The sequence below is a fragment of the Primulina tabacum genome, chromosome 2, assembly GCF_025594145.1.
Source record: "Primulina tabacum isolate GXHZ01 chromosome 2, ASM2559414v2, whole genome shotgun sequence".
In the NCBI taxonomy this organism is placed as follows: Eukaryota; Viridiplantae; Streptophyta; class Magnoliopsida; order Lamiales; family Gesneriaceae; genus Primulina; species Primulina tabacum.
Window position 1 is genome coordinate 9,139,803 of NC_134551.1, and position 72,089 is coordinate 9,211,891.

At 35.5% G+C, this 72,089-nt stretch overlaps 6 protein-coding genes across 6 annotated transcripts in view; 3 read left to right on the forward strand and 3 right to left on the reverse strand.

Moving 5' to 3' along the window:
• Positions 1 to 12,712: 12,712 nt before the first annotated feature.
• On the reverse strand, positions 12,713 to 13,366 carry LOC142537468 (uncharacterized). Its single transcript, XM_075642977.1, has one exon. It carries the CDS (start codon positions 13,364 to 13,366, stop codon positions 12,713 to 12,715), a length of 654 nt encoding a protein of 217 aa, XP_075499092.1.
• A 7,534-nt stretch (positions 13,367 to 20,900) lies between these two features.
• On the forward strand, positions 20,901 to 21,233 carry LOC142537469 (uncharacterized). Its single transcript, XM_075642978.1, has one exon. The coding sequence runs from the start codon at positions 20,901 to 20,903 to the stop codon at positions 21,231 to 21,233; it is 333 nt and encodes a 110-aa protein (XP_075499093.1).
• A 6,317-nt stretch (positions 21,234 to 27,550) lies between these two features.
• On the reverse strand, positions 27,551 to 33,117 carry LOC142537375 (two-component response regulator ARR9-like). The gene is made up of 4 exons (XM_075642910.1): positions 33,057 to 33,117; positions 32,872 to 32,949; positions 28,043 to 28,113; positions 27,551 to 27,952 (listed from the first exon to the last, which is right to left on the reverse strand). Exons 2-4 carry the CDS (start codon positions 32,911 to 32,913, stop codon positions 27,628 to 27,630), a joined length of 438 nt encoding a protein of 145 aa, XP_075499025.1. The 5' UTR covers positions 32,914 to 32,949; positions 33,057 to 33,117; the 3' UTR covers positions 27,551 to 27,627.
• A 3,913-nt stretch (positions 33,118 to 37,030) lies between these two features.
• Positions 37,031 to 39,144, forward strand: LOC142537470 (uncharacterized). Its single transcript, XM_075642980.1, has 3 exons — positions 37,031 to 37,662; positions 37,774 to 38,255; positions 38,399 to 39,144. Exons 1-3 carry the CDS (start codon positions 37,031 to 37,033, stop codon positions 39,142 to 39,144), a joined length of 1,860 nt encoding a protein of 619 aa, XP_075499095.1.
• Positions 39,145 to 46,146: 7,002 nt separating this feature from the next.
• LOC142537471 (uncharacterized) lies at positions 46,147 to 48,026 on the reverse strand. Its single transcript, XM_075642981.1, has 2 exons — positions 46,983 to 48,026; positions 46,147 to 46,803 (listed from the first exon to the last, which is right to left on the reverse strand). Exons 1-2 carry the CDS (start codon positions 48,024 to 48,026, stop codon positions 46,147 to 46,149), a joined length of 1,701 nt encoding a protein of 566 aa, XP_075499096.1.
• Positions 48,027 to 70,210: 22,184 nt separating this feature from the next.
• The window catches only part of LOC142529750 (protein STRICTOSIDINE SYNTHASE-LIKE 2-like), a 5,918-nt gene continuing 4,039 nt past the window's right edge, over positions 70,211 to 72,089 (forward strand). Inside the window, exon 1 of the mRNA XM_075635375.1 lies at positions 70,211 to 70,584. Within this exon, the coding sequence (XP_075491490.1) occupies positions 70,211 to 70,584 (374 nt within the window). The remainder of the gene's footprint in view (positions 70,585 to 72,089) is intronic.

The following is a 72,089-nucleotide window of genomic DNA, read 5'->3' on the forward strand; positions in this document are numbered from 1 at the left end:
AACGTATGTGTGGTGGTACACGAAACGTTTATAAATTTCGAGATTTCCGAAAAGATATTAAATTTAACCGTTAGTTACGATCTTTTTTCGAGATTCCAATAATGTAGGAAGTGAATTATGTGAATTGAGAGTAGGTCTTTTGTGAGACGGTCTCAAGAATCTTTATCTGTGAGACGGGTCAACCCTACCGATATTACAATAAAAAGTATTACCATTAGTATAAAAATTAATATTTTTTCATAGATGACCTAAATAATAGATCTGTCTCACAAAATACGATTCGTGAGACAATCTTACGCAAATTTTTGTCGTAAATTGAAATGAGCCCAAATCTCATTTATAGCTCAATTGATGGACAAAACGTGATCCATCCTAAACATAACTCAACTTGTAAAAATCATGTCTAAAAGGACAAAAAAGATAAATGCTTGGGCTGTCCAGTCCTTTACTGGATGCTGACAAATTGGGCTGTAAAGATAAAGTTGAAGGCCCAAGTTCTTCTTGGGCCCAACTACACCTCACTGTCTATGATGCAACAGATAAATTAAGGGGACTTCGTAACATGAATAAATAAAAAAATAAACCGAAATTACTTTTGTAGAATTTTAATTTTAAATAATTGTGATCCAAATTTTAAAACCCGTGACCTCTTCTCTAATTAAATGATATATTTAAATCAATATAAAATAATTAAGAAAAAAATGAAATCCTAATATATCTAATACAAATACAATTCAACAGTTCTTCGGCCTTGAAAAAAAAATGAATATTATTGTTTGTTGATGTTAGAGTGTTATTTTACAACTAAGTAATAAAAGACATTTAATTTTTTTTTTGTTTTTGACATTCAAAATATTTTACGGGATACTTTTTTGAACGTTATATGATTTAAACCATTCATAAGGTGTTTTAGAATAATTTAACTTTGTGTATATAATGATGGCTCTCGCTATTAAAGATTTTAAACATAGATACTCCTTTGATGTAAATATCTACAAACAGATCTTTCTTATTCTTCAATCGTCTAATCAATTATATGATCAGAATCTGGATTCATCGTATAGATCGCACTAGATATCTAATCGAAATTTGTGTCGAGATTTGATCGCCGGAATTTCAAAAATCCGAGGAGATGGCGGTGAAACTGCGGCGGTTGGGTGGCGGCGTCACGGCTTTGATGTGGTGGAAGGTGGTCGGCCGAATTTTTTTGTGAGGGAGAAGGGAAAGTGTTTTTGTGTTGTCAAATTTTGGAAGACAAAATTTTATGAACAAAAACTTGTGTGTAAAAGTTAAGCATATAATTCAACTTTTGATTACATATATAAAATTATCTTCATGATATAATCAGAACTATAATTTTATCAGGATATTATATTTTTATTATTCAAAAACTCTCATGTACTTATTTTCAACTCTTGAAAAAATCATGTATAAAATCAATATCAGGTCGAGTAGATATTATATCATACATAATAATGGCCATGATTCGATTGATATCTGCTTGCAACACTAAGTATCTCCTTGCAACACTCAGTACAAAATCAATATCAGGTCGAGTAGATATTATATCATACATAATAATGCCAGCGACAGATGCATATGGAATGTGATTCATGATTTCTATCTTTTCATCAGTCTTAGGGCACATAGACTTAGATAGAGTCACATCATAACACATTGAGAGATATTCTCTCCTAGACTCCTCCATAGAGAATCTCCTCATTATGGTATCGATATAATTGGATTGAGTGAGCTCTAACATCATTTTTTATCTATCCTTATAGATATGTATTATTAATACATATGATGTTTCACTCATGTCTTTCATGAAAAATTTATTAGCTAACCACACTTTAGTTGATTGCATCATCCTTACATCATTCCCGACAACTAGCATGTCATCATAAAGTACAATGAATGTTACTGCACTCCTACTAAACTTTTTGTATACACAAGGTTCATCAGATTTTTAACAAATTCAAACTCTTTGATAGTGTTATCAAATATGATATTTCAACTCCTCGATGCTTGCTTGAATCAATAGACGGATCTCTAAAATTTGCATACTTTATGCTAGCTTCATACTGATGTGAATTCTTCGAGTTGAGACATATAAATCTATTCCTTAATGTCATCACTAAGGAATGTTCTCTTGACATCTATATGTCATATTTTATAGTCATATCATGTTTCTATTGCTAGCAGTATCCTAATAGACTTGAACATTGCCACTTGAGAAAATGTTTCCTCATAGTCAATACATTGCCTTTAAGTATATCATTTTGCTACCAATATTGCTTTGAAGGTCATTACCTTCTCATCCGTCCCAGGTTTCTTTTTGTAAATCCATTTGCTTCCTATAAGAACAATTCCCTCCTGTGGATCGACTAAGGATCATATTTGGTTTGAATATATGGAGTTCATCCCGGACTGCATGACTTCAAGCCATTTGGATGAATCGGCATCTGATAATGCTTCTTTGAAATTTCTTGGATTACATCTAGGAATTGACTCATTTTGGCCCTCTTCAAGAAGCAGACTCATTCTCTTAGGTGACCTTGAAACTTTTTCAAATCTCTTAGGAGCTTGTTTTACTCCAACTCGCTGTTAGGATGTGGGTTCTACTGTTTCAGGCATGGGTGTTTCTCGTATTTCCTTGAGTCATATCATCCCATCTTTCTATCTAATAGAAACTCGTTCTCCAAGAATGTGACATTCCTTGAATTAAACATTTTTGTTTCATTTGATTCATAGAGGTAATATCCAACATAATTATTTGGATATCCCACAAAATAAAACAAATTGGCTATACTATCCAATATGTCTCTTACTATCTACTTCACATAAGCAGGAATATCCTCATATTCTTAAGAAAAAATATTTTGGAGGCTTTTTCATCCATATCTCATATGGAATTTTATTCACTTCTTTCATATGAACTTTGTTCAACAACATTATCGCATTCTCAAGTGCAAATCCTCAAAAGGATAACGCCAATTCAATGAATCTTATCATAGATCGAGCATGTTCATCAATGTTCGATTGCGATATTCTGACACATCATTCAATTGGGATGTGGCAGTGTGGCCCACTGTGAGAGAATCTCGTTCTCTATAAGGTAGTCTTAAAATTTAATACTCAAGTATTTTATACCTCTATCAGATCGAAGTGTTTTAATATCCTTTCCTAATTGTTTCCATATTTCAAATCTGAATTTTTTGAACCTTTCAAATGTTTCAGACTTGTATTTTATCAAATACACATACTCATACCTCGATAAGTCGTCAGTAAATGTGATAAAGTTAGAATGCTCATGTTTTATGCTAACACTCAGTGGCTCACACACATTTATATCGATCAAATCTAATAGATCATGTGCATGTTCCACTTTACCTAAAAAAGGCTTTGGTTAAGACTATCTTGTTTACTTCTGTTTGTTTTTTAAATCGTTTGGACATTATTAGTGGAATATTACCATATTATTTGACAGAACACTTTTGATCTATATACTTTCAAATGTCCAAATTTCTTGAAATGGAAACAAACATGTTCTCATTTATCGGGTTTTGTGGGCTTTTTAATATCATTCAAAACTTGCCTCTTATAAGGTTTGTTTTTTTATTGTAAGGGCAAAACGCTTCTTTCCTTTATCATGTGAGCCCATTTTCGTCCCTAGACAAGAAGTCTACTAGGAAAAAAATTTTCTTTCTTTATAGTAGCCTCATATGTGGTAAGCATATTGACTAGCTTTTCAGGGCTAACCTATATATTGTTCATATTGTAGTTCAGCATAACCCGTTAAATGAGAAAATGAGTGACAACAAGACATTGTCACAATCAAACTTTTTGGGAATCATCAATTCGACACCCATCACCTTCTCAATAAGCCCAATCATATATACACCACACTCATGGGCTAGAGCTCCATCTTGCATGCGTATAGTCATGAGTTCTTTGATAATAGTGTGTCACACTATACAAGTTTGAGCACCATACAACTCTTGTATGTGCTTGTGAATGTCAACATCATTCATTATTTCATCAAACTGTCTCTACACTTCAATTTACACAAAAGTGAACAACAAGATCCAACCATCTCGCATGCTTCAACGAGTTCAAGCGAGAATGACATTAGTGTGTATGTCATTTTATCCAAATTCAGAACAATTTTAATTTTGTTAACCAATCTTAAAAATTAGGGTCCAGTTAGGTTTTTTTAATCGAGAATAATAGAAATAGATCATGTGACGAAATCGTGAATATAGTGAATATGAAACAAATAATCATTGTCGACTATTTTAAATAATTTATAAGACATAAAATATGTTAATTTGTTTTTATGAATTACCTCCCATTTTTGACATTATCAACAACCTCTAATAACAACGGGAAATCCAATTTTCGTAGTGAGTACGCAAAGCTCAAATGCTAAATTATGATCCCGAATAATATCAGTCAATCATAATTTCGAAAAGATAGAATTCAATTGAAACCCATTGAAACCGTTACAAATTTTGTCTTACATTTGATGATATCCCAATAATGTGATGTCATTTCTTCACGTGTCGATCTTGACCCATCAATGTTGAACCTTAGTGTATGGTCACCATGAGATCCCCCAATAATAAGAGCCGAGGTTATGGGAGTTTCATGTAGTTTACTTCAAGTATATCGGTGGAAGTTACAACTTTCTGGCGTCCAGGTATCTTCAATAGTATGAGTCAGACACTAACCACGGGTAACGTTTATCATGCAACCATTGTTGATGAAAGACAAGAAAATTTAAGCTCGGTTTAATTTTTATTTTATGGGCTTGATTTTAATTTTGAATCTTAACTAAAATGATGGATTTTAATTTTGAAAATTCTTCCCATCGTTAATTTTAAAATATCATGTCATGTTTTTTTGTATGTTTTCTACATTCATGCAAATCTTGTTACTATATTAATAAAAACTCGCATACTGATTATGTAACGATCATGAGCCATTTTGCTGAACCAACATGGACCTCGACCTATATCCATAAACCACTACTGATCATGGGTCATTATGATGGTCCAGCATGAGGCGTAGCATATGCCCATACATCGTCACCTATAGAATATTACACCCCTGGAAATTGGGATATTCTATAAGTGACGGTGCATGGGCATGAGATACGGCTCATACTGAACCATCCTAACGACCTATGACCAACAGTGGTGCATGGATATGAGCTGAGACCCATGTTGGTTTTGCCAAATGGCCCATGATCGTTACAAAAAAGACGTTTGTTTAGTAACGAACATGGGCTATTAGACTGAACCAACATGGGTCTCGACCCATACCCATGCACCACTACTGGTCATGGACCGTTAAGATGGTCCAGCATGAGCCCTAGCCATTGTTCATGCACCGTCACTCATAGAATATTCCACCCCTGGAAGTGGTTTCCCCCCCATCCCCTCCAACACTTGAACCCAGGACCTCCAGGCTTAAGTACCTAGATTTTTAAAGTGTTGGTACCAGTTGGGCTACACTTTAAGAATTTAGGTACTTAAGCCTGGAGGTCCTGATTTTAAGTATTGGAAGAGGCAAAAAAAACCACTTTCCAATGGTGGGATATTCTATGAGTGGCGGTGCATGGGCATGGGTTAGGGCTCATGCTGGACCATCCTAACAACCCATGACCAGTAGTGGTGAATGGGTATGGGCCGAGGCCATGTTGGTTCAGCCTAATGGCCCATGATCATTACATATTATTTATAATATATCACATGTATTATAAATAATAAGAGATGATCGATAACCGAGAGCTAATTTGTAACGTACCGTACTTTTACTACTTCAAAATTTGCGGCAAAATTAAAAATTTTCTTAAACATAAATTTCATACGGTCGTCACTTGTCATTTAACTTAATAATATTAAAATCAACATTCCCAACTAATATTTTCCAACAAAGTACTTATTTCAAATCATCTCACATCCAACATAAAAACATAATATTTTAAAGTTTTCATAAAACATAAACATAGTGGTCCTCGGGTTTAGCCTTCCCCGCTCAGTCCAAGCCTGCCCCTTGGTCGCCACCTCCTGTCTCCTCCTCAACGTACTCACCTGCATCGTTCAAGTCTAGTTAGTCTAAAGAATCAACACGTATAAACTGGAAATAACGAGTATTACATAATAAAACCACATACAACTTCAAAATATAACATATATACTTGAAACTTAAACTTTCATAATAACTTTGAACTCTCATAAACTTCTTTGAACTTGAACATACATACTTTGAAACTTGAACTTGCATAATAACTTGAACTTTCATAAACTTGAGCTTTGCATAAACTTTGAACATACATGCATACATAATATGACGTGCCATCACATAAACTTTTCTTTAAACATGCTTTCATACTTCAACATACTTAACTTCATCATTTTACGTAGAGGATGTTTCAAAGCAAGTGACCCATAACATAATAAATGCCTGATCAGACAAACCACAGTACTGGGCTGACAGGGACATATCCACTGCCACATACATGAGATCCCTGTTCATAATTTAACAGGCCAGTTGATCCACGTTCATAATTTAACGCTTCACAACCACGATCTAACCCGTTCATAATTTAACGGGCGGATTGGTCCCCGTTCATAATTTAACGCTTTCCAATCTTAACTGCCAACCCGTTCATAATTTAACGGGGTGGAGAGGTCCTCGGCCACGTTCACCGACTTCCAAACCCATTCACTTTTGGTCACAAGACATTTAGCATACCTCAAAAACTTCAAATATTTTCTTTGCACGTCATACATACTTACTTTGCATTGAGGGATTCGTTGGATGTCAATCGGGTCGTTGCTGCAACATACTAATATGAATACATAAACTTAACTTGTACAACTTAAACGTAAATGTCATGCTTAATCCCAAGCTAAATAAATTCTTAGAACATTCTATAATTTCCCATGACATAACCCTGTAAAACATCATATTAAATCATGGTATAAAACCTCAAATCAAACCTTAAATAATAAAAGAATATACCTAAAATCTGAAGGTACACGGACCCCGTCCCTAGGTCCATATCATGGTCCGTGTCCGTGCGCTTAAAAATTGTTGTGATGAAATAAGAAGGCACGGACACCGTGCCTACCTCCGTGTCCGGGTCCGTGTCCGCTCTGTTCGACGAATTATTTTATGAAAATTTTGCGACATGTCTATTCTCCCAATTAACACATAAGGCATCAAGATTCATCACTATGAGACCATTCCAAGACACCATAACAATGAACTAAACTTTTATAATCATCCTACAATTCATACGACCCAAAATATTGTCATTTATATTAAAGTTTATTTCTTACGACATCTTAATAATTCAAGCTCTTAACGACATGAATCAAAACCTCAAAAATACTCTAAACATCATTACTAACTTTCTTATATGCAGAAACGATCACCCGTCGATCCCCAACAAAGCCTGCAACATAAAAACTTCAAAAACATATTAAAATTCATAACTTTCTTGAAACACGATTTGAGCAGTCATACTAAAAACTCCATAACTCACTCGTTTTTAATCCAAATAACTCGAATTTTATATCAAATCGAACGCATCGAAAAGATCTACGTTTTTGTAATTAAAAGTTTTCTCAAAATATGTACCGAAAAATCGCAGTTTTCAAAAGAACAGCGAAACATGAGTTTTCGGATCTAAAAATAGCAGTCATACTAAAAACACCATAACTCACTCATTTTTAATCCAAATAACTCGAATTTTATATCAAATCGAAGGCATCAAAAAGTTCTACGATTTTCACGTTGAAAGTTTTCTCAAAATCAATACCGAAAAATCGCAGTATTTTACAGAACAGCAAAAACGTGAATTTGGTGATCCAAAATTGTTTCAAACTTGATCTAGACGTGATTGCTCAAACTTCTACGCATCACACATATAATTTTTTTTTTGCATAAATAACAACACAATGCATAATATGACAAGATCGATGCATCAAGAACAGAATATACGTGCCTTTTGATATTTAAAAATACCGAAACGACGATACCGAAGCGGAGATGATACGGGAGACGATCCGGGACGAACTTAGCTCAATTTCTTCAAAGAAAACTTACTAAATATATGCTGGAAATTTTTAGAGGAGATGTGCTCGTTGAATGAAAAAAAAAGAAGGAAGAAAATGAAATAAATAAATTGAGATAGGAGTGTTTTAAAAACACAACCTTCTCTTTAGTCAAAAAGTTTAATAGCATGTTTTGTTTTGTGTTTTGTGTTGTGTGTGTGTACGTGTATATGTGTGTGTAAATGTGTGAGTGTGTGTGTGAGTCAAAGTGTGTGTGCTTGTGTGTTGATATATATGTGTATATATATATATATACCTACATATATATAAACAATTGTAACATATGTATTTAATATACTAAAAAATCTATTTAAAAATATTTAACATACTAATTTAAAATAAATCTCATATTAATCCCATTATAAATTTTAAAATTAAATAAGATGCACAAATTCTACAACTTTAAAATTTTAAAATCACTTAATCATTTAAATAATTAAGCTCTAAAATTACTAAATTAATTAAATTATTTAAAATACTCCATCCTTATCTTAAATAAAATACTGCATTAAAATTTACTAAAAAAAAAATCGTCTCTATCTCCTTTCCTCGATCTCGCCTCGAATAATCGCCTGAAACATAAAACTCTAGAAAATATTTTAACATACATTAAATAAACATAAATAATTAAAATAATAAATTTCATAAATTAAATATATGCATGGATTTTACGTATACTATTTTGGGCTTTACAATATCTCCCCCCCTTATAAAAATTTCGTCCTCGAAATTAAGTCTTACCGAACAACTCTGGGTAGCGGATTCTCATATCTGCTTCAGCTTCCCAAGTGGCCTCCTCCACTGATTGATTCAGCCACTGGACTTTGACTAACTTAGTCGTCTTATTTCGAAGTCTACGCTCTTGTCTGTCTAAAATTTTAATCGGTCTTTCCTCATAAGACAAGTCTGGAGTCAACTGCAATGGCTCATGGCTCAGAACATGCGAAGGATTTGCTAGATACTTCCTCAACATCGAAACGTGAAATACATTGTGCACTCCGGCCAAATTCGGCGGTAAGGGCTACACGATAAGCTAGTGTTCCAACTCTGTCAAGAATCTCGAACGGTCCAATAAATCTCGGACTCAGCTTACCTCTCTTCCCAAATCTCATAACACCCTTCATAGGTGCTATCTTAACAAATACATGATGACCTACAGCAAATTCAAGATCTCTCATTCTCTTATCAGCATAACTCTTCTGACGACCCTGGGCGGTCTTCATTCTGTCACGAATCTTAACCACCACATCTGCAGTCTGCTGAACTATTTCTGGACCAAGTTCTGCTCTCTCACCAACTTCATCCCAATGAACTGGCGATCTACACTTTCGTCCATACAAAGCTTCATAAGGAGCCATACCTATTGATGATTGAAAACTGTTATTGTAGGTAAACTCCACAAGTGATAGTTTAGACTCCCAAGTCCCATGAAAATCAATCATACAAGCTCTCAACAAATCCTCTAATATCTGAATCACTCGCTTCAGACTGGCCATCTGTCTGAGGGTGAAATGCAGTACTGAATAACAATTTCGTCTCCATGGCTGCATGTAAACTTTTCCAGAAGGACGATGTAAACCTCGGATCCCTGTCTGACACAATAGAAACTGGAATACCATGCAAACGAATTATCTCCCTTATATAAAGCTCCGCATACTGCGTCATGGAGAAAGTCGTCTTCACTGGTAAGAAATGTGCTGACTTAGTTAGTCGATCCACTATAACCCAAATGGCATTGGATCCTCTGACTGACCTCGGAAAACCAACAACAAAATCCATGGTGATATTCTCCCATTTCCACTCTGGAATGGGAAGTGACTTAAGCATCCTCTGCTGGTCTCTGATGCTCTGCTTTCACCTGCTGACAAGTGAGACATTCTGATACATATCTGCGGATATCTCGTTTCATCCCTGGCCACCAATACAAAATTTGCAAGTCTTTGTACATCTTGGTACCTCCTGGGTGAATAGAATACGGAGATGCATGTGCCTCTGACAAAATATCCTGTCTGATTGAATCACCACTAGGCACCCACATTCTATCTTTGTATCTCACAATACCATCTGACACTGTGTAGAGAACACTGTCCTTCGCTTCATCTTTTAGTCTCCATTTCTGTAGTTGCTCATCTGAAGACTGTCCTGCTCGAATACGATCTAGCAAGGAAGATTTGACTGTCAGATTAGACAGCTTAGGAGCTTTGCCCTTGCGATAAACTTCCAAGTCAAACCTTTGAATCTCATACTGAAGAGATCTCTGAGCTGATAAATGAGCTATGACTGCAAGTTTTATGCTCAATGCGTCTGCGACAACATTAGCTTTTCCCGGATGATAGCTAATTTCACAGTCGTAATCCTTAACCAGTTCTAACCAACGTCTAATTCTTTCTGTGTGAAGAAATATTTGAGACTCTTGTGATCAGTGAAAATCTGACATTTCTCACCGTATAGATAGTGTCTCCAAATTTTCAATGCAAAAACAACGGCTGCTAACTCAAGATCATGTGTCGGGTAGTTTTTCTCATGTACCTTCAATTGTCTGGAAGCATAAGCTATGACCCGACCTTGTTGCATCATTACTGCTCTTAAACCGTGCTTAGATGCATCAGTGTATAACACAAAATCTCCTTGCCCTGATGGCATGGCGAACACTGGTGCTGAAATAAGAGCTTGCTTCAAAGTATCGAAGCTCTTCTGACATTCATCGCTCCACACAAACTTAGCATTCTTCTTAGTAAGTGAAGTGAGTGGCACTGCTATCGACGAGAATCCTTGAATGAACTTACGGTAGTAACCGGCTAAACCCAGAAAACTTCGGATCTCAGATGCATTCTTTGGTTCAACCCATTCCTTGACAGTTGCTACTTTCGCTGGATCCACCTCGATACCACTACTAGATACTATATGACCCAAAAACGCTACCTTTTCCAACCAAAATTCGCACTTACTGAATTTCGCAAATAACTTGCGACTCTGAAGAATCTGTAAGACTATCCTCAAATGCTGGTTATGTTCTTTATGGCTCTTCGAGTATATGAGGATGTCATCAATAAATACTATGACGAACTGATCAAGATACTGATGGAATACTCGGTTCATTAGATCCATGAAAATAGCTGGAGCATTCGTTACTCCAAACGGCATCACTAAGAACTCGTAATGCCCATACCGGGTCCTGAAAGTTGTCTTGTGGACATCTGCATCCTTCACTTTCAATTGATGATATCCTGATCGAAGATCTATCTTAGAAAATACAGTAGCTCCTTGCAATTGATCAAACAAATCTTCTATTCTAGGCAATGGATACTTATTCTTGATCGTCACCTTATTTAACTCACGGTAATCGATGCAAAGCCTCATGCTCCCATCTTTCTTTTTCACAAATAGTACCGGTACTCCCCAAGGTGAGAAACTTGGGCGAATATATTCCTTGTCCAGAAGCTCCTGTATCTGTTGCTTGAGTTCTAACATCTCAGCTGGAGCTAATCTGTATGGTGCCTTAGAGATTGGCACGGTACCTGGCATGAGATCGATGGCAAACTCCACTTCTCTATCCGGTGGAAGTCCTGCAACATCATCTGGAAAGACGTCTGGAAAATCTCTGACTACTGGAACATCTGATATAGATGGAGTGGTTAGATCAGGTGCTGACACAATACTGGCCAAGAAAGCCTGACACCCTTTGGAAATCAATCTCCTCGCCTGTATACAGGAGATCATGCGAGGAAAATTCCTCCATCTAGCTGGCTCGAATAGAAACTGCTCCATGCCTAATGGTCTGACCAACACTGATCTCTTCGAAAAATCAATAAGAACTCGATTCTTTGTCAACCAATCCATTCCCAAAATGATATCAAACTCTGGCATTGGCAATATAATCAAATCTGCATACACCAAGTGATCCTGCAGTTCTAGATCAATATCTCTGACCACACTGGTGGCTAACAACTCTTCCCCTGATGGAAGTGTCACTGAAAAGTTCACGTCTAGGCCAATGGACTTGATGTCCAAATGATTAGCAAAGGTCTCCGATATAAAGGAGTGGGTGGCTCCTGAATCTATCAGTGCAGTTGTGGCTAATCTCTTCATGAAAATATTTCCTGAGAGATGTTAGCACAACACCAAACTTATATCCCAAAATACTAGCAATTAACTTTAAGCATAGTTGAAATCAATATATTACAAGTCAATCTAAAATTTTCTAGTACACTAATAATCTCAAATAAAATTTCCACATGCAAGGCAAATAATACCGAGCTTAAATAGAAATGATTACCGGTCAGTAGTGTAGTGTCTGGGTTCGCCTCCTGTGCGTGCATGGAGAATACCCTCCCTTGGGTTGGCTGCTTCCACTGAGGACACTGCTTCAGCATGTGATCCGTAGATCCACATTTAAAACACTTGCCTGATCCATACAAGCATGGTCCTGGATGCTGGCGGTTACACTTCGGGCACATTGGGAAAACAACGGGCCTCTGAGGCGCCCCCTGCTGCTGGATAGGACCCTTGCCCCTAGGTGGTCCTTGGTAAGGCTTCTTCCCAGGCTGCCCCTGAAAAGGTTTCTTGTACTGGGGTCGCTGATGCTAATGCTGTGGCTGCGGTGGTGCCTGGTAGGGCCTCTTGCCCAACCTATCAGTCTCAATGTCTCTCTGGTCTTGCTCCGCCGCCAGAGCTCCAGAAACGGCAGCTGCATATGTAGTAAGGCCAGTTACTCTCACATCACGGCGCAAGACTGGCCGCAAACCACCCATGAAATGCCTCAGTTTTGCTCGAGTATCATTAGCTATGAGTGGCACAAAGTAGCAACCCTGTTCAAACTTTCTCACAAACTCAGCCACACTACTATCTCCCTGTCGTAGTGTCATAAATTCCGTAGTCAAACGGGCCTGTACCTCCTCAGTGAAGTACTTAGCGAAGAACATCTCTTTGAATCCATCCCAAGACAACATCGGCAAATTAACTGCCACCGATGCACTGTCCCACCATCGTCTTGCATCCCCTGCTAGGAGAAAAATGGCACATCGGACTCGATCCACATCCTGCAATTCCATATACTCAAAGATCACCTCTATAGACTTAACCCACTCTTCCGCCACCATAGGATTCGTAGTCCCTGAGAACTTCTGAGGATTCATCTTCTGAAATCTCTCGTACACTGCCTCCGGTTGAGTCCTCGGTTCTGCACCTCCTGCTGCTGGAGCTGGATTTCCCGCAACCTGTGCGAAGAACTGCGTCATAGCTGCAAGCATCTGCGCCTGCATATCTGGAGGTGGAGGAGGAGGAGTGGCTCTTTCCCCATCACGAGACTCTCGGTCCTCATCCCTAGCTCCACGGGCAATCAAAGGTCTAGGAGCCATACTGTTCTAAAATTACCCAATACGTAAACCCAACATGCATATGAACATGATATAAATAACATAGGATTCACGTAACTGAACTTAAAAGTATGGACATGCTGAAAATAATAACTTAATGCATACTACACTAACATAAATCTTTGAAAACTTAAAACTTACAGACTTGAGGTGTGACCTTATGAGCTTCTTGCGACTGGAAGTAGGCATAATCCTTTACAAGAACACCGCTCCGATACCAACTGTAACGTACCGTACTTTTACTACTTCAAAATTTGCGGAAAAATTAAAAATTTTCTTAAACATAAAATTTCATACGGTCGTCACTTGTCATTTAACTTAATAATATTAAAATCAACATTCCCAACTAATATTTTCCAACAAAGTACTTATTTCAAATCATCTCACATCCAACATAAAAACATAATATTTTAAAGTTTTCATAAAACATAAACATAGTGGTCCTCGGGTTTAGCCTTCCGCTCAGTCCAAGCCTGCCCCTTGGTCGCCACCTCCTGTCTCCTCCTCAACGTACTCACCTGCATCGTTCAAGTCTAGTGAGTCTAAAGACTCAACACGTATAAACTGGGAATAACGAGTATTACATAATAAAACCACATACAACTTCAAAATATAACATATATACTTGAAACTTAAACTTTCATAATAACTTTGAACTCTCATAAACTTCTTTGAACTTGAACATACATACTTTGAAACTTGAACTTGCATAATAACTTGAACTTTCATAAACTTGAGCTTTGCATAAACTTTGAACATACATGCATACATAATATGACGTGCCATCACATAAACTTTTCTTTAAACATGCTTTCATACTTCAACATACTTAACTTCATCATTTTGCGTAGAGGATGTTTCAAAGCAAGTGACCCATAACATAATAAATGCCTGATCAGACAAACCACAGTACTGGGATGACAGGGACATATCCACTGCCAGATATATGAGATCCCTGTTCATAATTTAACAGGCCAGTTGATCCACGTTCATAATTTAACGCTTCACAACCACGATCTAACCCGTTCATAATTTAACGGCCGGATTGGTCCCCGTTCATAATTTAACGCTTTCCAATCTTAACTTCAAAACCCGTTCATAATTTAACGGGGTGGAGAGGTCCTCGGCCACGTTCACCGACTTCCAAACCCATTCACTTTTGGTCACAAGACATTTAGCATACCTCAAAAACTTCAAATATTTTCTTTGCACGTCATACATACTTACTTTGCATTGAGGGATTCGTTGGATGTCAATCGGGTCGTTGCTGCAACATACTAATATGAATACATAAACTTAACTTGTACAACTTAAACGTAAATGTCATGCTTAATCCCAAGCTAAATAAATTCTTAGAACATTCTATAATTTCCCATGACATAACCCTGTAAAACATCATATTAAACCATGGTATAAAACCTCAAATCAAACCTTAAATAATAAAAGAATATACCTAAAATCTGAAGGTACACGGACCCCGTCCCTAGGTCCGTATCATGGTCCGTGTCCGTGCGCTTAAAAATTGTTGTGATGAAATAAGAAGGCACGGACACCGTGCCTACCTCCGTGTCCGGGTCCGTGTCCGCTCTGTTCGACGAATTATTTTATGAAAATTTTGCGACATGTCTATTCTCCCAATTAACACATAAGGCATCAAGATTCATCACTATGAGACCATTCTAGGACACCATAACAATGAACTAAACTTTTATAATCATCCTACAATTCATACGACCCAAAATATTGTCATTTATATTAAAGTTTATTTCTTACGACATCTTAATAATTCAAGCTCTTAACGACATGAATCAAAACCTCAAAAATACTCTAAACATCATTACTAACTTTCTTATATGCAGCAACGATCACCCGTCGATCCCCAACAAAGCCTGCAACATAAAAACTTCAAGAACATATTAAAATTCATAACTTTATTGAAACACGATTTGAGCAGTCATACTAAAAACTTCATAACTCACTCGTTTTTAATCCAAATAACTCGAATTTTATATCAAATCGAACGTATCAAAAAGATCTACGTTTTTGTAATTAAAAGTTTTCTCAAAATATGTACCGAAAAATCGCAGTTTTCAAAAGAACAGCGAAACATGAGTTTTCGGATCTAAAAATAGCAGTCATACTAAAAACACCATAACTCACTCATTTTTAATCCAAATAACTCGAATTTTATATCAAATCGAAGGCATCAAAAATTTCTACGATTTTCACGTTGAAAGTTTTCTCAAAATCAATACCAAAAAATCGCAGTATTTTACAGAACAGCAAAAACGTGAATTTGGTGATCCAAAATTGTTTCAAACTTGATCTAGACGTGATTGCTCAAACTTCTACGCATCACACATATAATTTTTTTTTTTTGCATAAATAACAACACAACGCATAATATGACAAGATCGATGCATCAAGAACAGAATATACGTGCCTTTTGATATTTAAAAATACCGAAACGACGATACCGAAGCGGAGATGATACGGGAGACGATCCGGGACGAACTTAGCTCAATTTCTTCAAAGAAAACTTACTAAATATATGCTGGAAATTTTTAGAGGAGATGTGCTCGTTGAATGAAAAAAAAAGAAGGAAGAAAAATGAAATAAATAAATTGAGAGAGGAGTGTTTTAAAAACACAACCTTCTCTTTAGTCAAAAAATTTAATAGCATGTTTTGTTTTGTGTTTTGTGTTGTATGTGTGTACGTGTATATGTGTGTGTAAATGTGTGAGTGTGTGTGTGAGTCAAAGTGTGTGTGCTTGTGTGTTGATATATATATGTGTATATATATATACCTACATATATATAAACAATTGTAACATATGTATTTAATATACTAAAAAATCTATTTAAAAGCATTTAACATACTAATTTAAAATAAATCTCATATTAACCCCATTATAAATTTTAAATTTAAATAAGATGCACAAATACTACAACTTTAAAATTTTAAAATCAGTTAATCATTTAAATAATTAAGCTCTTAAATTACTAAAATTAATTAAATTATTTAAAATACTCCATCCTTATCTTAAATAAAATACTGCATTAAAATTTACTAAAAAAAAATCGTCCCTATCTCCTTTCCTCGATCTCGCCTCGAATAATCGCCTGAAACATAAAACTCTAGAAAACATTTTAACATACATTAAATAAACATAAATAATTAAAATAATAAATTTCATAAATTAAATATATGCATGGATTTTACGTATACTATTTTGGGCTTTACATAATTGATCCATATGAGCCAAATATGGATTCAAGTCCAAAACATAGGTAACTTCAGGGATACAAATTTAATTTACCTCAGTTTCCAATATTTACATGTATTTGATCTTTGAAACTATTGAGAATTTGGGGGACCACCATCTCCAAATCTTGATCTCTCGCTAAATCTAATATTTAATTAAATATTAATGGCACATTTGAATACGAATTTTAATGCGTGAGTGTGTCATAAACCAGACTCACTTTAAATAATTAAAAATTATAATATGTAAAATATCCTAAGATACATCTATCAAATAGGTTATGAGACTCGATAATTATTTTACCATATAATATCACATATTATTAACAAATCATGTATCTTGTAAATTTATCACTAACAATCATAATTATAAATAATTTAATAAATTAAATAAACATATTTATTTAACTTTAATTTATTCATTAATAATTAAATTTATTGTAAAATACTTTTTATCATAAATAATCGAAATCCAATTTTAATTATTTATTCTCTAAGGAAAAATTCCATAATTTTATCAAAAATTATTTTCAAAAGTTAATTCGATTAAAATTTTATAAAATATCAATTTGACCCAATATTTTGAAAGATCGGAAAATCACCTCGGACCCAATTGAACTCGAGTTCACAGAGAACAAGCCTCGGGCACCTTACCAATTGTTTGCATGTTCCCCTGTGCATAAAATTTTTTTATTTAAAACCTTTTGAGCAGTCATCACTGCCCAGATGTATAGCGTGTTGTACACTTGCGTTTCGAGAAGTGCACAATTTTTTTTGTTTCGAAAAACAAAATTTTCAGGAGGTACATTTTTTGAAAAAATTCTTACGCAGTTAAAAATATTAAACTCAACATAATTTAAAACAAAACAACAGAAAATCTTACAATTAAGACAAATTGGCTCTGATACCATAGTTAGAATATCATTTTATCACACCCGAAAAGCAACGAAAGTTTAAAAATATTCATTTTGACATTCAAAACATTCATTTTCCATCGTATGATTTAAATCATTCATATGATATGTTAGAATAGTTTACCTTTGCGTATATAACACCAGCTCCAACTATTCCGAATTGTAAGCGAAGATAGTCATTGTTATAAATTCTTACGAACAGATCTTTCTCCATCTTCAATCATCTAACCATGTCCATTATCAGAAACTGAATTTCTCGTATAGATTGTACTAGAGATCTAAATGAAATTTGTGTCGAGATTTGATCGCCAGAATTTCAAAAATCCGAGGAGATGGTAGCGGCGGTTAGGCAGCAGCGTCACTAGCAGTAATGTGGTGGAAGACGATCAGCCGAATCTTTTTGTGAGGCAAAAAGGAGAGTTTTTTATGTGGTCAAATTTTGGAGGACGAAATTTGGTTAACAAAACTTGTATATAAAATGTGCATAATTATAATATTAATTATATATACAAAAGTATATTCCTGATCTAATCATGTTTATCTTTTTATCAGGACATTGTTTTTTCATTATTAAAAAAATCTCATGTATTTATTTTCAACCCTTGAAAATATCATGTATAATTAAATTATTATCAAATTTTGATAATAAAAAATATATAAATATATATACATACATACATACATATACAAGCATATAGTATCCATATATATTTATTTATGCTTTAAATTAAATAAATTTTATTCTATTACTCAATTAATTGATCTCTTCTAGAATAGTTTTGTGAGAATTTTACACTTAGTAGTTACTGCTACTAATTTATTATTTAATTAGTATATTCTAAATTTAATAAATAAATAATTATGTACTCATAATCCTGATCGATGATCAGACAACGCCATTGTATCGAGGATACAAATCTCGTTCACATAATCAAAAATGAAAATTTCGAAGGACGAAATTTTTCACTAATCCATTTTTGATAATTTTCAGTTTTTTGAAATTCTTCACCAAAATAGGCAGTTCAACTATCCTCATTTAGTTAGTAGTTAAGATAAATTTCACAACTTCCATTACATGTAATCGACTTATAAACTCTTTTATAAACAATATGTTTGATCTTCATCAAACTATAATAGTCAAATTCAACTCCTTCAATTTGAAACACATAATTCAATATTTGTGTGACTCTCAATGATTTAGAGATACAGCTAGCCGTGGGTTTACAACTTCATGTGATTCATAACATATTTTTTCACATTCGCACTTACTCTAATTAGACTAATTATTTACATCGACTCTTTGATCAAGAATGTCACAATTCAAGTCTGATTACACCATTCGGATCATGGTAAGAACATCTAGTACCATAGCTCTATGATTCCCTAGGTATCACTGATAGTGTCTGCAAGAACCTTAAGTTATGGTTAACATACACTACGGTCCCTTAAACTCATATATTCCGATCGAATCTACAATAATTAGTATATCGAGAGTTGCAAATGAATTCGACAATGATGCGATGTATCTTTTTGTAATAATATTGACATGATATTTGCAATTGAGGAAACAACTTTCCAAAATACACATGTCTTATCGTGGCCAAATATTCCTTGCATTATTAATTCATCATATCGTATAGGATAACTTCATCCATAGGTGAGCAGTAAATCCCCCGACTACAATGCATTGAATTCTACGTATTTCGAAATTATACTCAAACTAATCGCCCGATGGTCCTCAATGGAGTCTATAAACGAACAATGTGCATGCTAATACGTAGAGCTTCCACGTTTTTAGAGTAGATGACCTGCAAGCCAACTGTTGGCTAGAGATTTTATTGACTAAGTTGTAATTAACAATCTTTATTTTAATATAATTCATTATTTCATGGTTTGTTATTTCTTTATCTGTATACTCATGTTATCAAACATAGATAAAGACCTTGATTATACTTTAATACAAATGAATCGTAACTCGATGTTGAAACTCGTTTGTAAACACTATATGATCTAAATTAGTTCCTAGTTGATTCAGCCGCCTAAAACATGGATAAAGGTCGCTTGATATCGAGACTAGCATCTGTGATGTTGTGTACTGCGTTTCTTGGTAAGGGCATAGAGATGTCCAAACATGCATATGGGTAGTCATATGATGATTATACCGAACAACTCTCCCTCGTACTTTCCAAGTGGTTATCATTCATCGAGAGGATGAGTCCGTGGTTCTAATAATTACATTTAAATAGCCATGGCACTTAAGGGATATATCTCATGGGGTGGGAACGGACCATAAACCAGGCTCACTTTAATAAAATAAAATGTTAAAAAAAAACGAATAAAACAGTAAAATATTGGAAGCTCTTGTAATAGTTGCATTTGCATCCCTACATTCACCTAGGTTTTGAACATGGATTCATGTATGGCTCACATGGATCTAATAGTATTGGCAATCGATCATCCTTATTTGTTGTTGAATGTCATATTATGATATATGCGATATATAGTATTATTCATGTATGTATATTATTAAATAATATAGTTGCATGAATCCGGCAAACATACCAACTCGTGGCACGCGATTTAAAAATTAAAATGAAGAGACAATTTTAAAATTAAAATCCCTCATTTTGAATAAGATTCAAAATTTATATCAAACCGAAAAAGTAAAAATTAAAATAGTTTAATTTTTCCTTGCCTTCCATCAACCGTGGTTGCATGTTGATCGCTACCCGCGGACAGTGTCTGGCTCATATTATTGGGGAGGCCTATACGCCGAAAAGCTGTGACTTCCACCGGACATATGATGTGAATTGAGTGGAACTCCCATGACTTCGGCTCATATTATTGGGAGAACTCATGGCGACCGTCCAGTACAATTAAATATTGATGGGTTGGTTTGACACGTGAAAATAAACGGCGTCATATTATTGGGTCCTTATTAAACGTGAGGCAAAACACGCGGAGGTTGCATAGGGATGCAATTGGATTCTACCTTTTAGAAATTATAACTGGCTGATATTATTCGGGATTTTAATTGACAAATTAGACTCTACGTGCCTATTAAGGAAATACGATTTCCCTTTTTCATCATAGGGTGGTGGAAATGTCAAAATAGTGGGAGGGAAAATTTATAAAATGAAATCCATATTTTATATCTTAGAATTATTTTAAAATTATCAGTAATCATTATCTGTTTTTCATTTTCAGTATATTTACGATGTCTACTCGTAACCCGCTTTCAATCAATCTCGATCAAAACAAATTGACCGGCCCTAACTATCATGACTGGTTTCTAAATTTAAAGATTGTTCTGAACTCCGAAAGGATTGCGTATGTGCTTGATAAGAAGCCACCAAAGGAGACGGCTCCTGATATCAGTAGGACTGAATTAGCTAAGCTTGAGAAACATTGGAACCATTATCTTCAAGCTAAGAGCTACATGTTGGCTTCTATGTCGAATAAACTTCAGAGGAGGTTCGAGGAGGCGGTGAATGCTGCTGACATTCACCTTCATCTGAAAGAATTGTATGCTTTACAAACTCGTTCATAAAGACATGCTATTGTTAAAGAACTCATGACTACACGCTTGCAAGAGGGGACTTCGGTCCATGAGCATGGTGTTAGGATGATTGGGCTCATCGAGAAGTTGGTGGGACTCGATGTGGTTATTCCTAGTGAGCTCTCGACTGATATTCTCTTGCGTCTTTGCCTGCCTCGTTCGATGGATTTGTGGTTAATTTTAATATGAACAAGCTTGAGGCCACCCTTGAAGAGTTGGTCAATATGTTTACTAATTATGAGGCTACAATTAAAAAGGAAAAGCCTGTTCTTCTAGTGGGTTCTTTGTACGGTACGAAAAAGGGAGCTCCAAATAAAGCCAAGAAGCGTTCTGCCCCTCCAAAGAAGAACAAGCCCAACAAGAAACCTAATCCGGGACCCACAAAGCCTGAAAAAGTCAGAACAAGTCTGTTTCCACTGCAACAAACATGGACATTGAAGGCATAATTGAAGGCGTAATTGTGAGGAGTATCTAGCCCAGAAGCGTTCTGGCCATGATATGTTTTATATTGAAGTTAATGTTTCTATTAATTCCTCTTCTTGGGTATTGGATACCGGATGTGGTTCTCATCTATGCAATGATTTGCAGGTGATGGGAAGAAGCAAGAGGCTTAGAGATGGTGAGACTTTTCTAAGACTAGGAAATGGAGCAAGAGTTGCTGGCACTGCCATTGGAGACGTTACTTTAATTTTGGACAATAATTTTAAGTTGTTTTTGAGAGACGTTTTATTTGTTCCTGAATTGGTTAAAAACATTATTTCTATTTCTATGCTTGATAGGGATGGTTATTCTTGTGTTTTTGCTAAAGGTGTTTGCAATTTATACAAGAATGAATGTTTGATTGGAACTCGAGAATTAACAAACGATCTCTATAAATTAAAATTAAAAGATATTCCATTAAACAATATCCAAGCGCATACGAAAACAACAACAAACAAAAGAAAAATAGAAGACCCAAATCCCGCACAAATATGGCACGCTAGACTAGGTCATATTTCCCAAAGAAAAATGCACAAGCTAGTGGGAGAAGACATGTTTGACTTGTCAGACATAAATTCTCTACCAACTTGTGAGTCCTGTCTAAAAGAAAAAATGACTAAAATTCCATTCAATGGAAACGTGGAACATGCGCATGGTCTACTGGATTTGATCCACATGGACGTTTGTGGCCCGCTAAGTGTTAGCACAAAATTTGGGCATTCCTACTTCATTACCTTTATTGATGACCATTCGAGGTATGGGTACGTTTATTTGATGAAACACAAATCTGAAGCATTTGAAAAGTTTAAAGAATTCAGATCTGAAGTAGAAAATCAGCTGGAAAGAAGTATTAAGGCACTTCGATCTGATCGAGGTGGAGAATACTTAAGTGCTGAATTTTTGGGTTATATAAGAGAGAATGAGATTCTCTCACAGTGGACTCCACCAGCAACACCACAATTGAATGCTGTTTCTAAACGTCAAAATCGAACCTTGATGGACATGGTTCGATCCATGATGGGATTCACTGAATTGCCTACATCGTTTTGGGGCTTTGCGCTTGAAACTGCGGGAATGTTGTTGAATAATGTCCATACTAAACCAGTGGATAAAACGCCATATGAGATATGGATGGGAAAAACTCCCAAATATTCTTGCATGAGAATATGGGGATGTCCTGCTTACGTGAAGCAGACAGTGGGAGACAAATTGGATAATAGATCCACTTTGTGCTACTTTGTAGGATATCCAAAGAATTCTGTTGGATATTATTTCTATCATCCCAATGAAGCAAAAGTGTTTGTTTCAAGAAATGTCACCTTTTTGAAAAGGCAAATTTCTATTAGATAGAAAAGGCAAGATGATAGAACTTGAAGAAATTCAAAATACTTCTTCAACTATAAAAGTTGAACCCATTTCCCAAGAACCAGTAGTTGAAGTACAAGCTCTTAGAAGATCTGATAGGGTTATTAGACCACCTGCAAGATATATGCTTTTTCATGAACAAAGCCATGATGAGCATTGTGTTGGATGTGATCCAATGAATTTCAAAGAAGCAATATCTGATACAGATTCAACCAAATGGCTTGAAGCCATGCAGTCTGAAATGGACTCTATGTATTCAAACCAAGTCTGGACATTGGTGGATCCACCTGAGGGAATCGTTCTCATAGGTTGCAAATGGATCTACAAAAGAAAGCTTGGGGCGGATTGGAAGGTAGTGACCTTCAAAGCAAGACTGGTTGCAAAAGATTATACTCAAAGGCAAGGAATTGACTAAGAGGAACCTTTTTCACCAGTTGCTATGTTTAAGTCCATTAGAATACTACTAGCCATAGCAGCATGGTATGACTATGAGATATGGCAAATGAATGTAAAGATTGCATTCCTCAATGGAGACATCAAAGAAGAAATTTATATGTCTCAACCTGAGGGATACACATCAGTAGGAAGTGAGCATAAGTTATGCAAACTTCAGCGATCAATATATGGTCTCAAGCAGGCATCAAGGAGTTGGAACCTCAGATTTGATAGCACTATCAAAGAGTTTGGTTTTGCTAAGAATCTTGAAGAACCGTATGTGTACAAGAAAATTAGTGGGAGTGCAGTGACATTCCAAGTACTTTATGTTGATGATATCCTTCTCATTGGGAATGATTTAGGATTATTGCAATCAACTAAAGTATGGTTAGCAAGTAAATTCTCCATGAAAGACATGGGTGAAGCATCCTATGTATTGGGAATACAAATCCATAGAGATAGATCAAAAAGGATGTTGGGACTCACCCAAGCCACATATATCGATACCATTATAAAGCGATTCTCTATGGAAGAATCCAAGAGAGGATATTTACCAATGTGTTATAGTGTTACTCTATCTAAAGCTATGTGTCCCAAAACTGATGAAGAGATAGAGATGATGACACGTATTCCATATGCGTCAGCCATTGGTAGTATCATGTATGGTATGATATCGACACGTCCTGATGTCGCTTATGCTTTGAGTGTTACAAGCAGATATCAGGCAAACATTGGTCCAATGCATTGGAAGGCCGTGAAAGATATTCTTAAGTACTTGAGAAGGACTAAGAACTTGTTCATGGTCTATGGTGGTGGAGAATTAAAATTGGAAGGCTACACTGATTCTAGCTTCCAATGTGATGTAGTTGATTCGAAAACGACCTCTGGTTTTGTATTCATGCTTAATGGTGCGGCTGTCTCTTGGAAAAGCTCCAAGCAAGACACCGTTGCGGATCCCACCACTGAAGCTGAGTACATTGCTGCATCTGCTGCAGCCAAAGAGGCAGTTTGGATGAGGAATTTTGTCCAAGAGTTGGGCGTTATTCATAATGGAGTTGATCCAGTCCCGGTGTACTGCGACAACACTGGTGCCGTTGCGCAAGCAAAGGAACCAAGGTCTCATCAGCGATCCAAACATGTACTGAGGAAGTTCCACATCATCCGGGAGATTGTGGGAAGTGGAGATATATCAGTCGAAAGAGTCCCCTCTGCAGATAACGTTGCTGATTCCATTTACAAAGCCCTTGCCAGGACCATTGTTTGAAAAGCATCGCGAAGCAATGTGAATTAAAGTTTATGAGTAGTTGGCTCTAGGGCAAGTGGGAGATTGTTAGAGTAGATGCCCTGCAAGCCAACTGTTGGCTAGGGATTTTATTGACTAAGTTGTAATTAACAATCTTTATTTTAATATAATTCATTATTTCATGGTTTGTTATTTCTTTATCTGTATACCCATGTTATCAAACATAGATAAAGACCTTGATTATTCTTTAATACAAATGAATCGTAACTCGATGTTGAAACTCGTTTGTAAACATTGTATGATCTAAATTAGATCCTAGTCGATTCAGCCGCCTAAAACATGGATAAAGGTCGCTTGAGCTCGAGACTAGCATCTGTGATGTTGTGTACTGTGTTTCTTGGTAAGGGCATAGAGATGTCCAAACATGCAGATGGGTAGTCATATGATGATTATACCGAACAACCCTCCCTCGGACTTTCCAAGTGTTTATCATTCATCGAGATGATGAGTCCGTGGTTATGATTGTACACCATTAGTCCTTACAACCCGGGACAACACTGAGGCTCTGTATGCTAGGGCTATGCTTTGACTCGTTTACAGGCTCCAGGAGAGTCATCAGGTGGCGAGGTTGGGTATAGTTGCAACACATATAGGAGCCAGTGCATTGTAGGGGATTCACCGCTCACCTACGGGTGTGGAAATCTTATGTGATCTGATGTAATAATAGTGCATGGAATCTTGGCCAGAGTATGAGATATACGTTGGAGAAAGAGTTCTCCAATAGTAACCGCGATGCCACTATTATAGTTATCATATAGTGATCGAATTAATATGCAACCCTCGATGAAGCAATGGTTCAGATTCGATCGGGATATATGAGATGAAGGGACCATACTGTACGTTAATCATAATCGACTGGTTCTTGCAGGCACTATCAGTGATACCTAGGGGATCATGGGCTATGCTACTAGACGCTCTTACCATGATCCGATGGTTGATCAGAAATATGATTTCTGACATTCTCATGATCAATTGTTGATACATAGAATGTGACAAATAAGGGTAAGCCCGCATAAAGAATTATGTCCTAAATCACAAGGAGTTGTGAACCCACGGCTAGCTGTATCCCTGAACCATTGAGGGTCACACAAGTACTGGATCATTTGTTCTCGTTGAGAGAATAAATTCAAAAGTTGAATTTATATTATATAGTAAATTCAAGAAGTTGAATTTATGATAATTAAATTTTGAGAGGATAAATTCAAGGAGTTGAATTTATAAAATTTGAGAATTTAATTTATTAAACTCAAAAGTTGGGTTTATTAAATATTAAAATTTAGAGATGATAAAATTCAAGTAGTTGAATTTATAATTTAAATAATAAATTCAAATATTGAATTTATAATTGATTTAATTTATTAAACTCAAAAGTTGAGTTTACTAAATATTAAATTAAAATTGGTGGGAAGTATGTTTAATGGGCTTGTAGGAGTACAAGTCCAACATACTAAATAATTAAAGTTCTTAATGGATTTTGATTAATTAATTAAACTAGTTGGACTAGCCCAATTAATTAATCAAACTCATTAATGTTAATTAAAAAGCCCATATATTATTTTATGGTAATTAGGTAATCACTTATTATAAATAATGGTTGATGAGCTAAACCCTAGCATACAATCATAGCAATTTTCGAAAATTGCATCTCCTCCACCTCAAGAATTTTTGGCCACTTCCTTTTGCAAAAAGGGTTGAGCCGCTTCTCATATTTTAATCTCCTACGTAAAATATCTTTCATATTCTCTAGTGCAATTTGGAAGATGATCAAGCGATCTAGTCGTTGACTTGATAGAAGGATCAAACAAGGAGTTCATCGAAGAAAGTTCGTAGGGATTCATCAAGAACTAATCCGTTTATACCGGATTAGTTGGAGCCACGTGATTTATTCACCAAAGATATAAAATTCTTATGCCCTTTGAATGTTGATTCAATAAACCATACGAGTGCCCAAACAAAACCTATTTTGATTGTCAAAATAAAATTTAAAATTTTAAATTTTCCACTGCGTTTGGGACACGAGAAAACCGAGATCCAACAATCCTGGATCATATGACTAATGGTGTACAACCTACAACAGCGGACTATTCCACTTTATAAGTGATAACCACTAAGAAAGTCCGATGGTGGGTTGTTTATTGCATCATCAAATGATCACTCATTTGTATGAATGGATATCTTAATGCCCTTACCAATGAAACATGCTGTTTACATCACATATGTCATTCTCTAGCTCGAGCGACATTTATCGTTATTTAGGTGGCTGAATCGACTAGAAGCCAGTTTAGAATATACAATATGCTTCCTAATGAGTTTCATGATCTTACGTTGAGAGTCAGACCTCATAGTACCTATTGTATACTCAATGACTTTATCTATGCAACTTGTATAGGCTATACAAATAAAGTAAATGTCTTATTTGGATAAAACCATAAATATTCTTAAAATAAAGATTTTTCACACAAGATTCAATAAAATCTAAGTCACAAATTGGTTAGTTGGACACATACTCTATCAATAAAATCTACCAAGCTTACATAATTTTATCTCTGGTGCACTATGGCAAGGCCACAAAGATCGATGGAGGAGATGGACAGCGTCTATCTTTTCTTGAAATATTTATATATGCTTATATAGGTATACATGCAGGCGCACAGACACACGTTCACCTGCGCACACATATATTTGAAGAATTTTATATATATCACCGTTCAAGTATTGCACATGATACCGAAAATGAACCCCTTTATTGATCATCAGTTCTCCATGTACACATATCACCATGCATCCAACATCGAAAAAACCTCAGCCAAAAATTAAGAAACAGAGAGAAAAAAACACCAGAGATAATAACAAAGTCTTTACAGTGAAACCACTGTATTTTTGTCTCAATCTGTCTAGTAAAAGCTCTTTATGATCACTAGATTTCCTCATGATGTTAATTTTATTTAATCGAACTTTTTGCTGTTTCTGTGCATGGATTCCAGATTCTACTTCTTTCGACATTTTTGTTTCTTGATTTCCCATAATATTCTTGAATTTGGTTCTGATCAAATGGGGTTTGAGTTTATTTACATCTGACAACCTCACAGGCTTGAGGAAGAACTCTTCTGCTCCTTCTTCTAAGCATCTGTTAATTGCGATTAACTATTAAATATTAACACTTAATTCTTACATTAAAAACACGAGCAGATCATGAAATAATGAAAATTTAACTTACCTGTTGATTCTTGAGGGCACATGCTCAGAAGACATGATGACCAATGGTATGTTTCTCAAATATGAAGACTCCTGTGAAATTAAATCAAATCCCATTTTTGTCTATTACGCATCGTTTCATTCATTCGTTAGATTAGATGATAAATGACTACGTGTGTGTATATAAATATATGTATATGTATATAAAATGATTTATAAATCTAATTACTTGTAGAACTTGATGAGGCAAAAATGTGTAATCGTTTCATGGTTCGCATCAAACAATGCCTAAATAATAAAATTATTGATAAAAGAAAAGAAAGAAAGAAAAGTTAAACAAATATATTAAGCAAGAAGAGTTATTAGTTGAATTCATCGACGTTCTAAGTAGGTTACCAAATATCTACGTAGCCCACTAGTTCATACCCAAGGATAAAGTACCACGAGGGGCTGATCTAGAAGTTCAAGAGAATTATAGAGAACTAGAGATAAAAGTTTAAATTGGTAATTTTTTGTGGGGACCCGGACGCTAATTCATGTCTTAATCATTATTAATATCAAATATAACAATTAAGAAAAGTGGGACTAAAATTTTTGTTTTCTTTTTAAAATATTAATGCGAAAACGTAATGTAATTTATTTAATATACATGTCAGTATAAAAGTATCAATCATGTACTACAAGTTTCTATCTCAACTAGGTTCAATATCTATACATCAAGTGCTGAATCCTATTCTGCTTCTGGGCCCGGATCTCCACGCTAACTAACGTCTCTCATCCTCTTCCTGATCCTGATCATGTCCCACCTGTTGTCATGCACACATACAAACAAGACAACAGCTGGATAACTCCGGTGAGAATTACATTCCCAGTATAAATCATGCATACATGCATTTCATATAAACAGATATAACAGCATGAAACATATATTCATAACATGTATCAAAATCAGAACATGAATCAATATAAACTCCGAATCACACTCTGTGATTCCTAAACTCTAACTCGACTCATCATAATCTAGGGATCCCGACCTGAATAAGAACATACACCCACCTACACTCCCGATCAGGGTGGTGGCACGTTCTTATTCACGGACTTTGGTTCTTTCCATATCGAACATCAGTAATAGAAGAAACTCTAATTCTATCCAGCTTCGATATAACCAAACGTCCGATGTCTTAGGCGGTTCTGTCCAAGACTAGGCACATCCGCCCTGGCATATCTTGCCGAACCTCTGTGACAATGTGCAATGGCCCAGTGACGATTCTATCACTATTTGGTACCTCTGTCACGAGATCAATAGTCTACAACTAGGTGATCCGCCTATGACTCAAGACATAACTCAATAGATCAAAGATATCAATCACATCAATTGCAAATATCAGTGCAATAAAGTAAAGTATGTGATTTTGAGAAACTCAAGTCAAATCTAACTCGAGTTGTGCAATCCCGCATCAACATCAATTTATACATTTATCTTCTCGATCTGACGAAGTCGAAGTCTCGAAGTCAAATCTGTCCATATCAATCTGAAATGACAATATCGCATAGGCACAATATCAATATGCATCTCAATTCAAAACATGTTCTGATCAATACTCAAATCAAACAAAATCTGATCCATATCAACGATATCATGATACAATCTCAATCAATACTGAATCTGATCACAATCAATCTACTGATGTTTCGACGGCATAACAATACAGTCTTGATAGCCCCGTCAATCTCAACGTCACAGGGATAATGTCATAACTCATAATCATCACAAATATGTTCCATAATCTCAAAATCCATATAACTCAACTCAAGACATGCTGGAATTTGAACAAAATTCGCATATCATATCCGTTCTTCGATCCGGTTACGAATATAGGTTCACAATAATCATAAGAACATATAATAGAAATCAAAATCTGATTTCTCCAACATTTCAACTTCAAAATCTGCTGAAAGGCAGTAATACTTACATCCTTTTGTAGCTTGTAACAAGAGGAGCACGAATCTCAACTCGGATCGATAATCGGACGGTTAGATTCTTCGCAATCAAATGTCTAAGTTGGAATGAAGTTTGGAGGGATTTCTGAATTTGCTTTCGGTCCTTGGCTGCTGAAATGAAGGAGATGAAGACAATTCATATATATATCTTGCATGGTGAAGACACGTGTTTCATTCTTTATTCTGCACGTCACACCGCGGGTGCGGTCACTCTGCACCGCGGGTGCGCTGAGTGTACTGGATCACTTCCATAATTTCAGAAGGCACGACCGCGGGTGCGGTGCATTTTTGACCAGCGGGTGCGGTGACTCTACTGTACCAACACCGCGGGTGCGGTCACTTTTATGGCGCGGGTGCACTGACTCTACTGTACCACCTCCAAAATTTCAGAAGAACCACCGCGGGTGCGCTGGCTCTTTTACCGCGGGTGCGCTGGTCTTTCTATTCCAACACTATACTTTGCAACTAAACTCAAATTGCAATGTCGCTTGTCCGTGTCTGTTCTTCCATTCCCTTATTCATAATACATAGTAACTCAAACGTATTACACTAAAATCTTGAGCGTTACATTTTTTTACATGCATTTAATGCTAACGAAAATTTAAGATTTTACATAAAACGTGATTATATTTAAATGATTTTCTGCTGCATATATATTTTTTATTTAATTTTTCATAAAAATAAAGGTATTATAAATAGGTGTAGTTTGGAAAGAAAAGATGGTTAATTTAATAATATAATACAGATAACTTAAAGCAATGTTCCTGTATATCAAATTAAAGCTTGTATTTGATAATGCACGATGCCATGTCATATATGAAAACACAAAAAATTTTGTGAAATGATCTCAAAAGTCAATTTTGTGCTATAGATATCTTATTTGAGTCACCTATAAAAATATATTATTTTTTATTTCAAAAGTATTACTTATTATTATAAATATGAATATAGTTATAAACATGTCTCAGAGATTTCGTCTCACAATATACTCACTCTTAATTAATAACTAGTATTTAACACGTGCGATGCACGAGATGATATTATTAAAATTTAATTATTATAAAAAAATAATAGATATTTAAATTGTTAAAAAAATAATATAATTATAAAAATTAAAATAAAAAACTATTTTTCATTAATTTTGAAAAACTTTCTTAAATACAACATATGTTGATTAATGTTTTTAGTCTAAGGCAATGATATAGTTCTTATCGTGTTTAATGTATTAATGTCGACCATCAATCTAAATACATTTTTAGTTCTTTAATTTCCGAAAAGCTATCTATATTATTATTTTTTAATATGTGATAAATAAATATTTTTAAATCAAATTCAATAAAACTAATAACAAATACTTTTTTCAAAATCCAGTAACTTTGTTAAATCTTCATTCACAAACAATTTTGTGACATGGTACATGTTCGACACATTTGAAGGATAACAACAATTGCTTCATCAATATCTTTATCCAAATAGGTTGTGATTTTATCAACAAAATATATACATAATGTACACAACAACCTAATATTCCTAAAAAAAATGAAATATGTGATTATAAGTAAATTATGTATAAACCAGAAAATTTATTTGATTAACATTTAGTATGTATATTCCAAAACAATGCCAATAAGTTTTATAAAGTGTCTTCTAATAAGATGTGTACTTCCTTTAGAATTGGTTTAGTCATATCCATTATGAGACATTTTATACTACTTTGTATATGCGAACTTTGAAATATAGAAGAAAATTATCACATTAGCAAATGCATAATAATTAAAATTTTGAATAAATAGGATAACAATATTTTTTACTTCTCGATAATGAAAAAAGATTTTATACTTAATGTCTCATTGTTCTCGTTGTTTTCATATGTAGATAATTCATAATAGCGAATAAATCTAATTTTAAACGTCCATTGCAACTTGAAATGATTCAACTCATAAATTGTGCCAAAAAGAGGAGTCATTTTAGAATTCAGTTTTGGAATATATAAATTTAGTAAGATAAATAGAATAAAATTGGTTTCCAATATGCTATGCAAAAGTGCATTATTTATAATTTAAAATCTTCGAAATAGTTCGGGACGGGTACAAAGATATTATCATCATCCTCGAACATGCCTTGAAAATAATATTTATAATAAAAAAAATATTATTAGTATTAATAATATAATAATAATATTTTTAAAAATATTATTAATATTAATGTTATCATTAATAACAATATATAATAATAAATTTTGATTCGGAAAATTCTTGTATCTTTCATCGTCTTGTCCAATTAATATTTTTGAAATGAAAATCCTAGTTGGGAATTCGTAGAAATTATCAAAATGATATAAATCAAATTAAAAAATATATAGGGGAGCAAGATTATATAAATTTTTGCATGTCATATATAAAAATGTACAAACCTATTAAAAAATAATTAACTAAATCTGATTCACTGTTAGACCAGAATTAATTTTATTCTGCTTGCGTACACATTTAATTATACGAATTCTACATTTGTTAGTCCGCCAACTAGTTGTAAATATATCTGAAATCAAATTTTATATCAAAATTTGAAGTTTGAGTCGAATGTGATTTCGAGACTTAATTTTATCAAACCCTACCAAGCTAAAAAAGATCTACATTTATTTTATTAAAATTCCAGTTATATTTCAAATTTCGATACATTCTAAAGTAACTGTCTCATATAGTCAATTTGCTCGTATTTATAATAGATAATAATTTTTATGTAAAAAATGACGTTTTTTTATTAATGACTTAAATAAAAAAATTAATCTCAAAAAATCCACTTTTTTTTTCCAAAATGCTAAAATTTCCCACAAAAGATAGGTAAATATACCTTCATTTTCTTGAGTAAATCATATCCTGTCATTCCAGGCATACAATAGTCTGTAATAACAAGGTTTACTCCCACTTCCTTCAAGAAACATCAGACATAGAATAAGAAATATTTTTGGACTCAAATAAAAATGTTTTTCAAGTCTCATTTATAAATTTGATCGTTTTTAAAGAAAGAAAATGAACCAAATGAAAGTTGGGAGAAACGGAAGTTTCAGTTGGATTGCTTCTTTCTTCTTTAGAACAACCAAGATGTCACACCCCGAGACCGGGGTTTGTCGACATCGGCGTTGTTCATCAATCACACAATCGAAAAACAACCAATCTCATAGCACAGTATAAATTGAAACCTGTTTATTTCATAAATTCTCAAAAAGATATCAATGTCTTTACAACTGAAATAACTAATGCGAAAACGTCTTACATGGAATTAAAAATACAAAATTCGAAAATAACAAAAATAACATGGCTATTAATAAATCCCGTGAATCACCAGCCCCAAAATTGTTCGGACTCCTCATCCTCAACCTGTTCTTTGGATAAATCTGGGGAGGGGAGAGTAAGGGATGAGTATTTTGAGAAATACTCAGCAAGTGGGGGCCGTTCGAGCACAATATAACAACATGCATAAAATTTAGAAATCACATGACTTCCATAGCATCATTCATATCACATGCATAATATTTACCAGATACTGAGATTCCTCAACTTTCTATGGTTTACTGATATCAGTCTCTAATTTTTACTCTTCTAAGGGGGCGAGGGCATATATCGGTTATATCCCCACCGTGTAAGGGTCATATCATGGTTGGGATTCTCTTACATGTACAGTCAAATCCTCACAGTGCTCAAAACCACATGACAACCAACATAAGAACGGAGTAGAAGAAGAAGGTGTACTCGACCGTATTTTCATATAAACGAAGAAACATGCCAAACGAATTTTAATATTTAAAACAAGCCTACTTACATTGATCCTTGAAGAAAACGTGAAAAATAGTGGGGGTTTTTTGGACTGGAAATTTCGAATTTCCTTCCTTGGCTTGGACTACAGCAGCGCTTCGATACTCGGCAGAACCACGAGAGAAAAGTCTCGAAAATTTCCTAAGGAGACTAGAGAGAAACTCGAAAATATTAAGTGAATTTGAGGTGTGAATTTTGAGTTACAGGACCCTCCTATTTAAAGGGGTTGGCTGCTATCCTGATCGTGTATTATCCTCGTGCTTGAATTTTGAATCAAAGTTAAAACTAGGATAATTATAAATCTTTTTATCCATGATCTTGGGTGATATTTCGAAATCTTCATCCCCATCTGCTGATTATTTCGAAATTATACACTAAAAATACCCATGAATTCGAAATCTAGGGGATCACATTATCCTTTGCTTGATCTTTATCCCGCTATTATCATATCAAATCTTAGATCTTTATCTTGTTATCTCAATATCATCTCAAATCTTAGATCTTTATCTGCTCATCAGTTCGAAATATATACACGATATTATCTTAAATCTTGAGCTCAAAATATTGTGCACGATAAAATTATTTACCCTAACTTTAGATAATCTTGCAAACTTACATCTTATCTAATGAGATAGATACCCGAAGATTTCGCAAATCCTAGTACCATTAATTACAAAATATTATCACGATTTTGCAAAAATCTAAGATTTTACATCCCTCCCGCCTTATGGTAAGTTTTGTCCTCGAAACTTGGGTTGGCTTGGTCTATGAAGAGGTACGGGTATTGGTTTATCATCCTTTCTTCTAGCTTCCATGTGGCTTCTCTTTCATTGTGGTAGTTCTATCGCCTGCGTAAGCTGGGCATTCTCCTCAGTGAGCTGTGTCACTTGCGCCTTCAACCCCTGTATCTCTGCATCTGCCTCATCCAACAGATCACTGGCATGCTGTTGGTGCTTCTCACTCTCCGTCTTCTTCTGCTTGACCTGGTTCTTAAGAGTTTCAACCTGCTGGGTCAGATGGTGGCTCACTTTTGCAAGGCTGTTCATAGCCTCACATGAATTCTCCAGTCTTTTCTTGCCCGTGGAATTTTGTTGTCTCTCTTCCTCCAATTCCTTAAGGTACCGTTTTATATCTTCTCGCAGCCTTCCCTCTCGATACAGGCTCTGCTCTATGACCTCTCTCAGGTCCATGTTGTCTCCTCTCACCAGCTCTGGCTCAAAGTCACTTCATCTGGCGCGACTGATTATCAAGGACAAACTGCTTCATATGGATGGCAGCTTGGGCACGAGTGTGGAATTTCGGGGGATTTGGTGGAGCCATTTCCTGAAAGAAAAGAATAAAAAAAAGGAAATGCTCAAAATATCACATGAGATAGAATGACAAATATCATGGTCATATATAGCCAAGTACATGGAAATAATATTTTTCGAAAATTTTTCCAAAAATGGAAAGTTGTGAGACAAGCATATGGATTCGAAGCATATGTCGAGAGGATTTCAGAACAATTGACGGAATCGAATTCGGATTTTCCAACGAAAAGTATTAAGGCTTACGAAACTTTCCTAAAATGGCAAAAACGCTGTTTCGGAGACCTAAACGAAGGAATTTGGCGAATTCGTCCCCTACCTCAAGACAAAGTCGTGAAAATTGCTCGTTGGGTCGTTTCGGAGGGGAGTGTCTGGTAATTGTTATGCATGTGTGATAGGCTCGTAATAGTTAGTATTTTTATTTTCATATTTCTCATTATTCTAACCTCCGATATGTTTAATTGATACATTTTTATGTAATTTTATCGTAGGAAGAACTTTCACGATCTTAGAGCAAATTTGAACTAAAAAGGTGATGTTTATCACATTTGAAGTTCCCAAGATAGAGTTTTGAAAGAGAATGGCCAAACAAGAAGAGGTCCTGGAACAAGGCGTGACCACGCCTTGTGGTTATATTTCAGCTGCCTAAAATTGCAAGAAGTGGAAATTTTTGGAGGGAAGATAATATCTATTATTTTATATTTTAAGATTTAGGGTTAATTAAGATTAGTAGACTTTTTTAGCTTAAATAAAAAAGGCCCAAATCTACCACTCCAGCCGCAGCACAAGAATTAAAAAGATCTCTCCAACCAATTTCCAATCTCACGTAACGCAAGTACAAGGGAGGCGGCAGAGAAGATTTTTCATCCAATCACTAACAACTCACGTGGAAGGTAAAGGATTTTTGTGGTTCAATTTTCCTTTGAATTTAGTTTTCATACTTTTGTTTATTTTTCTTTATTTAACTTTCTTGGAGATTGTATATCAAACTATGTTAGGCTAATTTTTTTAGTCTCATTCAAGGGATAGTCTACTATTTTAATTTTATCACTGTGAGGTTTTTGTACTGTAATTTATTATTCTTCTTTTCCCAAGTATTCGTTGATTTATGATTTAATTATATGAATGTTATACGTCAATTAATCTGACAATTTAATTTGATGTATGATTTTCTAATGCTAACCATGAATTCAGTGATTTGTAATTGTCATTAACGATTGGTACGTGAGTAGCAATAGGTTAGATGTGTTGTGCTATCATAATATGTGTAATCTAAATAAATCGACGGAACTAGATCTTCCAATTGCAGCTATCTCGGTTGTTAGATTTTAGGATTAACTGTTTTCACGAAACTAAAATGCTATTTTTAATTAATACGGAACGCTATCGTGCCCAGTTGATTATTGGTAAGTTTTGACTGGATGCTGGGTTTGGTCAATTAGTTTAGGAAAATACAAGAATTTTAGCGGCTATCCCTATTATTCTAAGGTTAATTGCTTGGAATAACATGAATAAATGATTGGTTAACCGATGAACAGTGAGATAATTAAATAGTAGAATCCCCTTGAATCAGTATTTTCTCATAATAAATTCTTCACTTTATTCTCGTCGATTAATTTTCGTTTCTAGATTCATTATTTTTCTTGCTTGGTAATTTTAACTTTTGTTATTTTATTTAGTAATTATCAAAACAAATCCCTCCTTTTTATTTTTATTATCAAAAGAAATAAATCTATCGTTCCCTGTGGATTCGACCCTACTCACCATTACACTCATTTTTATTTAAAAAGGGTAGGAATTAATTTGGTGGTCAACGACAGCACACCAAATTTTGGCGCCGTTGCCGGGGAACGGTGCAAGGTTAATTTTTTTTGATTTTTTTTATTTTTTATGCCTCGTTCTTCTCGTAAAGGTGAACTCGAATACAATCTGGAAATCGAGAAGACAGCTAAGAAATTGAGAAAAGAAGCAAGATTAAGGCGTGAAAAGCAACCATCATCATCGTCTCCTGATTTGGACGCATCATTGGACTCCGACGATACAGAAAGAGATTTGGACATTGATCTTGAGATTGAAAGAAGTGAAAGTGACCAAGAAGAAATGGCAGGACAAGCTCAAAGAATACTCAGGGGGTTAGTTAATCCTAATGTTATTCAACAACCATTATGCATTCAATTCCCTACTACTGATGCTACTTTTGAATTAAAATCTGGTTTGATTCATTTATTGCCTACTTTTCGTGGTCTTGCAGGTGAAGATCCTCATAAACATCTGAAAGAGTTTCATATTGTTTGCACAGCCATGAAACCGCAAGGGATCACAAAAGAACAAATTTCACTGCGGGCTTTTCCATTCTCTTTAGCCGACAAGGCTAAAGATTGGCTCTACTACTTGCCTTCTGGATCCATAACAACTTGGGACAATATGAAACAACAATTTTTGGAGAAGTTCTTCCCAGCTTTACGAGCAGCAAATATTAGAAAAGACGTTTGTGGGATTAGACAGTTGCACGAGGAAACTTTGTATGAGTATTGGGAGAGATTCAAGCAGTTGTGTGCCAGTTGTCCACAACACCAGATTCCAGAACAGCTACTAGTTTAATATTTTTATGAGGGACTCTCGCTTTTTGATAGGAACATGATTGATGCTGCAAGTGGAGGTGCATTGGTGAACAAAACGTCTCAGGAGGCACGAGCTCTAATCTCCAACATGGCTGCCAATGCACAACAGTTTGGTACTAGGGAAGACAACCCTCCACGACAAGTTAATGAGGTAAGTGTTACTCCTATCGATCAAAAGTTAGATTCTTTGACATCTATTCTGGAAAAGTTGATTGCAGGACAGGTGCAACAAGTAAAAGTTTGTGGTGTATGTGCTATGGTGGGACATCCTACAGATATGTGTCCGTCACTACAAGAGGAACCCACACAACAAGTTAATGCAATCGACGGATTTCCTGGACAACCTCAACGCCGATACGATCCATATTCTAATAGCTTCAATCCAGGTTGGAAAGATCACCCGAATTTCAGCTATAGGAATCAAGGAGGTCAACAGGGATGTACACAACAAAATTATCACAAACATCTGTCACCTGCACAAGCCTCTAACTCAGGTATGTCCCTAGATGAAATTGTGAAGGTCTTAGCTTAGAACACTCAAAAATTTCAACAGGAAACGAGGGCTAGCATTCAGAATTGAGCACTCAAGTGGGAAAGTTAGCGACCTCAATTCACAAGTTGGAAGCACAAAATTTAGGTAATATACCTTCTCAGACAGTGGTGAATCCAAGAGAGAATGTGAGTGCAATTACTTTGAGAAATTGTAACGAATTGGATGTTCAAGAAATTGGGGTACAAGCATCAGTCAAGCAAAAGGAAGAGAATGAGATAAACGTTGAGGATAAAATAATCAATCAAGATGATGCTCCGAAGGTTAAGTTTTCTCCTCTATTTGAGTATAAACCTATTCCCCCATTCCCTCTTGCATTGAACAGGAAATGTGAAAGTATTAAGAAGTTGAATGACACTCTTTGTAGAGGTGAGGTAAATATTCCTTCATTATATGATATTAAACCAGTACCTCGTTGTGCTAAAATTTTAAAAGAATTGTGTACTACAAAAAAGAGACATAAGTTGAAGGGGTGTAAAAGGGAAAAGGTAGGAGAACATGTTTCTGCTGTCATTCAAAAAACTATTCCTATCAAATGCAGTGATCCAGGTATGTTTTCTATCCCTTGTACTATTGGCGATACTAGATTTGAAAAGGCTATGTTGGATTTAGGTGCTTCTATCAATGTCATGCCTGATTCTGTTTATAATTATTTGGAACTTGGACCTCTGACTGAAACCGACATTATGATCCAGTTGGCTGATAGGTCCACTGTATATCCTAGAGGTGTAATTGAAGATGTTCTTATGAAAGTTGAAAATTTAGTTTTTCCTGTTGACTTTTATGTGCTTGACATGGAAAATGATGATTTAAACAGTCAAATTTTACTATGAAGATCATTTTTGAAAACTTCAAAGTCTATAATAGATGTTAATAGTGGTACCCTTACTATGGAATTTGATGGTGAGATTGTTAAGTTTAATATTTATGATACCATGAAATATCCTGTTAGTGAAAGCACTATTAATACTCTTGATATCGCTAATCACTTGTCACAAGAAAATTCAAAAATTGTTGATAAGAATGATTTAGAGGAGATTATTGAAAGACCTGATGAAAATTCTAATACTATATTTTTTCTCTCTGATTCGCAGATATCTAAAATTGTGCAAAAACTTTCTCTAGATCGACCCAAGCATGTACTCATAAAAAAGGGAGGAAATATCCAAAGGATAGGGATTTCCAAGAAATTCAAAGAAAACAAGCATTAGCTGAAATTTGCTATGAAAATATTCAAGCGGAATAAAGTGGACAAAGTGACCATATATGAACCACCATGAGCAACAAGAAAGAATGAAGTCGAGCCAACGACAATAAAAAGAGGCGCTGATTGGGAGGCAACCCAATTTTTATTTTTATTTTTGGTTTTGGTTTTTATTATTTTGATTTTTTTTTCCTTTTCTTTTTTTTTAAAATAGTACAATTTTTGTTACATTTCTGCAGAAGACGTCTTCTAACAAGGCGTGACCACGCCTTATAAGAATACCACGCCTTGTACGAAAACCTCTACTGATTTAAAAACAAAAAAAAATTCGTTCCAGTAGAGGTTTTCGCACAAAGCGTGGCCATGCCTTGTTGAAAACCTCTACTGAATTTTTTTTTTAAAAAAAAATTCTTAACCTACTTTTTTTCTCTCTCTCTCTCACAGCAGCCTCCATCGCCTCTCTCCAAATCCCCTCTCCCATCTCGCGCCACCTTCTCCAGCATCGTTGCGACCCACCAGCCGCTCGTCACTCGTTTGCTCTAACTTCCATAACCGAGCCACTCTCTCACTTCTCCATCGCCGCAGTAGATGATGTTTCTTTACGATGCTCAGCATTTTTCAGGGGAGTTCTCTAACTTTTCCTACTATTTTATCGTTTTCGTTGAGCATCTATTTTTTGTCATTGAGGACAATGTCAAGTTTAGGTGTGGGAGTTTGATTTGATTGCGAGAAGTTTGACTTGTGATTGTGAGAAGTTTGACTTGACTGTGGGATTTTTGAATTTTTTTTATTTTATTTGATTTTTAGTATATTGATTTAATTTTTCAGCATTTTCGGTTTTTTTAAAAAAAACAGTGACGTTGTTAGTTCCAAGCACCTAGTTCATTTGTTATCTCTTTCTTCTGAATCCTAATTGCCTCCGATGCGGAAAAAAAAATGAAAATGTTTTCTTTGCGCGCAAATGTTTTTGCATTCTCACATTTGCATTATGAATAAGTTGCTCTTGATGATAGTTAGAGAGGACAAATGTGTGGGATTTAACACAATTGCTATATTTTTTTCTTTTGTGAGCTTTGAGCCTATGAGCAATCTTAATATCATGTTATATTTTCTTTGATTGTGTGTTGTCATTGCATTGTTAATTTTTCTAGAACTTGCATTGTTATACATGTCTTTGTCAACACTTTGTGGTGGATTAGGTGCATAGACAAAATGATAAGGGCATTAGGTTCGAACCATTTTCTTTCGCATCATCTGAGCCATTGTTTGAGCCTACCCTGATTCATAGACCCCTAGTGAACTAAGTTTGAGCCTCAGCCTTTTTTCTTTGAATAAAAATAACCACATTATAAGCCCTGATTAATCATTTTTGTTGGTTATCCCCCTTTTTGAACCTTGAATTGGAGCATCATATAAACTTTTCACAAATAGCATCACTCAATCCAAAATAGTGTGAATTGTTGGGATTTAGTCAATCTCGAATCCTTATCGTCACCGTCTACAAAAAACACATAAACAAAAAACAAAAAAGCAAAAAAAAAAAAAAGAGAAAGAAGAGAAGTAGACGAAGCCAGAAAAAAAAAAGAGCTGGAAAAAAAAAAAAAAATGCTCTTGATTGTTATAATGTGATATAAGAGTTTTTGGATACATTTTTATTTGTGTGAGAAAAGTTTGATATGGTTTCTCCAATTCCATAGCTCATTGTTTCCTTTTATCCTACCTGACCCCTAGTCACATTACAACCTATTTTAGCCCTTTTTGTTTGTGTATTTTAATGCATTCATTCAGTGACAGGATGTGATATATTTGCAAGTCTATGGTAAAAATTTTCAATACATTTGACATGAGAGTTTGTTGATATATATCCTAGACACTAATGAGCGGAATGAGCGAATCTTGTGAGGAGTTATTAAATCACATGCATTTTAATTTCTATATATTCTGATTGCAGTGATTGTTCATGATGTTATTTTGTGAGATGCTCTGAAATTAAAATGTCTTGTTGCATGAAAAAAATGTTTTGGATAAGTAGAGGAAGCGGAAGGAGGACGAAATATTGAGATAATGAGTTGATCTATTTTATGTTTGAGGACAAGCATCGTTTAGGTGTGGGAGATTTTGATAGGCTCGTAATAGTTAGTATTTTTATTTTCATATTTCTCATTATTCTAACCTCCGATATGTTTAATTGATACATTTTTATGTAATTTTAACGTAGGAGGAACTTTCACGGTCTTGGAGCAAATTTGAGCTAAAAAGGTGATGTTTATCACATTTGAGGTTCCCAAGATAGAGTTTTGAAAGAGAATGGCCAAACAAGAAGAGGTCCTGTAACAAGGCGTGGCCACGCCTTGTGGTTATATTTCAGCTGCCTAAAATTGCAAGAAGTGGAAATTTTTGGAGGGAAGATAATATCTATTATTTTATATTTTAAGATTTAGGGTTAATTAAGATTAGTAGACTTTTTTAGCTTAAATAAAAAAGGCCCAAATCTACCACTCCAGCCGCAGCACAAGAATTAAAAAGATCTCTCCAACCAATTTCCAATCTCACGTAACGCAAGTACAAGGGAGGCGGCAGAGAAGATTTTTCATCCAATCACTAACAACTCACGTGGAAGGTAAAGGATTTTTGTGGTTCAATTTTCCTTTGAATTTAGTTTTCATACTTTTGTTTATTTTTCTTTATTTAACTTTCTTGGAGATTGTATATCAAACTATGTTAGGCTAATTTTTTTAGTCTCATTCAAAGGATAGTCTACTATTTTAATTTTATCACTGTGAGGTTTTTGTACTGTAATTTATTATTCTTCTTTTCCCAAGTATTCGTTGATTTATGATTTAATTATATGAATGTTATACGTCAATTAATCTGACAATTTAATTTGATGTATGATTTTCTAATGCTAACCATGAATTCAGTGATTTGTAATTGTCATTAACGATTGGTACGTGAGTAGCAATAGGTTAGATGTGTTGTGCTATCATAATATGTGTAATCTAAATAAATCGACGGAACTAGATCTTCCAATTGCAGCTATCTCGGTTGTTAGATTTTAGGATTAACTGCTTTCACGAAACTAAAATGCTATTTTTAATTAATACGGAACGCTATCGTGCCCAGTTGATTATTGGTAAGTTTTGACTGGATGCTGGGTTTGGTCAATTAGTTTAGGAAAATACAAGAATTTTAGCGGCTATCCCTATTATTCTAAGGTTAATTGCTTGGAATAACATGAATAAATGATTGGTTAACCGATGAACAGTGAGATAATTAAATAGTAGAATCCCCTTGAATCAGTATTTTCTCATAATAAATTCTTCACTTTATTCTCGTCGATTAATTTTCGTTTCTAGATTCAGTATTTTTCTTGCTTGGTAATTTTAACTTTTGTTATTTTATTTAGTAATTATCAAAACAAATCTCTCTTTTTTATTTTTATTATCAAAAAAAATAAATCTATCGTTCCCTGTGGATTCGACCCTACTCACCATTACACTCATTTTTATTTAAAAAGGGTAGGAATTAATTTGGTGGTCAACGACAGCACACCAATGTGATATGAATGATGTTATGCAAGTCATGTGATTTCGAAATTTTATCCATATTGTTATATTGTGCTCGAACGGTCCCCACTTGCTAAGTATTTCCCAAAATACTCACCCCTTACTCTCCCCTCCCCAGATTTATCCGAAAAACTGGTTGAGGATGAGGAGTCCGAACAATTTTTGGGCTGGTGATTCACGTGATTTTATTAATAGCCATGTTATTTTCGAATTTCGTATTTCTAATTCCATGTAAGATGTTTCCGCATTAGTTATTTTAGTTGTAAAAACATTGATATCTTTTTGAGAATTTATGAAATAAACTGATTTCGGTTATACTGTGCTACGAGACTGGTTGTTTTTCGATTGTGTGATTGATGAGCAACGTCGATGTCGACTAAACTCAATCTCGGGACGTGACATTTAAGGAAACTCCAAAGCTTTGCAGCCGGAATCAACTGCAGTGACTGCCAAAAGCAAGATAATTTCAAATTCTAAAATAGTATAGTGCATTTAACATCCAAGCTCGATTAAATTAAGCCCATATATAAATCATTTCAAGAAGGCAAAAAAAAAAAAAAACCATTTGGAAATCCTTGCTTCGAATTCAAGAAACAGAATCTGGCTGTACCTTGGTAAGAAGAAGTTTTAAGCAATTTCTCAATCAATTTTCTGTCAATTAAGCTATCATCAACGGCCAAAACCTGAAACTAAGACTTCGTTGCAGCTGCAGCCATACCCATTGCCACCAATATTTTCAAGTAATAATTAAATGACAAAAAGAAGAAATGGTGCTTTTTAAAAATTATTATATTGTGAGTGGAGTTTTGATTTGGTTTTTTGAATAAGATGAAGGGAGAGAGATGAAGGAAGAATGTCAGTGAGGCCCACCAAAATCTGCAACTCACAAAGCAAGATCTGACCAGATTTGCTCCAAAGATTTTCTCGAACTTTTCCAACTTGGAATTGGATTTACGCTTTGCAATTATTACCATGGTAGCTTCGTTACATCGGATATAACATGTTTGATAAGAATATTGACAATATTAGTATTAGCATCAGATGTGGGATCTACGCATCCAATTACGACAACTGCACTCGAAGTGTCCCATGAAGTCAATGACATGGGGTCGCATTGCCATTGATGTGGAGCTATCTACTCTTTGATGACATGAGTTGCAGCTGCTATTTTTTTTATGTTTATTTTGTAAAATTTCAGAATAACACAATAATTTGTAAATCATATAACTGTTACTTGTCTCTCGGTTGGATAAAATAATTGGAAGTTGTATATATGGTCTTGGACAATCATCACCCCTTGAGCTAGCTTTTGAGGTTAAGTTAGGTCCAAGTTTCAATCTTAACATGATATCAGAGCTCAGGTTCCACCGTTATGTGTTGGATTGTCCATAGTTGAGTCACTCGTTCTACCCATAATTGGGTCATTTGTAAACTTCACGCTCCAATTTTTCATTCCTTGTACGTGATGGGGTGTGTTAGTTGTCCCACATCGGTTGGATAAAATACATGAGAGTTATATATACGGCATTAGACAATCCTCCTCCCTTGAGCTAGCTTTTGTGGTTGAGTTAGGTCCAAGTTCTAATCTTAACTGTGAAAACCTCCATGTGTAACTCTAAAATTAGGAGGACCATTAAATTTTGGTGCACATATTTTGGATGGGATTATTTTATAATACTTTTGGTAATGCAATATTTAATTAAATGGTATTAGTTTAGGCATCAAGGCATGCAAATTTCGAAAATTTGGGAAGGAGATTTACAAGATTGAGATATCCTACAGAATCTAGAGGATTGGGGCATGATATTGCAAGAAATTTTCGAAAATCATATAATATTCTATACCTAATTATTGTGATGCTTGGATATAAGGAAGCTTTCAAGGTAATTAGAAGCAATTAATCAAAGTTTGCTCAAAAATCCTTCCCACCTAGCAACCTAAATTTCGAATCAATGGAGGGCAATGAGATCATGGAATAAATCTCACAACTTAGGTAGCTAACGTTTCGAAAAATGGCAAGAATATTGGAGTCAAATATTGAGAGATTTGAAGCAATTTTGGGCAATATTAGACTACTATAATGTGCTCCATCATCCTCCCCTATAAATACTCCATCATTCCTACTCATTCTCACACCCAAAATTTCGAATTCCCTTGCTAAAAATCTCGAAATTCCAGCTGCTATCCTAGCCAAAACTCTGCCCAAAAATCGTCCCAAAGTAAGGCCAAAAGTCGAGCCGAAATGCCACCCAGGTGAAGAGCAAGAAGTAATCCAAATCTAGCATCGTGCACCTACGTTTTTAGCATCCAAAATACTGTAAGTGGGCTCGTTTTAAAAGTTTAAATTTCGGATTATGCATGTGTTCGGTTTTCAAAAATTCGTCGAGTACAAATTCTGTTTTTTTTCCTTTCTTGTGTTGATTGTCATACGGTTTTGAGCACTGTGAGGAGTCGATTGTGTATGGGTGGGAATCTCAACCATGACATGATCCTTACGCGGTGGGGATATAACCGCTATATGACCTCGCCCCCTTAGAGGAATAAAAATTAGGGACTGATATCAGGTAAACAATAGAAATTAGATGAATCTCAGTGCTTGGTCAATGTTATGCATGTGTTATGAATTATGTATACAAATCATGTGTTTCGAAATTTATGCATGTTGCGATATTGTGCTCGATACGTCCCACTTGCTGAGTATTCCCACAATACTCACCCCTCTTACAATAATTTCCCAGATAATCCTGAGGAAGAACTCGAGGAGGAAGAGTCTGAACAATTCTGGGGATGGTGAATGTTCAAGAATTTAGATTAAGTTTAAAGTTTATTATGATTATTCAGTTTTACGTTTCCGCATTAAACTCTGTCGTTTTGATTTCGGGATTGTAAAGACAATTGTTATTTCCTTTGAATTATGATATATAAATTGGTTTTGTTTATACTGTGCTACGAGGCTGGTTGTTTTCGATTGAGTCAGGGACGGATCCAGGAATAAAAGTTGGGGGGGGGACTTGAAGTCAATATGATAAGTTATATATTATTAAAAAAAATTTACATTATATCGTTCAACGAAGTTGTGTCCTACGAGATTTTAAAACATAAAATTCATCAATAATAGAATTTACATCAATATAATTAAGTAAATCTCGTTCAATATAGAGTGTCAAACAATCGGCAAGAAAGTCATCCTCCATTTTATTGCGAAGTGCCGTCTTCACATGCTTCATTGCTGAAAAAGCCCGCTCAGTAGTGGCAGTAGACACAGGTAATGTCAAAACAAGATGAATCAATCTAGTCAACATAACATTAACACTTGACCGTCCACTCTCGGTCAATTGCTGACACAACTCAACAAGTGTAGAAACCTTTAAATTCTGCATCACATCAAGTTTATAATGTATCAATTCATACTCCAAAGCAACAATTTCTTGATCTGTGAAATCTCCAGGATAAAACTTCTTCGCAAGCTTGCAAATATCATCACTGTTAAATGAGTCAAATGAATTTTTAGGACCTAAAGCTGTACTAAGAGAAAGAAGTTCCACCGATGACTCATTGAACCGAGTATTTAACTCCATCAAAATGAAATCTATTGCTGCATTAAAAACATCAAAGTGGTAATGATGTTCTATTGTAGTTTGCCGACAGGAACGTCCAATCTTATATAGACAATCAAGGTCAGGTACATCAATTTCATTTCTTGAGCAAAAAACTTTAACTTCCTGAAGAAATTCATTCCACCCACATTCTCTAAATTCTTGAAGGCAAGTTTTGGTAGTAGTGACAAATGTGATAGAGTCAAAATGTCTTGAGATTTTCTTTGAAGAATTTGACAAAGAGTATCTGTTGTTCTCATAATTTTATGCATTAAGTGCAAAATAAACACAAATTCAAAGCTTGCCATGTTTCTGTAAATCCCCCGAACTTCAGCCTTAACTCTTCCATTTGGAGAATAATCACTGAGAACTTCAAAAACTTTGCAAGTTGCAGTGTACATACCTATCAAGCTTTTTACCGAATCATAGTGAGAACTCCAACGAGTAGCTCCTGCTCGTTGCAAATTACCAATCTGGTTTGCATCATTTCCAGAATCACGTTCTCCAATTGACAACATATACTCAATTTCATTTCTCTGTGCAGTATGTAATTCAGCAATGCGCTTAGTAGAAGAAGTGACAATATTAACAATATTGTCCAAATGAGAAAAGAATTCCCAAATAACACTAACATCCTTAGCTGCAGAAACCAGTGTCAGTTGTAAACGATGTGCAAAACAGTGGACATAGTATGCATAGGGACAATCTTTGAGAAATAATGCTTGAAGTCCATTCCACGCTCCACGCATATTGCTAGCACCATCATATCCTTGGCCTCTGATTTTCTTAACATGGAGATCATGATGAACAAGAACATTTGATATCTCATTTTTCAAATTCATTGAGGTAGTGTCACTAACACTTTTGATGGCAAAAAATCTTTCTGTCAAAATCCCATGATTGTTCACAAACCTCAATATAATGGCCATTTGCTCTCGTTTAGATATATCTCGGGCTTCATCAACAAGAATACAGAAGTATTTATCTCCAACTTTTTCACGAACCATCTGTCGTACTCTATTGGCCATAATATGTAAAATCTCTTTCTGAATTTCTGGAGCGATATATTGGGCAATTTTTGGAGCATTCTCAAGCACAACTTCATCAATTTCTATATTCATTTTTGCAAAAGCCTTCACCAATTCAAGAAAATTTCCACGATTAGATGAAGATAGAGATTCATCGTTACCTCTAAAAGCACAACCTTGAAGTGCTAGCCAACGAACAGCTACAATTGAGGTGCTCAAACGCAGACGATTTTTCTCTTTTTCCTCTTTAGATTGTGCATGCATCACTTTATCAATATGTTGTGAGGGCCTCATCAAATTTTCAGCCCTTCTCTCACACATAGTATGAGGTGAAGAAGCTGCAGAACCAATATGCGCAAGAAAAGCACATGTTTTTCCTTGGTTTACCCTTTTCCAATTGTCAAATCCTTCATTGACCAATGCCGAGATATTAGATGAATTAACATCATTCAGGAAAAGAAAACAATAGAAACAATATGCCTTATTTGTTGAAGGCGAATATTCCAACCAATAAAATTTCTGAAACCATTTTTTTTGAAAACGACGATTCTGGCTTCCAAATTTTGTACCTGGATACTCCAACATATCTGGTTGATAAGGCCCCATATTTAGATATGAACGTCTTATCTCATCTCGTACATTAACATGATATTCACATATCTGTTTTTTTTTTCCTGGATCTCGTTCAATAAAAGTAGACGAAGACTGATGATCGTCTCTAGGAGAGGAACATGAAGGAATTTGGATATTGGGAAATAGAAGACTTTCACTGGATTGATGTTGCATTGTAAGGACCGTAGGAATTGAAGTATCTTCACTAGCTTGACGATCTCTCTTCTTAAAGAAAGAGGATATCAATGTTTTTCCTTTCTTTGCAGCAGATTGATATTCCATTTTGAAATAGTTTAATTTATAATCCTAAACGAGAATAAAATAATTATTAACCAAATAAACAAGTAATAGTCACTCAACAACTCAACAACAAACAATCAAGAAACCACAAATCACACACAGAGAAGCTATAAAAAACAAAATAAAAAATGTATAGCCGATTCTTACCTGGATTGTTGCCTTGCCGATGAGCAATTCGATTTCTTCGGGAGTCCGCAATTCTATTCTGTCGCTAAAGGGCTTAGGACTTGGGAGAGAAATTTTGTAGAATTGAGGTGGGGCGGATCAGAGGATAAATTTGGTCTCATCTTTGTAAATGGACGGGACTTGATTGGACTAAGACATTGATGTACGACGGTTTTTGAAACAATAGCGACGGTTTTTCAAAAAACAGTCGCTAATAGCGACTGTTATTAGCGACTGTTTGAATAAATCGTCACTAGTAGCGACGGTGCAATTAAAACCGTCGCTGATCCAGATCGGCGGCGGTTTTACTAAAACCGTCGCAAATATTAGCGACGCTTTTTGAAAAACCGTCGCTAAATTATAAAAAAAATGGGCTGGCCTACAGCCCAGTACAGCCCTAGAATACATCCGTCTCTGGATTGAGTGATTGTTAAACAATGTCGGTGTCAACACTGAGTTTCGGAGCATGACTTTAACAATAACCACGTGACTCTAGCAAATGATTGGTCTATTAAAATAAATAAATTTTATGATATCCAAAATATAATCTTAAATTTTTTATGGATGGTAGTTATTTAAATAAATACTGATATGAAAAGGTGGCGTTTTTTAATTACTTTTATTTCATAACTTTATTTTCGAAGTTTTTGGACACGATCGGAGGTTTTTGCAATTTTAAAATAAAAGCGAATAAAGTAAGCAAAGTCATCATTATGAATGATATTCTAGAAAAAAATCAGAACGATAAATATATATAAATAATAAAGAGCGACTTTTTTCCTGGGTCAATTATTTTAGTTTTAATGAAATATGTAATTTATTGAATATAAAATAAAATTAGAAATAAGAAAGGAATTAAAGAAATATACATTGGACTTTGATTTAGGTACCCCGAACAAAATCTCTAGAATTTGATTCTATAATTTGTTGACCAATATTGTTGATCTACCTAGCTAAAATATTATTCAAGTAATACAAAGAATGAGAATAATTACTTTGTAAATCAAATAACGATTTCTACCCGTATTTAAAATTTATCAATCTAAATATAATATCATATAATTTAATATGTCTCAGATTAAGAGTTAGGCAGGCCAATCCATCAATCAAGTCAAATCCATCAAAAAAACGAGCTGGTCTCGTTATAAAGGTTAGACAGATTAATCTATCAAAAGTATTAATTAAAAAAACGTAAAAACTAATAAATGAAGTATAAAAAGGAAAATCGAATATTATTATAAAACCTTGGGTTGTACCTTGTTGTAGTGATCTGTGAGGGCAAAAATTTGTGTGATACGATATCATAGATCGTTTTTTGTGAGACATATATCTTATTTGGATCATTCATGAAAAAGTATTATTTTTTATGCCAAAAGTATTACTTTTTACTATAAATATCGGTAGAATTGACCCGTCTCACAGATAAAAATTCGCGAGACCGTATCACAAAAGACCTACTCATTAGTGAGAGGGTTCGGGCTAGAGTGGTGGATGAGAGATTTGAGCAATATTGGTGAATGGTAATTGATGCAAGAGAGAATGTTTATCTTTCTAACTTCACGTTTCTTGGGGTGAGGAATCGACAATTGACTGTTTAATCTAGTGGGGAGAAAAATATCAAATTTTTGGTATATTGAGTTTATTATATCGAAAATATCATATTTGTCGAAATTTTCAGTATGATATGGTATCAATATCGAAATATTCTGTATGATAACGATATGAAATTTGAAATTTTCAGCATACACCGAAATATCGAAATAATATATATAAATTTAAAAATATATAATAATTTTAAATAATAAATTTAATTTTTTTTAAAAATAATATATTTTAATATACAATTTTCGGTAAGATATATATATACTATTGATAATAAAGCCAAAATACTGTCATGGTCTGGTATTTTGTCATTTTCTTTTTTAAAAAAAAATTATTGAATCGTCTTAAAATGACTATAAAATCACACAACACTTGCGCCTGTGTACTAGTGATGTTTGCCTCAACCCGCAATATTAATAATATTAAACCATATAATAACTCAGATATCATTTCTCAACCACTAAGTCGAATGAATTATTACTGCTCCTCAGTAACTTAACTATTTGTGCATGGCATAGTAGGTTGTCGGAGGAAAAACGTTGGTTAATTGTTTGCTTGAATCCACAAATATACAAATTATTAGTTTTTGACAGGATTGATTGGGGATCATCATTGAGCTACAATAGTTCGGTTCTTGAAATATTGAATAACGATAAATTAAATCGTGTTTGGTAATCAAAAAGTCATATTTTCAAAACATTTTTAAGCACAAAATTTTCTCCCCCTCAATATTATAAAAGAAGAGGGATAACTAACCAATTTTCTTAATTGCTAATTGTCTGTCGCAGCACATATGCTCTGCCTTCAACGAATAAACGGATTTTTCTCGAGCATAATTATGCTGCAAATTTTATACCGTTGTAATCCTCTGCGAGTCTAGTTTGTAACACAAAAAGCGGTTCGTTGTTTGGACACTCGAGCAAAGAGATATATCATTTTTCCTACAGTCGCTGCAAACTGCACGAAAATTCAGTTTTGCATACATATGTTTAAAAAATCTGAAATTTTCGAATTTTAAACATCGAAATCAGTTTCAATGTTCTTTCGAGAACAACTCGCTCTGATACCAATTGACAGGATCGATTGGGGAGATCATCGTTGAGCTACACTAGCTCGATTCTTGAAATATTGAACACCGATGAATTAAATCGAGTTTGGTATTCAAACCAAGCAGAAAACACTCGAAATAATCATTCGTAGAAACCGATTAAATATTTTGTAAAGCATTTAAAATATATGCAAGTTGAATGAGTAAAAATATTTTGGTTAAAGCATTTTATCAAACATTTGTATGCAATATTTTGGTATTTGAAGAACACATAAAATGCTTCAATAATGCATCTTTAAAACTATGAAAATGATAATTAAATGCAACAAATAAATAGACACGAATTTGTTTATGGATGTTCGGAGACTTCAAATGCTCCTACGTCACCCCTTCTTCCCCTTGGGAAGTATTCACTAGAAGACTTTGATTTATACAACTCTTTGTACAAACCCATTCCGGAAGGACAACACCCAACTAGAACTTCTAGCACGCAAGATTGTAGGCGGCACTTCACAATCAGCATATTGTTTAATGTCTCATATGCAAAGACTACATACACAAGTTTATTGTCTTTGTGCAAGACTCACTCAACTAATCTTTGAAGTTCAACTCTCTTGTATATATGTGATTGATTGTGTGTGAAGAATTTATTCTTTACAGTGTGCATCTCAAATGTATCCTCACACCAGGACTTGTGCTCTCAACTAGCTGATTTTTTCATGCTTTGAATCCTCTTCAAAAGCTCTTGTTTGATCTTAAATATGTTGTATTTATAGGTTCCAAGAATGATATATACGTTAGACACAAGAATATGACCGTTTGAAAAGTTTCTGTACTGTTTCTGGAATTGCAACGATCAAATTCGCCTTTCTGGACATTTTCCCGACTGGTCAACTCAACTGGTCATTCAGTTCAATTGGTCAGCAGCTGGTTCAATTCAGTTCAGTTCAATTGGTCAGCTGCTGGTTCGGTTCAGTTCAGTTGATCAGCTGGTTCAGTTCAACTGGTCTAGTTCAGTTCAACTGCTTCGGTTCAGTTTCAGCTGGTCTAGTTCAGTTTCAGCTGGTCAACAGCAGCTGGTTCAGTTTAGTTCAGCTGGTCAGCAGCTGGTTCAGTTCAGTTCAGCTGGTGTGCTGAAATCATCCTAGTTGATTTCAGTTTGTGCAGAACCGGTAGCTTCATTGTCATTTATCAGCATCTTAAGCTTCGATTCAGACTTCAACTTCTGAAGATGATTTGTATATCATCGTCTTATATTTCCAACGCATACTGAATCGCTTCATTTCAATAAGCAAGCTGAGAGATATGCCCAAAATACCGCAACTGCTCATATCCAACTGATTGCTGTTTTCGTGCAATCAGTTTGGTAATTGAGCGATCAGTTAGACCTTGATAACATCAGATTTTTCCCAACTGACGTGAAATATGACTTGTTTCCAATTGAGTTTTCTGATCAGTCAAGTTTGCGGATTGTCATTTGAATTATCCAGCTGAGAGATATCTTCAAAACACCGAAGCTCGCCAGAAATTCAGTTTGTGCATAATTCAGTTTCAGCTTGCTTCTTGTGTTTGCAACTTCACACATGAGTAAATATGTTAGAAACACAAAAACAAGTTTTGTTAACATCAAAATCAAGATTGCAAACATAAAATGTTCCAACAGTTTTGCATTATACTCGGAATACAAAATAATAGGTATGTTGTGAAACGATATCATGTATTTAAATTTGTAAGATGAGTTGATTTGATAACACCAGTGATGTGATCCGCGTGAATAGGGTGAGCAGGGTCGGGACAATTCACCGGATCTGATAATTTTTTTTAAGAAAATGAGCAAGGGATATATCTTATGACGAATGTATATTTTTGTACAATATGGATGTGACCATGTCCTGAAAACAAGAAGATGAACTTGTGAATGGGTGCCGGATGGGTATCCGACGTGGTCACTTCGATGCTTAAGTTAGCATGTGTAAAAAAAGAAGTTCTTTAGAGAAAATATTGCTACTGGTATGAATAGGTGTGTACACACGTCTTTGATGCATAATGAACCTTATATTTATAGGAAAGAAGATAGTAATGACCTCGTTTTCATTGCTCATCTACCATTTATAGCCATGTCACATCAACTTCATGTCATTTCCATCACGTCAAATCAGTATGATTCTGTCATGTACGCTTATCGAGGTAAGATTTTATCTGTTCAACTATCGAGGCTTCCCGGGTAGTGAGTCATCAGCCGGGAATTTTCCTGACAGCTCGGGCCTCTGATTGTCCAGGAGGATGACTTCCCGGGTACTTGCTTTGTAACTCATGATCCCTGAACTTATTGAATGGTCAAAGTGCGGAGTCCTGAGCCAAGGTGCGGATCCCTAGACTTACAGAATGGTCGAGGTGTGGAGCCCCGAGCCAGGGTACGGATCCCTGGACTTACAGAATGGTCGAGGTGCGGAGCCTCGAGCCAGTGTACAGATCCCTGGACTTTACAGAATAGTCGAGGTGCGGAGCCTCAAGCCAGGATACGGATCCCTGGACTTTACAAAATGGTCGAGGTGCGGAGCCCCGAGCTAGGGTACAGATCCTTGGACTTTACAGAATAGTCGAGGTGCGGAACCCCGAGCTAGGATACGGATCCCTGGAATTACAGAATAGTCGGGGCTTCATATCTCCCAGGCTTGAAATATGGTGTCGGGGCCTCGTATCTCCCGGACTTTAAATATGGTGTCGGGGCCTGATGTCTCTCGGGCTTTAAATATGGTGTCGGAGCCTCATATCTCCCGGACTTTAAATATGGTGCCGGGACCTTATGTCTCTTGGGCTTTAAATATGGTGTCGGGATCTTATATCTTTCGGACATTAATATGGTGCCGGGGCCTCATATCTCCCGGACTTTTAACTTTTCTGTTTCTCCTGCTATATTAGTTTTATTAAAAACCAAATCACTAACCTGAAAGTACTGAATCAGAATTCCTTTTCGGTGGAGTGATACTTATCTAGTTCAGCTAAATTAGGTGACTAATTTAGCTATATGCTACTGAGTGCGTAGCAAATACTTTTCTACGCCAATCCGGAATAGCTGCTGAGCTTCGAACCCATATGAAAATCCCTAGATAAAATCTGAGTACCGTGCTAGTCGGACTTATTTTTGAATGGAAATCATATCTACGTCTTGAGCTCAATTTCACACAGATGGCGCCAATGATGTGATCCGCGTGAATAGGGTGAGCAGGGTCGGGGAAATCCATCGGATCTAATAAAAATTTTGTTTAGGAAAATGAGCAAGGGATATATCTTGTGACGAAGGTATATCTTTGTACAATATGACTGCGATCGTGTCCTGCAAACAAGAACATGAACTCGTGAATGAGAGCCGAATAGGTGTCCGACGTGACCACTCCGATGCTTAAGTTAGCAGGTGTAAAAGAGGAAACTCTTTAGAGAAAATATTGCTACTGGTATGAATAGGTGTGTGCACCCGTCTTTAATGTAGAATGAACCTGATATTTATAGAAAGAAGATGGTAATGACCCCGTTTCAGTGCCCACCTATCACTTATAGCCATTTCACATCAATTTCTTGTCCTTTCCATCACGTCAAATCAATATGATTATGTAGGGTACGCTTATCGAGGTAATATTTTATATGTTCTCGCACTCGAGTGCTGCACTACTATCGAGGCTTCCCGAGTATTGAGTCATCAGTCGGGAATTTGCCTGAGAGCTCGGGCCTTTGGTTGTCCGGGTGTATGACTTCCTGAGTACTTATTTGATTTGCAACTCATGAGCCATTTCCGTCATCCTACCATGATCCGGGCTTGCCATTTAATGCATGTCTAGGGTCATCCATGACTCGGGCTCTTCCGGGCGTATCAACCAGAATACTCGGTGCATCCATTTTTTTCTGGTAGCTAACAATCAGAATTGAGCTCTACTCGTACTTGAATTGGTTGATTTTGAGTTTCCGATTAGTAGCACGATCAAATTCGAATTTCAAATTTTAAAAAAATTACATGGACAGCGATGATTGTAGTGAAATTTCTAATATCATGATATGTAACATAAACTAAAATCCAGAGGAAGAAATCTTAAAAAAAAAGCAGCAAAAATAAGTGCAAATATATTCAACTTACCTCAAACTTAAAAGGAAAATATACGAGAACCACAGCTCATCATGGGACATTTTTAGGAAATGCAGCTTGGTTTAGGTATGTTATAAGTCCCCCACTGGTTCCACAATCAATGGCGGAATTGATAGTTAAGGTTTGAATGTTTTCTGACATCATAAATTATGTTATTAAACATCTCATGTCAACCGTAGATTACAACAGTACAGAGACATATTGGTGTGCCGACTTTTTAAAACAAGATTCATCCTTCATGTTTTATCGATCAGAGAGTCAGTTTTTAGGTAGCATTATTAGTCCGATCTTGAATATTGAAAGCTTCATCTTGTTAGTGTCAATAGTGTGGACCATGCTCCCATTACAGGTTAGTTAAGTGCATTTGTCAAATATGAAGGCATATAGATTATGTCGAGTACTTCCCAAATGGTAGAAACTATTATATTTGTTTTGACGATCTTTTGGGATGAACTTTTTAGAGAAGCTTAAGTTTTGAATAATATGTAGACATTATACTGAGTTTTCCTAAATATCATGATCCATCCTCTGTGTTTAACCGATCAGATACTCAGTTAATTAGGGACTGAAACCCTTATCTTGTTTATTAACATCTAGAAGATCATTTAAAAAGTGGCAATTATTCCAAATTTTGGTTATTTATTATCTTGAGTTACACTAGTATTCGATGCTGAAATGTACTTTTTATAGTTTTATTTGTAAGATTTCATTTGAAAAATAGATTTCTATGCCTGTACTGAAGGACATTCAATCCAGCAATGGAGAACGTCTGCAGCACAGCAGCAGGCCATTGGGACTACGGTTTCATGCGAAAACCGGAGATCTTTATAGTGCGGGTGCTTACTTGGGACTCCAAGTAGTTGGGCGCCGGACTTGGGCCACATGGAGGAATGACTTCACCGGCCGTTAGTAACAGAGGTAGATGGCCAGCCTTTACGCTTCACCCAATGACATGGATATTGACGAAGATCAAGATGTGATTCAGAAGGTATTTGGATTTAAAACTCTAAATTATTGGCTTATACTACGATTAAGAAATAATCCTTTTCTTTTGTAACATGAGATACTAATTTGACAGCAAGTAATATGGACTGACATTGGATAATGACTAGGGTAGTCTTTCTTGTATCCAAAATCGTAGAATACACGTGTAAAGATGAGAAAGCACCACTCCGCCTTATTAAATATGTGGGTTGGTTGGCAATCTCCCGACCTGTCTAATCTAACTTAAAGCTGGCTAGCCCACCACACAAAATAGGTGTGCTGAATTAGTAATTTTTTGTCCCGCTCTTAGTCCATTTTGACATATTTAAAAATTAGTAGGAATGAATGTCATGTCATCAGAATTAGTGATCCCTTTTTTAATGAGGACGGAAAAGGGCGAGTTCATGTGGTTCATGAGAATTTTCTTTTGTATTTCCGTTTGGTTTTCGATGTATATACCTTCACCTGAACTTAAGAGGTGAAGACTTATAGATTGGGATCACGTTCAGGACAGTTCCAGCAGGAGGAAGCCTTCTCCCATGCAAAAAATTTGAAATTTCATGTTATTTTTGTTTACGAGATTTTTATGCTGGAAGAAGCCTTCTCCCATGCAAAAAATTTGAAATTTCATTTGATTTTTGTTTACGAGCTTTTCATGTTTGATGTGAGACAATTTGAACTCTCAGGCCATCTTTAATACTGCGCCAATTTAAATTCCTCCAATGGGGGGCTGCGCAATTTTGCCAAAAAGCGCAGTCCCTTCCTCCTCGCCCTGCACCATATTTGGCGCAGGGGTTTTCTTTCTTTTTTTATTTTTTTATTACAATAATTATTTATTTACTTACATTAATTTATAATAATTTTTTTGATTTTTAAAATATTTATTTATTTACGTTAATTCTTAATATTTAAAAACTAATTTGTTTTTATGATTTTTAATCATTATAATTTAATACAAATATAAAAAATTAATATGAAAATACAATTCATAAATAAATTTAAAAAAATAATCGAAATACAAATGCTACTTGAAACACATAACTATGTATTGTGTTTGAATTAGTATTCATATTTTTCAATTTAAATAATTTTCGTATATTAATTCATATTATATATAAATTAATTTATGTTATGTAATTAAATTATAAACTTAAATATTATTATTTATATTTATTAATAATAAAACATTAGTCATAATTAAAAATGTATTAAATAAAATATAATAATTAATATATGTAAAATAAAAAGAATATTTCGAGAATATTCTTTTTGGTGTAAGATTTGAAGTAAATGTGTTGGAGATGAATGTTGTATTTGGTCCAGAAAACACACTATTTTAGTGTAAAATTTGCATCAAAATAGATTTTGTGGTCGGAGATGGCCTCGATCTTAAACCCCAAGAAAGACCGGCAAGATGATGAAATACATAATATCAAGCAAAGAAGTCACAGTTTTACTTGCTTTTACCAATGGCGTGACCCTGAGTAAAGACACTTGTTTCTTCTTAGTAGCTGAAACAACGACATGCAGAATATTGAGATTCTGGATTCGGGGCCCTGATGCAAGAAAACACGAGACGTTTTCCGAACTCTCAGTTGTGATACCCCCATAAGAGCCTGGGTCATAGATGACCCGGGACATTATTAGGATAGTCCAAATCAGAGTCAATATGCAGCTTATTTTCTTCAGCAGCCGGGTAGGTGAACGCCCGGGATATTTTATTCTCGGGCAATCAATAGCCCGGGCCCTCATACAAAGTCCCCGGGAAACTATTCTACTCAGGCCACCTTGAAAACAGTGCCACACTCGAGTGTATAAGAAAGGGATATCTTATCTGTCAAAATTATAGGGATTGGACGTGTTAGATAAGTCATCAGAAAGTATGGGCAGCTGACTTGACATACTTAGCAGGTGGGTACTGAAAACAAGGTAATGATGAGATTTCCTCCTATAAATAGCAGGTATACTTCTCATTTACTGATCTTGAAATCTGGAATTATGAAGCAATCACATATATCATCACATATATCGTTTGTGTTCTTCGTCTTCAATCTGCTGACTTAAGCATGGGAGTGGCCACGCCGGACACCCCTCCGGCGCCCATTCACGAGTTCATTTCTTGTTTGCAGGTGACAGTTGAAGTCATTATCCTTACTCAAATTTCCTAAACATAAAATTATCCTCATTATCATGTGGATTGCCCACGTGTCTCGTACTTGATTCACACGGATATCATCACCCGGGTTTTCCAGACAATGTAAGATAGCTGAGTTTTGGGTTGCTATCCACTCAAAATGTGGGGTCATTAGCTCCTAATCGTTATTATAACACAATCTGATTATATTTAATTAATTACAGCGGAAAATGAGTTTAAATTTTCTTTACAATGAGCCCAAACATTTTATTTGAATATTAAAAAAAGTATTTCATCTCACATCATAAACATGCACACACGTAATCAAATCTAAATCACATACAAACAACTCATATTCTCGGGACATGCCCCGGTATGTAGATACATATATATACATATACATATATATATATATATATATATATATATAAATATACTGGGAACAAAACATAAAACCTCAGCTCAAACTGTGACTCCCTCCAGAAGTACCCTCTCCGGCCTCCTGATATCCTGGAGTACCTGCCATTGTCCACACACAAAGACAACAACAGCCCCCCTTGGGGGTGAGCAAAGCTCCGTATGGAAAAACCATCATATATACAACAGATATCTAAACGATGATATATGATATGCAATGCATGTATGTCGTTGAGGTATCAGGTCAAATGCCCATCCACTGAGCACATGTCAGAATCAAACGAATCGCTATCAAATCAATGCTCGAGCTGGCACACCGGCCTCAATCAGGGAAACTCGTATGATAGCGACGACAAAGCACCATCAAATCCCAAATCTCAATCAATCTTCGGGGCCACAAATGACTATGCTTTAAGGGTCATATAATACCAAACATAGTATTGTGTTCACAAACCCCAGAGTCCAAATCAAATCATATCAGGGTATCCAAGGATCATAGCTCAACGTGCATGTCATGTATCGATGTATGCATCAAACGATGTGTGTTAACAAAATATTTATTTTATACATCGATATTCCAATCACAATGTCATGTATGCCACATCACGTCATCACATAAGGCATATAGACACATATTTCCAATCAAATCAATCAAACCTATATCATATGATACAGATACCTGTCGTATGTTACCGGTCGCAACATACCTCAATTCTTCGTTCCAGTCGATGTAGCTTGAAGATATCAGTATAATAATTTATCTACATCAATAACATACTCATTTCAATCAATAACATCATTCAAAATCGACAATATAAGTCTCAAATATCTTTTGAAACTTTAAAAATTCATATCAAATCGAAATCATAATATAATTCAATTTCGACTTCGAATATGAGTTTCTTGTCGGTTATTCTACCACATATATGAATCTCGACTTCAAATACATGCTATTCCAGCACTTTAATATTTAAAGCTGCTGAAACTAGAAGAAATTTACCTCAAAAGGAAGCTCTCGACGTGAAGATTCCGAATATATAATTTGTTTCGCGTTTGGATAACGTTTCGAAGTGATTTCATACAAAAGAAATTAAATTCTTTCGTATTCTCTCGAAGTGGCAGCGAGGAAAGTGAAGAAAAAATGAACAAAATCTTATTCTTATCCCCACCGCTGTCGTGCTCGGGCGGTAGAATTCTCGCGCCCGAGCGCGAGACATTCCTTCCCAGAGTGTGACTTACACCGCGCTCGGGCGATAGAATTCTCGCGTCCGAGCGCGAGATGTTCTGCCCCCGAGTGCTGTTTGTGCTGCGCTCGGGCGGTAAAATATCGCGCTCGAGCGCCAACACTTTTGTCCGAGAACTAATTTGTTATACACTGGCGCTCGGGCGGTCATTTTCTACCGCTCGGGCGCCAGAGGTTCTGTCCAACCTATTGGCCTTGTATTGTATCGGCATCCGGCTTCTCCACTCAAGCGTTTACAACTTCAATTCTGTTAATTAATCTATATCTAGTACGATATTTCATTATCAACATTTATTTTTTCACTTTCATTATCATGATATACATAATCACATAACAAATTCATGAATCATCGATAATCACATAAGATTTACGATAAGACGGTACACGGTCCTTACATTTCTCCCCCACTTAAAAGATTTCGTCCTCGACATCTCAAATATCTCTATATATATAACATTGGCAAACATATATATATATGTCACCAGTTATAGTACATATCAAAACTAAAATCAGTAAACGGATCAGTATACATTGAATACAATGGAGCAGATGGAATAGAATCAATTAAATGCGGATATGCATCTCGCATTTTGCTTTCCAACTCCCACGTCGATTCTTCAACCCCATGCCGTGTCCATTGTACTCGAACTAGCGGAATCGATTTGTTACGCAATATCTTCTCCTTTCGATCCATAATGCGAACAGGTTGTTCGACATAGGAAAGAGAAGGATCAAGTTCAACCTCATCAGGTGCAAGTACATGTGATGGATCTGGTTCATACTTTCTCAGCATAGAAACATGAAATACATCGTGAATGGCAGATAAAGATGGTGGCAATGCCAATCGATAGGCAAGATCCCCAACTCGAGCAAGAATCTCGTATGGACCAACATATCGAGGTGATAACTTACCTCGCATGCCAAATCGAACAGTGCCTCTAAAGGGAGATATTTTTAAAAATACTTTGTCACCTTTCTGGAATTCCAAGGGTCGTCTTCGTTTATTCGCATAACTCGTTTGACGATCCTGAGCAGCTTTCATCCGCTGTTGAATAAACTGAACCTTATCATTCATTTCCTGTATCATTTCAGGTCCAGTCAATTGTCTTTCACCAACTTCATCCCAGAATAACGGTGACCTACATCGTCTCCCGTATAAGGCTTCAAACGGTGCCATACCAATACTCGTTTGGAAACTATTATTATAATAAAATTCTACCAAAGGTAAGGCATCTTGCCATCCTATTCTGAAATCCATCACTAACGCACGTAACATATCTTCTAACGTTTGAATCGTACGCTCGGTTTGGCCATCAGTTTGAGGATGATAGGCAGTACTCATAGGCAAACGCGTACCCATCGCTTCTTGGAAACTACCCCAGAATTTAGAAGCAAACCTGGGATCAAGATCAGATACAATTGAGACTGGCACACCGTGCAGTCTCACAATATTCTCGATGTATAAACAGGTCATTCTCTTATAAGGATAAGTCCGCTCATACGCAATGAAATGTGCAGATTTCGAAAGCCGATCAATAATAACCCAAATATCATCACAGCCCTTGGGCGAACGAGGTAAATGAGTCACAAAATCCATAGCAATATGTTCCCAATTCCATTTTGGGATTTCAAGACTATGGAATAATCCTTCAGGTTTCATTCTCTCGGCTTTCACTTGCTGGCAGACAAGACATTTCGAAATAAACTCGGCAATGTCCTTCTTCATACGTCTCCACCAGAATTGAGGTCTCAATGTCAAGTACATATTTCGGCCTCCAGGGTGAATACTGTATTTGCTATAATGTGCTTCTTGAAGAAGAGCAGATTTCAAATCAGAATCATCGGGAACTACCAGCCGACCATTAAGTCGTAAAGAACCATCAGAAGAAATCTGAAATCCAGACTGATGTCCTGCAGATACAAGTTCTTTCGATTTTTGGATCTGAGCATCACTTCGTTGGGCCTTTCGTATTTTCGATATCAAATTCGGCTCAATTTGCAATGCTGAGACAGTGACAGAATTCCAATTCGAGTGAAAAGTCTAGCCAGAAGTACATATATCCTCATGTACTTTGGCGACACAAGCAGAAGCTAGAACAGAATCATGCACCTTACGACTAAGGGCATCCGCAATAACATTCACTGATCAAGGGTGATACTGAATCTCACAATCAAAATCCTTCAGGAGATCCATCCACCTGCGTTTCCTCATATTCAAATCAGATTGAGAAAAGAGATATTTCAGACTCTTATGATCTGAATAGATAACAAACTTTTCTCCGTACAGGTAATGGCGCCAAATCTTCAGTGCAAACACAATGTCGGCCAATTCAAGATCATGAACAGGATAACGAGTTTCATGAGATTTCAATTGACGAAACGCATAAGCAACCACTTTGCCATGTTGCATCAGAACACAGCCCAAACCTTTACCAGACGCATTTGTACACACTAAAAATCCTCCGGTACCTGAGGGAATAGTTAGCACAGGCGCTGTGGTCAATCTCGTCTTCAATTCAAGAAAACTAACTTCACATTCATCTGCTCAAATGAATCGCTGATTCTTCTGTGTCAGTTGAGTAATAGGTTTAGCTATTTTCGAAAATCCTTCAATAAAACAACGATAATATCCAGCTAAACCCATGAAGTTACGGATCTCAGGAACATTCGTAGGTCTCGGCCAATTCCATACAGCTTCGACCTTAGCAGGATCAACAGATATACCATGTCTCGAAATGACGTGGCCTAAAAATATCACTTTGTCCATCCAGAATTCACATTTGGACAATTTAGCATATAAATGACTAGTACGAAGAGTTTGAAGTACCAGTCTTAAATGTTCAGCATGCTCCTTTTTCGATTTCGAATATACAAGAATATCATCAATAAAGACGATAACAAATCGGTCAAGATAATCTCGAAAGACACGATTCATTAAATCCATAAAGACAGCAGGAGCATTCGTGAGACCGAAAGGCATAACCAAGAACTCATAATGGTCATACCTTGTACGAAAAGCAGTTTTAGGCACATCTTCATCTCGAACTCGTACTTGATGATATCCAGAACGAAGATCAATCTTAGAGTAAACATAAGTACCTTGAAACTGATCAAATAAGTCATCAATACGAGGAAGTGGATACTTGTTTTTCACAGCAGCCCGATTCAATTGCCTATAATCGATACACATTCGCATAGTAACATCTTTCTTCCGAACAAATAAAACTGGAGCTCCCCAAGGTGATACACTCGGTCGAATATATCCCTTATCGAGAAGATCCTATAATTGTTCTTTCAATTCCAATGGTGACATGCGATAAGGAGCTTTAGAAATAGGCGCAGTTCCCGGTACAAGATCAATACTAAACTCAACTTCTCGATGAGGAGGAAAATCAGGAATCTCATCAAGAAATACATCCGGGAATTCTTTCGCAACAAGAATATCAGATAAAGAAGGCTCCTTCTTAGAGACATCAATAGCGTAGATAAGATAACCATCATCCTCGCTAGTCAAAAGTCGAGACATTTCCAAAGATGATACCAATGGAATTTTGGCTTGGGAACCCTTGCCATAAAAATTCCACTTGGGTCCATCAATCGGTCGAAATCGAACCACTCCATGAAAACAATCAACAGTAGCTCGATTTGTCGTCAAGATATCCATGCCAACAATACAATCAAAGTCGTGCATTGGAAGGACAATCAAATTCAGAAATATCACATTATCCTCGTATATCAATACACAGTTATGCACAACTTTCTCAGACAAAATAATCTTTCCTGCTGGCATGGCTATCGACAAAGTATCATACAACGGAGTACACATAATATTATGCGATGCAACAAATGCATGAGATATGAATGAGTGAGATGCTCCTGTATCAAATAAAACACGTGCAGGATAATCGCAAAGCATGCAAATACCTGCAATCACACCACCAGGAGCTTCTTTCGCCTGATCCTCCGTCATAGCATACACTCGAACTTGAGGAGGGACTTGAGCAGTCTGACCACCTGGTCCTCGATATCGTGGAACACTCGTCTGCTGGAAAGAGGGAACAGGAATAGCAGGTCTCATCATACTAGGGCCACCTCTAAATCCTGGTTGGGGTTGAGAAGAAGTCGTACCCCTATTCGGACATACTCGAGAGAAATGACCTTCCTGTCCACACTGATAACAAGTGCCAAACATAGCTCGACACTGCTCGATAGTATGCTTACCCCCACAATGACTACAATAAGGAGCAATCACGGGACTCCCTCTCTGGGATCCACTGGAACTCGAAGAAGACGAAGAAGCAGAACCAGTCTTCTTGAACTTTTTACCTCTTGGACGCAATGAAGGCTGCTGAGCTGACACTGGAGGTGGAGGAGTATACTGTGGGCCTCCTCTCCTAAGTCCAGCCTCTGCTGCCTTGGCTCGTTCAACTGCCTCTGCGTAGCTGGTAGGCAAACCAAAGACAACAAAAGTATATAAAGCAGGATGCAATCCATTCACAAACATGTTATATTTCGCTTTTGCATTTGCAGCTACGTGAGGGGCATATTTCAACAACGTAGAAAAATTCGAAGCATATTCTGCAACAGTCATCGTTCCCTGCTGCAGACAATTAAATTCATTCTCTTGGGCAGTATAATAAGAAGGAGGGGAATACTGCTCAAAAAACTGGGCCTTGAAGACATCCCAGGTGACTTCAATCCCGGCCTCTTTCAATCCAATCTCAGTGGCTTCCCACCAAGATTTTGCTCGGCCTTTCAACTGATAGAGATCAAGTTTCAGTCTCCGAGCCTTATAATATTCAACAATATTAAATAAGTGCTCAATATCCTTCAACCAGGCCTATGCTCTTTCAGCACTCTCAGTGCCAAAGAACCTTGGTGGTTTCAGATCCTGGAATCGAGCCATCACTACATCCATAGACAATCCTTCAAACTGTCAAACTATCCTCTCAGTACTGCTACTCGCAGTTTCATTTGTGGGATCCATCTACAAATCAATAATGAATATCACAAATCAATATCAATTTCACATCATCATCATCTCATATCATCAATCTCATCAATAACTTACTCAAACTAAATCAAGTAGGAGCAAGTAATACAAATAAGTCAAACACATGCACACAATTCATTTGTGCCTATTCAAGTGTACACAAGACTCAATCGAGCATTCCCAGCTATGCTCTGATACCACTCTGTGTGGGGCCCTTAGCTCCTAATCGTTATTACAACACAATCTGATTAGGTTTAATTAATTACAGCGGAAAACGGGTTTAAATTTTCTTTACAATGAGCCCAAACATTTTATTTGAATACTAAAAATAGTATTTCATCTCACATCATAAACATGCCCACACGTAATCAAATCCAAATCACATACAAACAACTCATATTCTCGGGACATGCCCCGGTATATATATATATATATATATATATATATATATATAATATACTGGGAACAAAACATAAAACCTCAGCTCAAACTGTGACTCCCTCCAGAAGTACCCTCTCCGGCCTCCTGATATCCTGGAGTACCTGCCATTGTCCACACATAAAGACAACAATAGCCCCCCTTGGGGGTGAGCAAAGCTCTGTATGGAACAACCATCATATATACAACAGATATCTAAACGATGATATATGATATGTAATGCATGTATGTCGTGGAGGTATCAGGTCAAATGCCCATCCACTGAGCACATGTCAGAATCAAACGAATCGCTATCAAATCAATGCTCGAGCTGGCACACCGGCCTCAATCAGGGATACTCGTATTCCAATCACAATGTCATGTATGCCACATCACGTCATCACATAAGGCATATAGACACATATTTCCAATCAAATCAATCAAACCTATATCATATGATGCAGCCTATATCATATGATACAGATATCTGTCGTATGTTACACGGTCGCAACATACCTCAATTCTTCGTTCCAGTCGATGTAGCTTGAAGATATCAGTATAATAATTTATCTACATCAATAACATACTCATTTCAATCAATAACATCATTCAAAATCGACAATATAAGTCTCAAATATCTTTTGAAACTTTAAAAATTCATATCAAATCAAAATCATAATATAATTCAATTCCGACTTCGAATATGAGTTTCTTGTCGGTTATTCTACCACATATATGAATCTCGACTTCAAATACATGCTATTCCAGCACTTTAATATTTAAAGCTGCTGAAACTAGAAGAAATTTACCTCAAAAAGAAGCTCTCGACGCGAAGATTCCGAATATATAATTTGTTTCGCGTTTGGATAACGTTTCGAATTGATTTCGTACAAAAGAAATTAAATTCTTTCGTATTCTCTTGAAGTGGCAGCGAGGAAAGTGAAGAAGAAATGAACAAAATCTTATTCTTATCCCCACCGCTGTCGCGCTCGGGCGGTAGAATTCTCGCGCCCGAGCGCGAGACATTCTGTCCCCGAGTGTGACTTACACCGCGCTCAGGCGGTAGAATTCTCGCGCCCGAGCGCGAGATGTTTTGCCCCCGAGTGCTGTTTGTGCTGCGCTCGGGCGGTAAAATATCGCGCTCAAGCGTCAACACTTCTGTCCGAGAACTAATTTGTTATACACTGGCGCTCGGGCGGTAAAATATCGCGCTCAAGCGTCAACACTTCTGTCCGAGAACTAATTTGTTATACACTGGCGCTCGGGCGGTCATTTTCTACCGCTCGGGGGCCAGAGGTTCTGTCCAACCTATTGGCCTTGTATTGTATCGGCGTCCGGCTTCTCCACTTAAGCGCTTACAACTTCAATTATGTTAATTAATCAATATCTAATACGATATTTCATTATCAACATTTATTTTATCACTTTCATTATCATGATATACATAATCACATAACAAATTCATGAATTATCGATAATCACATAAGACTTACGATAAGACGGTACACGGTCCTTACACAAAAACTGGAGTTCTTTCTAAATGGGAAATTTCTTATTCGTGATTTGGAAATACGCTTTTGAAACTCCCCCTTGCTACACTACTTGTTAGTTGGAGGCAAGCCTCACGCTGTTGCGGTAAAGTTAAGGCCATCTCCAATCCAAAACTTTATTTTAAAGCAACTTTATTTTAAAATAGTGTAGTTTCTGCACAAAATACAATATTAATCTCCACCTCATCTACTTCAAATATTACTCTAAAAAAAATATTCTCGAAATATTCTTTTTTATTTGATTTATTTATTTTTTTCTGATCAGTTATTAAATGTGTATTTTTTAAATTTAATGATATAATTATAATTATATTTGATATAATTAATATTATATTATTAATAATTGTGAGAATATTATTAAAATGTTTATCTTTTATTATATTTGCATTTAAGTTATATGAAATCGAACTCGTATTTTTATTTTAACTGTGTGCTTTAATGTTTAAATATTATTCAATAAATTTATGTGTTAAATGTATTTAGCGCAGGGGTTCTCTCTGCGCCAAATATGGCGCAGAGTATTTGGCGCAGAGGGAACTGGAGCTGCACTATTTTGCAAATAGCGCAACTCCCGTTGGAGAAGACCTTCACGCTATTTTGGCGCAGGGGTTGGAGATACCCCTAAGTAACGAAGAGACTTTCTGCACATTTTGGAAGACATTGAAGTTTATGAGTGAAGTAGAGAGAAGAATGGTAATTAGCTAGGAATCGGTTCTGTGCTTATGCCATACATTGGGATCTATACACCTGAGTTCCGTTGAATCAAAATGAAATGAGTATAATTGACATGAATATGTATGTATAATTTGTATACATGCGCATTGTACATTTTCCAAATTAAAAAATAAACCACATCCAAAGAATATCCCCCTTCATAAATATCTCTAACCCATTCTATCCTATATATGTCCAAATTGTAATAATTCTTCACCCGGGCCCCATATATTACAAAGATAGCAAAATTTGACCAATTCATTTAATGTAAATTTCGGCCAGCAAGGCTCGGACACATGTTATGAGGCTGGAGATAAACAATGATCCTCATCTAACACGGGGTCCAAATTTCTTTTATATATTAATTAATTAATTGTTGTTGATTAAAATAATATTAGCCGATACATTTGCTAAATTAAAAAAACAACATACACATATAATATATATATATATATATATATATATAATTATTCAGTTGTTGTTTATTGATTGTTACTTGACAATTTAAAAAACTTATCTCTTCTCTTCACACCTCTTCTCTTTTTTTTTTCCCAATTTTTTGCTTCAATCATTTTCGGTACATTTGATCAGTTTTAACGTGTAGTCAAAAGTTAAAAGTAATCGTATTTTCGGAATGATCTTGACATATTATATGTTATGGCTCCATATTAAAGTGTTTTTCAAAATTTTATTATGAAACTGTCGTTACTTTTCAGCTGCGATATATCCATTGGTGTTGGCCAAAATTTCAAATCGCCCAGATTTGGAAATCCTGAGATGAGTGCTATATTTTCATATCAATTTTGTGAAGTTTTGGTACAACCAGAAAATCGGCTGTCGCTAGTTTTTTTCGGCTTCCGGCCGGTTACCATTAAGCCTAGTTCGGTACGATACACCGATTTTTTTTAATAATACCGTATATCGTACCAAATTTTTCGGTACCGAAAAATGAATACCGATACCGTACCGAAATTTTCGATATACCGTCATATCGGTATACCGAAATTTCGGTATGACATAAATTACATACCGTTTTTACCAAAAAAATTCGGTATACCGCAATTTCGATAGGATATCGGTATAATATCATCTATACCGAATTTTTTTAAAAAAAATTGTTAATCCCATCACAATCACAACAAAATTATTTTATTATAATAATTTTTCGATATATACCAAATAACCGAACATTTCAAAAACATATACCGATACCGAAAATTTCGGTTAATACCGTACCGAAATTTTCGGTATACCGTTAATATTGATATATACGATATATTTCGATATGATATGCACGAGATACGAAAATTTCGGTATTTTTTTCCGGCTCTAGTTACCGTAGCTTCCAACGTTGGTCTTCCGAAATTAGAGTAATTTAAGTTCGATTTTTAGATTCCCTTGGGTCAAATTTTTGAGAATCGCCTCAGCCCAGAGTAACACAGGTCCGGCTCTAATTTCCAGGTTAAGGAATAAAATGTAACTTGAAAAATTAAATTTTTTATCATGTAATTTCCGAGATTTTTTATTTTTATCATGTTATCTAAAGTTCATGGTGTTAACTACTAATTTAAACTAATTTTTTTCATTTTAACCTTTTTCACAAAAATGTTGCTATGCCTATTGACACTGTAGCTATGGGTCATATCACTTAAACTTGATGACGTGGATATCGACACAATCGATGTGTTCGGTACCACATCAACAATTTTCAGTGACATCTCATTTTTTTTAGTTTGGTGTCGGATGAAAATTTACTAAAACTATTTACTGGAATAGAACCGTGAATCGACATAGTTACAAGATAAAAATTTGTAAAATATGAAAGTTACAATACAAAAACGTAATTTTTCCAATTACATATATGGATTTCAATAACATATATCAATTCAATTTTTTTTAAAAAAATTGAATTTCAGAAAGAATTGCTGATGGATGTTCAGGCTTTACTTACTCATAACCCTACATATATAACTACGTGCCAATTAATTGAAGATGACTGGAAATTTATCGTGTACCACATTTTTAAGAGATGTTAGGCCAGCTTAGGGACACGACGTTTAATGAACCCCCATATTTTAGCCTTGCCAACTCACTAGGCTTAACTCACGTTTCAAGTTAACGTAAACAACTCCACTACATTCCTGTCTCGATCGTACTATGTTTGTATATATATATATATGTGGATACTATGGCAAGAATCCCACCAATTTTTTTAGCCAAACCAATGACCTTAATGGCCAGAATCCAACCGATTTTTTTAGCCAAACCAATGACCTTAAAGCTCCATTCAATTGCAACGGCGATTGTCTTTGTAGCAACCCTTTTAGTGTCATTCGACAATGTTAAGATTTGGACAAAAAATTCTTTCAAGAACGAAACCTTAGTACTGTCGGGAAATGAACACGAGTTGATATGGCTACCGGATGGAGCCGTTGGGCCGGAGAGTTTCGCGTTCGACGTCACCGGAAGCGGCCCCTACACCGGAGTTTCTGATGGGAGGATTATTCGGTGGCAAGCAAACGAAAGCCGCTGGGTGGATTTCGCCGTGACCTCGCCCGAGAGGTGAGTACGTAATCTGGTGATATTATTCCATACGTGTTGTGTTGTATGTTGATCAGTTTTGCATTTCGTGAAGATATGGTATATACATACGTGCGGTGTGCTTATATTATGTTCTTGTTTATACAAAAAACACACGGTGAAGAAAGTAGATAAGGGGTTGATGGCGGTTTTAGGATTCTCCATCGATTTCGGTTTTTTTTTTTTTACAAGGGATTCATGTATAAATTAAAAAATATGTTAAAAAATAATATGTTAAAGGGGGGAAGAAAGGAAAGAAGGGAGGAGTTGAATAACTGAGAGACAAGAAAGAAGAAATTTCTTGCAACCAACCAACAAACTATATCTAGCCTTCTGTCTCTTCTTACCTTCACGCCTTATCAGGAGGAAGATAAAAAAACCGATCTTTCTTATTGAAAAAGTTAGCTGCATGGAAACGAAACGACAAAAACTTGTGTGAGACGTTCTCACATGTCGTATTTTGTGAGACGGATCTCTTATTTGAGTCATTCATGAAAAAAATATTATTTTTTATGCTAAAAGTATTATTTTTCATCGTGAATATCGGTAGAATAGACACGTCTCACAATAAAGATCCGTGATATCGTCGTTTACTCAACGAAACTAGATGGGCATATAATAATAATATATAGTGAGTCGAATTCCATGTCGCATTAAAAAATGGTGGGAACCTAATTTCATTACAGTTATGAGTTGATTGGTAAGTTTGGAATTTTCGAAATTTTTTAGTTGTCGGGCAAAATCCATTACTCAATCACTTGAGGCATAATTCAAGTACTGTTAAATTGAGTTAGTCGCTTTATGGAAGGGAAGGGGTCAGAATTTTCTATTTCTTGGTTTGGACGAGAGGAGTTTGATTTGAACATGCATTGATCTAAAGTACGAATTTCAAACGCATTTAATTTGTGTTCACATCGATTTAATTAAGGTGATTTCTAATTTCCCTTCTTTCTATCGACATTTGAACACATGAAAAATCCATTTGTTTTTTTGTTTTTTTTTTTTGAACAATTTAAATACATTTGAAATAATTTCAAACGATCGACATGATCCATACACACTGGTAGATTATTTATTTTGTAAAAATACTTTGAAAAAAGAGATATTTCGGAGTTTCTTTTATCAGTATCTAATTTTGGTCCATGTGGCGTTATTTCTTGTAAATAATGAGGTTGGGGGCCACATTTCCAGATCTTTCAATATAGTGAGATAAGATTTATTTATAGAAAAATAAAGCAGTGATCCGTAGTCCTTTTTTGTTGATTTTTATTTATTATTTATTTGAAATTCCAATATCCATCCAACCATGACAGAACTTTATATTAGATTTTAAGTTATTTAAATATTTATTAAAATCTATTGGTTTGCCATCCCAACATTTAGGCTTAGTTTGGAAGTAGTGGAGATAAAACAAGAGAAAGAAACTTTTTAGTTTTCCTTTAATTTCTATCCACATTTTATAAGAAACTTTTCTTTAAAATCTACAC

Excerpts from the sequence above, each read along its gene's own strand:
- LOC142537468 (XM_075642977.1), bottom strand. The coding sequence starts at position 13,366 with ATGACGCAGTTCTTCGCACAGGTTGCGGGAAATCCAGCTCCAGCAGCA.
- LOC142537469 (XM_075642978.1), top strand. The coding sequence starts at position 20,901 with ATGTCTACTCGTAACCCGCTTTCAATCAATCTCGATCAAAACAAATTG.
- LOC142537375 (XM_075642910.1), bottom strand. The coding sequence starts at position 32,913 with ATGCCTGGAATGACAGGATATGATTTACTCAAGAAAATGAAG. Across the intron at positions 28,114-32,871 it reads ATTTACTCAAGAAAATGAAG|GAGTCTTCATATTTGAGAAA; the intron begins GTATATTTACCT and ends TTAATTTCACAG. Across the intron at positions 27,953-28,042 it reads GTGCCCTCAAGAATCAACAG|ATGCTTAGAAGAAGGAGCAG; the intron begins GTAAGTTAAATT and ends CGCAATTAACAG.
- LOC142537470 (XM_075642980.1), top strand. The coding sequence starts at position 37,031 with ATGCCTCGTTCTTCTCGTAAAGGTGAACTCGAATACAATCTGGAAATC. Across the intron at positions 37,663-37,773 it reads CAGTTGCACGAGGAAACTTT|GAACATGATTGATGCTGCAA; the intron begins GTATGAGTATTG and ends GCTTTTTGATAG. Across the intron at positions 38,256-38,398 it reads TGCACAAGCCTCTAACTCAG|GTAATATACCTTCTCAGACA; the intron begins GTATGTCCCTAG and ends CACAAAATTTAG.
- LOC142537471 (XM_075642981.1), bottom strand. The coding sequence starts at position 48,026 with ATGTGTGAGAGAAGGGCTGAAAATTTGATGAGGCCCTCACAACATATT. Across the intron at positions 46,804-46,982 it reads GGGGGATTTACAGAAACATG|GAAGTTAAAGTTTTTTGCTC; the intron begins GCAAGCTTTGAA and ends GAATTTCTTCAG.